Here is a 72089-nt window from a genome sequence, read left to right on the forward strand (position 1 = left end):
GATAAAAGGCCACTAACGTAATGAGTAAAGTCAGTAAAGCTGTATGCTTATCGTGGGTCGCCATGGCATTGTTGGGCCTTTGTGCGGTCCTGTCACACATCGTATCTGTACGTCTGGTAAGCAGTTAGATTGAGTGATGATGCCCAGATGACTGGTGCTTGGTAATGTTTATATGCTGCCGTTATGAGCACTCATTTGAATATCAATTACATTGTTTAATACGTAGGATATATGCAAAGGTGTAGCTATTTTCGCTACTTATATTTGAATACACATTATGAACATGCATGAGGGCACATAGTTCTGCATATATATATTCTTGTGCATTGATAACCATTTGTGCATGTGTACGCACAGGTGCACACACACAAAGTATGTATAGACATACATATTCTTATGCAATGTGAAAAAGATGGGCAAGCCATGTTACATGAAGAAAAAGCACCAAAAGGAGAGAGAAGTATAACATGAAATTATGTGAGAAGAAACATGTGTCAACCCATGAAGCATGAGCCACTAATGTTGGTAATTAGCTCTAAGGATTAGATTTTATTAGTTTTTTATTGTGCAAATTGTGGTACATATTCATTCTAGGCAAATGAGCTTAAATGTGGAGAACCTTGAAAGAATAGGTCTTTCAAGTTCTTGATTTTGACCTGGTGTGTCTCAATATTGCGGCATTGTTGCCAAGACTCCATGATTGTCATGCACTTGTAGGTGTGCCTTGATCTTGACCACATTGGTGAAATAGGGAGAGCAACAATTAGTGGTGTCAGGGTTGGACTTTATTTCCCTTATAGTCTCCATGATTCTCTATTTAAAATGAGCATAAGGTTGCATAACCTTGAGGAGATAGAAAAATGCTCTCTAGAATCAACATCGCATTGGAAACTATTGGGATAACACATTGAACTATTCAATGACATTGTAGATTGTTCAAGGTGACATTGTTAAAATTAGGATTTCCAAGCCAAGATGAAAAATCACATCCCAAACCTCCCTAATCAACTTGGGTTCATATCAAGAGGCTTAAATAGCTAAATTGTGAGAAACATAAGGGTCTTAGCCTTTGGGTGTCCACAATTTTAGGGATGAGGGTCAAAATTTCACTTTGACATTATAGTGAATTCTTCATTATGACATTTTAGTATTAACGAATGCAATATCACAATGGGCATTCGCTACAAGACATGACCAAAATATTAAATATTCTAAGTGACCAAATGCCCCTAACTAGCAAACATAGAGCACTAAGTGTTAACCCAAGTATTGCGTGGATCTATCTAAAATGTGTAACACTCCTTTTATAAATTATGTAATCTTTGCACTTGAAGTATATCCAAAACAAACACAAGGCATGAGTGGTACATGTGCTATTGTGGAAAAAAGGTTGCTATGAGAAGTAAGGGATACCACTAAGACGCTCCATGAAGTTGGAGGTACTCTCTTGCTCAAGTGGTTTGGCATAGAGATGAAGTGTTTAGAGATGTTGAAATGAAAAAGCTTTGATATCGTAGCTAGAGTGGTAATTGCCAACTAGAAAACCACAAGCAAAAGAAAATGAGATGGAAAACATTAAAAATTGATATCTAATGTTGAGTGGCTAGTATTTTTAAGGATTACTACATAGACATTATCCAAACACGTCTTCAATAGTAATCAAAAAGCGAAGCCAATGCTAGATGGCAATGATCTTATTTGACCTTACGACTTTAAAGGAGCAAGCGAAAATCCTAGTAGTGGCCAAGTATAATGATAACTATAGGTCGTGTGGGATGATCTGTATAGCTCTGTAGACATCATTTGACCTTTCTCACACTAAGTGTATTGAAATTTTTTGACCTTGCATTGTTTTTTTCTATTGACCTCATTGAGTAAATTGATCACAACATTAATACTCATAAGATCACTTGCAGTTATAGAGTTACCAATGGCTATCCTAAAAGTATCCTAACTTCTACGTAAGGTGACCAACAAAAACATAGCCTTAACAAATCATGAAAAGTGATCTTTTGTGATGTTAAGTGGCTAAATGTAGTAGTGAACTCACTGAGAAGACAGCTCTCAATATTAGTATTCTTAAAATTATCTATAGGTGCAGAGTTGCAATACTTATCTTGAAAATATTCCAACTCTCAAAAAAAGGTGACTATCTAGAACATAGCCTTACTTGAATAATGAAAAGTGATGTTAACTAGCTCAAAATAATATTGAAACTCATTGAGAGGCCTAGACATAGAAGTCCTCTTTTTCATGTGGAGATCAATGAATTTTCTAAACAATAAACTTATAAAGCAACATATTCCCTCATACAACTTATAAAACTTCTTCCATATACTAAGTGCACCACCTATCATGTCTTTCATGTTACTCTAAAAACACTAAGAGTTTCAACATGATAGTGAAATATGTCGACTCATCAATTTTTCCTTATACATTTGCATCCATGCCCTTAGGCTTAGCACCATAGCCTTTGATTGGCTTTATCCAGTTCTTCTAAACCAATACATATACATTTGCTCTTTCTAGTAAGAAAATTTGGTATCATCCAATTTTCGAAAGTAAATAAAGAAGCTATATTTTTTGCAATGTGTCTTGTACACCACAATACCAAGATATGCAAGTGGCCCACAAAGAGTGAGGTGCACTTATAGATCTTTGTGATGAAACTTGGGTCCTCGATCTTTTTGATGAAACTTCACTCTTTGTGCACCTCACTCCAAGCATGAGCTTGGATAAATGCTTTTTAATAGTGAATATATGATGGGATGCAAGGTAGAAGCTATGGAGTGCAAGAGGGTTGAGAGAGACAAGCACAGAAGGGAGTATAGTGGGTATTATGAATGGTGCTTTGTTATGTTTACGTATTTATAAATGGGGGCTTGCTCGAGCTATTGGCCATTGGCCTTTACACCAATAAACCAATAGAGATCAAAGCTCTTTGTGAGCTTAAGCACATGCTTCACATTCTTCAGGATAGAGGTAGAGCTATTTTGAAATAAAACTTGCACGTTGTCTACATCGAGTATGACATACATATAGTTATACCCAAGGTGGGTAGATACATGAGTGTTGCTCTCATATGAACGAAACTACTTCCTATGAGGAGTTATATAGAAAGAGGCATTGATATCAAATATCTAATTTTTGTTCAAGTGTTGATTGGATGCAAGTAACACCTCTATAAGAAGGCTAAAAGTAAGCATCACTTCATCATTATTTTCATATACAGATACTACATTGAGTCGCTCAATTTTTGCTTTATCTTCTCCCTCTTTCTTATTAGCATACTTCTTATCCTTCTTATCTGTTTGCTCTTGCTTCCATTTATAACAATCCTTCTTGATATTACATGTTTTACCATAGTGGAAGTATTCAATGTCTTTCTTGGACCTAGATTTATTGGATGATCATCCATGGGCATGGTATTTTCCTTTCTGCTAGTTTTTATCTCTTTCTTCTTAAGTTGGCAATGCATGACTATTTCTATGTTAGTCCGTGGATTTTCCATATATCTCTTTTGCCAATCAACTGCCCACAATATTATTGAACTTTAGCTCTCCATTTGGAGTTGAATTTTTTATGGTTGTCCTAAAAGTTTCCCATGATGCAAGCAAGGAACATAACAAAAATATCACCTTAACCTCATCTTCAAGCTTTGATTTCCATGCGTGTGTTTAGTTCAATATTATGTTGAACTCATTGAGTTGGGAGGCAAAACTAATAACCTCCTTTATGGATAATTCAAACTATCCACTCATCAATATCCTTTATTTGAGGTTTTCTCCTTCTCATGTTTTATATAACTTTTTCCATTTAGTCATTCAATGTGGTTTCATTTACAATAATAAAATAAACTAAAATTTTAAGGTATAATATGAGCATGGAATTAGCCAATGCATCTTAATCCTTTCATTCCTCTTCAAACATATCCAAAAGTTTGCATCTATACTTGTTATTACCTCCACTTGCTTCTTTTACATTAGAACACCTTGGATTTGCCTTTCTCATGAACTAAAGTTTGTATCGTTAAATTCCTTGATATTATAGAGTTTCCTATTCACAATAGATGATGTTTCCATTTTCACAAATAGTAACTAAGCACCAAGTAGAAGCAATTGGAAATTTTTTTAAAATGGCACAAAAAACTAAGAGTTTTTATAGAAATTGTTCAATTCAACAAACTGAGAATGCCAAATGAACTATTGATGAGAAATGAGGCTTATAGTTCTATCTAGAAGTTGTGAAAATCATTGTATGGAATCAATACATCGTATTACTGCATCAATAAGTCCTCATGGATATAACAACATAATGGCATATTATTGTCCAAAAAATATATTAGAGATTGATTTCATTAATATCATTGTAGTAGAACCAGAACAATGTTTGTAAAATTCCTCATTCACAAGCATATATATCATGGATTGTATCTCATAGCTAATAATATATACATGTCATACATTGCAATATTATAAATATAAAAATCTCTGCTCTAATAAACAATTTTTGCAAACTCTAGAACGGTAAAATTTATGATCTACAACATTTCTAAAATAGTCTGCAATATGATACAGCTTGTATGTACCCTATGACCTAATTTACATGTTTTAAAGAGTATGTGTAAGATTATAGAAAATGAGGAAAAAGCTTGTGCAACACTTATGTGTGAAAAAGAAAGCCCAAAAATGACTTAGATAGAAAATTAGAGTAGATTGAGCCCTAAACCCTTATGGGATGTTCCCAAGTATTTAGCAACCTTTTTGTGCATGTTAAATCCTATCCAAAAGAGAGATCATTAAGATTTGTCATAGTGATGTTGTAGTTGGATACTCCCACTAGCTCTGATGGTTTTATTTGAGCTACATAGAGTGTGGAGAATGAATAGATATGGAGAGAGAGAGAGAGAGAGAGAGAGAGAGAGAGAGAGAGAGAGGAATAAGTGTGGTGATGTATACTTATGGTTAGTGAGTGAGATGGGTGGCTAGCCGCATCAACCTTTACCCCAACATATTACACTTGCAAAACTTTCTAGTATTATTCTCATGCTAAAGTGAAGTAGCTAGGCATAATTCAAGATTTGGAGGTCAAAGTCTATGGTGTAGCCATGAAAATAAATTTTCATGTAATGCCAACAAGTTGGGGGCTTTTTCTCTTATCCTCGATAGACCTTGGCTCAAAAAAGGTAGGAGCAATACAAGATTGGGATAGGGGAATTGTAATGATCTATGATCGTAGAGGAATAGCAAAAAAGTTTGGTATTGCTTCAAGGAAGGAACTGGTGAGTGAGAATAATAGTAAAGAAGAGGTGTTGCACCTTGTCTACCCTCTCCTTGGGCCGCCTTGCCTACCCCCTCCTACTCGGCGAGTCTATTCCATAATTTAAAGAGAGGATTTTTATGTTTCATGCTGCCAAGAAAAAGAGGCGCCCTCTTTAATGGCAATCTTTCTATTCCATGTTTTGGGCGAGCAACAATGATGCTATTTCATGGAATAATCCATGCAATTCCAAATTGCATTTCCATACTCAAATACTCACGTTAGAGGTTATAGTAGCTAACACATTTGCCTAGCATTCATTCCATGAGTAGATTATCTTTACCATCGTATAGAATGCTCTTGTCTTCAACATTCATCTTACATACAAATTTAAAAAGGTTGAAGCATATGATCCAATTTGATATGTATGCTAACCTTTGATGAAAAGACACAAATTGCCATCATGTGTGGAAACACTTACTTTCATGGATGCTCTTTTACTAACTAAAAAGTAAGCCATTTTTAATTCAACAAGAGCTAATGGAGGGGTAAATACTTTACTCCATTGTAGGCTCCCAAAGTTCCCTCCCATATGACAAAATAAGGGGCCTAAATAGAACATTTGATCACAATTTTAGTCACATGGCATATATCTCCCAATTAAACTAGGGTGTCTACGATTACCACCCAAGATCCATGTTTAACTTTAGGATAGTTGAATTGTCCCAATCGTGTGCATATCTTTACAACTTCACTCACATGGCATATATCTCAAAATTAAAATAGGGTATCCACGATTACCACCTAAGATCCATGTTTAACCTTAAGACAATCGAATTGTGCCAATTGTCTACCATGATTGGCACATGGATTAAAACCACCAAGGTAATTGGATGCTCTATATCATGACTACCCTTTCATGTGCAACAAAATACATTAAAGGTGCTTCTTCTTTTTTGTGTTGAGTTACTCGGCTCCTCATCTTTGAAGGCTATGATGAAGGGAATTTCTCATTCTATTAGATTTATCCACTGTCCATTTTGTGCAAGAAAATATTACTTTCAATAATCAATTGATGCATTTGTAAATGCACATGTCAGAAGGGAGCCTTAAAAACTAATTGAATTCAATTCTCTGCTATAATTAGCCAACCTCTAAATTCATTCATATGAGGAGTATAGAAGGTAGTGGGGGTTAGAGGCTACTTATCCTTAGCTATCTGTACTTACCTTGTACTCAGGGCTCGCACACATGTACACTACAGGTGGTAGATGCCCATCATTGTTATTTTTATTTTGTATTTTTTACTATAATAGAATAATAAAGGGAAGACACATTACACATTATGACTATTGGAGTTCTCACACACCAGTCTTACTCTCTCTTGTTCAAACCTCCATAGATCTTGCTCTTGCTTCTACATGTGCTCTTCTCTCTCATTTCTACTTACTTTTTCAATTGGTATCAAAAGGGCCATTCAAGGAGCTTTAGCCATTTCACATTAACTCGAGTAAGAGAGCTTCAATCCATAACAACCATCCCTTTAGTCATCTGAGGTAAATATTTACTCCTGACATTCTCTTATTCATTCCTCAGATTTAAGCTAACCTTTTATTAGTGCCAAGTGATCTTGGGTAAGTTACTTATGAATATATGTGCGCATCACATGGGTTCAAAATAAGGTATTTTTAAAATATCATTTTTATATATTTTTTACATACATAAAGGTGTAATATATAGGATTTATTTACAAATTGAATAGAAAAGGGTTATGTTTTATTCAGGAAAAATTCAGAGGTAAGGATATTTACAAATAGGCCTTGAACTCATGTGATGTAGAGGATATACATATAGTAACTTCCCCGAGCAAGTGATACCTGAGGGTCAGGAGCAACAATCCCCATGCAATAGCTTGTAATTTTTGGCACATCCTTAGGGGGTTGCCTTGCTCAGTCTACATCAATCATTTGCTCATGCACTTCCTCTTTGTTCTTGTTCAGATGTTATGCACTTCTCTTGACAATTTTGGCTCCATCTTGGATATCATTTGGGGAAGAAATCATTAGCCATTGACTATCATTTATGAATAGACCTATTGTTCATAGTTTGAGATAGCACGAGTTTGAATTTTTATGCTTTAATGTTGCTTATTCACTAAGATTTTAATGTTGGGATGATGTATTGATGCTCAATAGATTGATTAAAGCTCATTTTTCTCAACCATTGAAAGGATTTTTATTGTCATAAACAGTAGATTGCAAGCATATGCATTGAATGTTAGTGAAATCTATGTTTACATGCCATTTGGAAATGCTTTTTAATCATATATATGATTGACACTGCTAGTCATGTATGGATATGCTCTCGTTTGAGCCTTGATCTTTGATTCTTGTTGGCTATTGGGGACCAAATACCAAGGAGTCAGTAGGTGCAACTAGAAGAGTTAAGAGTCATGTCTAGAGTTGTGTCTAGTGTTATTTGTTGAATGAGTAGAATGTATTCATATACTTCGATGTATTCTTGTATATCGATGACAATGATGATGTTGTATTCTAAGATCAACAATGAACTACAACAAGTCTTACGTTCTAAATTTTGTCTTTGATTAGCATGTATTCATATATTCCGATGTATTCCAGTATATCAATGACGATGATAATGTTGTATTCTAAGATCTAACAATGAACTACAACGATTATATTGTTCTGAATTTTGTATTTGATTAGCATGCTTTCTGTTTCTTTTTGCAATAAAGTAATGAATTCTCAATATGCAATTCCATGTGTCAAATTTGAGTATTGCAGTGTCTTGTCTTTGTTAAGTATATTCTAACTTGAGTACACTTTGCATCCAGGATTATCTTTCCCTAAATTGGCATGAGTGAGTTTATATGGTGATAAAACTGTAGATTTAGGCATTTCATGTCACAGTAATTCTAGGTAAAATATCTTCCAATTCTTGAAGTAGGGAGATTAGTTTCTTAGAGAACTCAAACCCCACTTAAATCAACTGCCCAATCATTCTCCTCTCCTCTTCCAATCATTGTGCCTTCTATTCCTCCTTGTCATTGCGAGATGGCACATGAGGTGGAATTTCCTCATTTCAAAGGCATGCATTCTCAAGACTTGAATGCCTTCATCCTGTAGTTTGAGGGAGCTTATTAGATGAATTTTTCCAAATTGAATGATGAGGCTGGACCTGTTCAAGTCCTTTACACAAAAGAATGTTGTGGCCTACCCATGTATAAATAATATCATTACAATGGCAACATGCAAAGCTTTTGGATTGATGGACCAGGAGGAGCGATCCAACCCCATTTCTAGTCCGCATTGCTAATCAACAATGGATGTAACTACTGGGAATTTTGCTATTGGTATTGACTGAGGTGGCCATAATTCCTTTTCTAGTTTTCGTTGGTGGTGATCTACATGGAGCAAGTGGGAGAAGATTATCACCTCTTGTTAGATAGACCTTAGTTACAATAGTAGGCTAGAGTCATTCACCATAATTGGGATCATGATTGGTTGACCACTATTGTGGTCATCACAAGGTTCATTTCTCACTTAATAAGATTTCTCCCCCACTTCATTCATTCTCACTGGTGATGGCATAGACAATCAACATGGTGGAGAGCTTGAACAATGATGATGAAGTTGCTTTTTTTAATGGCTCACATCGACATGGGGCATTTTTGTTTGATGGATGTTTTGTAAATCAATCAGCAATACCTTAGATTGCCACCAATGGTGGTCTCTTTCCTTTCAAAAGATAGTCCAAAATTGGCAAAGGCAAACTTGTGGCAACCACTAGAGGAATCAAATGTTCTAGATTCTAAAGAAGAAGATACTCTTGCCACGATGATTGCAAACTCCGATATGGTAGGCAAGAAAGGGAGTTTGAGGCCCAACTATGCAAAAGGTGACTTGAGTTTCCAAAGATGAGCTTTCTATAATTTATCTAGGACCTGATGACATGAAGCTTGTTAAAATCAGTGCTCCTCACTTGGCTACGGAGTTCTCTAAGAAATTAATCTCCCTACTTCAAGAATTGGAAGATATTTTACCTAGAATTACTATGACATGAAAGGCCTAAATCTAAAGTTTTATCACCATTGGATTCCCATAAGGTCAGATGCTATTCTAGCTCGTATACAAGGGTATCGAATGAATATGCTAAATTGGTGAAGGAAGAATTGAACCAACTACTTCAAGTCAGATTCATTGATCTAGTGGATAGAGTTGAATGGATTCTCCCATCATAACCATTTCGAATGCTTTTCCATTACCCTATCTAAATAGTATCTTGAATGAAGTGGCCAATGATGTAATGCCTTAGAAGATAAGTCAAAGATGACTTTTATTAGGCATGGGGAGCCTTCATCTACACAATTATGTGGTTTGCCTCAAGAAAGCCCTAACTTCTTTTTAGCAAGACATGTAGGAAACTTTTGGGCCGTATGTCACTCATTTCATGAGGATCTTTCTAGAGAATTTTAGTGTGTTCAAAGTAGTGAGCTTACACCTCCACCATCTTTGGCTCTACCTTACCCAATATCACAAGGTCAGCCTTAGTCTCAATCCGATGAAAAGTAAGTTCATTATGCAAGGATGTATTCTTCTAGGACATGTTATTTCTAGAGAACATGGAATTGCTATTGAACTACATAAGTTGATAGTTGTCATGAAAATGGAAGATTCCACCTCTCCCTTACGGATTTTGCAGTTTCTAAGGTAGGTTCACTAGCATGGATAGCATTTGTGATGACTATTGGCACATGTCACTATTCCCTTTCATAAGTTGGCCCATGTTCCAAAATCTTCATTCTAGTGGGATGATATTGCTATTTTTGATGGATTCATCTGATGTTATCCAAGCTTCAATTCTCATCCCTCTTGATTGGAATAAGGAATTCCATGTCTTTTTGGATGATTCAAATTGTGCTATCAATAGTGTCCTAATCAAAGAGGATGCTAATGGTTTGTTTTGAGCTATCTATTATGCTAGCTAATGGTTGTTCATGATTGAAAATAACTATTCAATTACCAAGCAGGAATGCTTAGGGATGATCTACTTGGTCAAGAAGCTTCGGTACTATTTGTTGGGCCATCCCTTTGTATTTCATATGGATCATTCCGCATTGTGTATTTGGTTAAGTAGTAGAATGTTATTGGTCTTCTAGCTCTATGGATCTTAGTGCTTTAGGAGTTTGAGTTTTCGGTCATTCAGTGGCATGATGTTCAACATGTGGTTGTCAATTTTCTTTCTCAACTAGACGTTTGTGAAGTTCCAATAGATGTGGATGGTGATTTCCATGATGCTCAGATGTTTCCACAATAGTTGTCAATCTAGCACAATGACTTGTGAATTCTCTTTGGTCTTGGTATCAGGAGATACTTTTTTATCAATAGGAGAAGCTCAAGATCACTTGTTACTGATGGATTAGTAGAAGCATTTAGCACTTGGAATTGGCACTTTGAATGCATCCTAGGAAAGCTTGATAAAGCAATGGAATAGCAAGCTGTCATAGATAAAGCCCATCAAGGAGTCTTGGGTGGTCATTTCTCAATGGATGTGAACATTCAAAAGATATAGTGGGCTAGATTGTCAAGATTGTGGGAGAGAAGGAAGGAGTCTCACTTGTAGCTCTCTTGCTTGCACAATGGAGGAATACACACAGAGGTGGAGGCTGAAAACAGTTTTTCTCTTCTTAGTTGTGTAAGCCAAAAGAACTCTAGTACAAGGAAATAGAAGAACCCTATATATGGGTCTCAAACCAAACTCAACTAACTAAGGTGGCATACTAACTGAGCCACGAACTAGAGTAGATAAGGATAGCTATCATGTAGCTATTATTCATGGGCGGTGTACCAACTGCATCTACAACTGACAAGTCGGTGACATAAATGCACAACGGTCACCCTGGCATATCACGAGTGGAGCTCGATATCTCAACACTCCCCCTCGAGCTCAATCCCAATTCCTGCACACCAAGCAGGTCTCTGAACTTGCGCAGCTTCTCTGCGCCTAATGCCTTTGTAAATATGTCAGCTACCTGATCCTTTATGCTGACATAAACTAGATCAATAAGACCTAGTAAAACCCTCTCCCGCACATAGTGATAATGCACCTCAATGTGCTTTGTTCTAGCATGATAGACTGGGTTATTTGCCAAGTGTATACTACTCATGTTGTCACAATAAATGACAACTGGCCCATCTGTAGGCTGATGCATATAATAAAGTAGCTTATGCAACCAAGCTACCTCACATGCAGCCATTGCTGCGCCCCTGTACTCAGCCTCTGTGCTCGACAAGGCAACTGTAGGCTGTTTCTTGCTGCTCCAAGTGACTGCAGCACTCCCAAAAGAGAACACATATCCATTGGTAGATCTTCTATCAGAAATGCTACCAGCCCAATCAGCATCAGTGTATCCATGCAACTGTATCTGAACCCCAGTCTCATAAAATAGTCCATACTGCAATGTGGACTTCACATACCTGAGTATGCGTCTAGCCGCATCCAAATGCGGTTTCCTTGGAGCCTGCATAAACTGACTTACCAATCCAACAGCATAGCTCAAATCTGGCCTAGTAATAGTCATATAAATCAAGCTTCCTACTATGTGTCTGTACATAGTAGGGTCTTCCAGAAGCTCACCTGCATCTGCGCTCAGCTTCACATTCTGCTCCAAAGGAACTGAAATAGGCTTACAGCCTGTCATCCCATATTTGGACAGCATGTCCAATCCATACTGCCTCTGCAAGAGCTGTATTCCACTTGGTGATCTAATCACCTCAATGCCCAAGAAATAACGCAGCTCTCCCAAATCCTTCATCTCAAACTTCTGCTTCAATAGCATTTTCACATGAAGGATATCTTCATCACTGTCACATGTCATAATCAAATCATCAACATAAATGACAAGTAGCATAATATCTTTCTCTGTTTTTCTCACATAAAGTGAGAAATTTGCCTTGGAAATCTGAAAGCCAATAGTGACAAGATACTGTCCTATCTTGTCAGACCATGCTCTAGGTGCTTGCTTCAAGCCATAAAAGGCTTTCTTCAAACTGCAAACAAACTCAGGATGAACAGCATGCACATAACCTAGTGGCTGCTCCATATAGACCTCTTCTTGCAAATCACCATGCAAGAATGCATTCTTTACATCCATCTGATGTAAAGACCATCCCTTTGATGCAGCCATAGCAATGACTGCTCTTACGGTTGCCATCCTTGCAACCGGACTGAATGTTTCTTCATAGTCAATGCCATATGTTTGTGCATACCCCTTGACTACTAATCTTGCCTTGTATCTGTTCACAGAACCATTTGCATTGTGCTTCACCTTATAAACCCACTTACAGCCAATTGCATTTTTACCCTTTTGCAAAGATACCAACTCCCATGTAGCATTTGCTTCCAAGGCATCCATTTCTTCATCTATGGCTTTCTCCCATTTTTCTTTTCCCATGGCTTGCTCAAAAGAAGTGGGTTCTGGTTCCTGTATCACTTTGACCATATATGCATAGTGAATGGCTGTAAATCCATCATATTTCAGTCTATCCATAGGATACCTAGCTCTCGTAGACCTGCGCAAAGTAGGTTCACTCCTAGGTGCTCTCAAAACATCCTTGGTCTTCCTTACTCCAGGTGTAACAATAGAAGGAATACCCAACTCATCATCAATGCTCTGTTCTGAGCCACTGGATTCACCATCCACATAAGAGTGACCTGCATTCACATCAAACATGGGCTGATCAGCCTTCTCTTTTCCTTTTCGTGATACCTGCATACCACTATCTGCATTGCTTTGAGAAGATTCTCCTGATCTCAATCTGCCTATCCATGGCGAAGAATGTGAACCACTGCTAGAGGACGCTCCAGGTCCACTAATATTTTGTGACTGCTGCTGTGAATTCTGTGCGCATTACCATTTTGTGCATCTACATCATCAATCACATTTATTGGTTTATACCAGCTACTCATCTCATCAAAAACAACATCTCTGCTCACTATAAACTTACGAGTAGAAGGGTTATAGCATCTATACCCTTTTTGCTGTAGAGAGTAACTAATAAAGATGCACTTCTCAGCTTTTGGATCCAACTTGGATCTCAACTCATCTGGCACATGTACATAGGCAATGCAACAAAAAAATTTTAAATGAGAAATATCTGGTTTCCTACCAGTATACCTCTCCTCTGGAGTCATCCCATGTATTGCTACAGTGGGAGTCCTGTTCATTATGTAGACTGCTGTAGCAACTGCCTCAGCCCAATAAAAATCTGGCAAGTCTTTTTCATTGAGCATGGTACAAGATACCTCTCCAATATGCCTGTTTTTCCTTTTTGCAATTCCATTTTGTTGTGGGGTATGACTGCATGAATATTGCTGCTTTATGCCATGCTCCTGCAAGAACCTTGCAAACTCATTTGAGAGGTACTCTTCCCCTCCATCTGACCTTAGGCATTTTATTTGCAGGCCTGTTTCTTTTTCAACCATAGCTTTAAGAGTTTTGAAATGCCCAAAAACTTCACTTTTCTTTTTCATAAAATACACCCAAACTTTTCTGCTATAGTCATCAATAAAAGTGACAAAATAATGACAGCCTCCAAGAGATGCAGCTTTAGTAGTCCACACATCAGAGTGGATTAATTCCAATGGCTTCTTACTCTCTTGAACATGTCTAGGAAATGGTTTCCTTGACTGTTTCCCAAACTGACAGGCTTCACATACATTATGCATTTCTGCAACCTTGAATTTAGGCAATCCTACAACAATATTTTGGGCCTGCATTGATTTAAGTCGCTGTACATTAACATGACCAATGCGTTTATGCCAGATATCAATATCTGCAACTACACCGGTCCCATGTGCAAACATTGCTGCACTCAATTCAGGCATGTCTGTATCCAATGTAAACATTCTGCCCTTATTCTTTCCTTTTGCTATCAAGCGACCTTTATTTTTCATATCCTCAACAAAGTATCCACGAGGATTAAATCTGACCTGTAAGCCCTGCTCAACCATTTGACCAACAAAAACCAGATTCTTGGTGATATTCGGGACATGAAATACATCGGACAGATATTTCTTTTTCCCATCCTGCATAGACAAATGAATTTTTCCAATCTGCACAATAGGATGTGCAGTATCATCACCAGTCTCCACAAATCCTGGTTTTTTCATTTTCCTTGCATCCTCCATCCATTTTGCATGACCTGTCATGTGGTTTGATGCACCTGAGTCAACATACCACACATCGTTGCTTTCTTCTGCACTTGTCACAGAATTGTTCATGTGCTGCACCATAAACAAATGCTCATTTCTGTCATCACCCTGTCTACTAGAAGATGCATAATTCCCTTGTTGCAATTTTCCATTCATGATGTCATTCTACTTTTTATAGCAGTCTTTAGCCATATGACCCATTTTACCACAGTAATAGCATTCAACATTACTGTTTGCATTTTGGCCTCTTTGCCATCCACCACGACCTCTTTGGCTCCCCCTGCCTCTAGAGTTACCACGTCCTCCTCCATAGGACTGGTTTTCTTGAGTCTGCTGCATATTCTGATTTCTACCACGGCCTCCAAATCGGCCTCCTCTACCTCTGCCTCTACCTCTTCCAGCATTTGAGTAGAAGACAGCTTCTTTTGAAGTTCCTCCTGAAGAAGATGCACCACCATTTCTATGCTCCTCAGAAATTAGAAGAGCAATCAACTCCTCAAAATCAGGAAATCTTTCACGAACTGAAATGGATGTCTGAAACTGTGCATAATCCTTTCCTAGACCATTCAAGGTCACATAAACTAAATCATCATCTTCCACTGGTGACCCAATGGAAGCAAGTGCATCTGCAATCTTCTTCACCTTGATGTGGTAGTCATTGATACTCATACTTTCTCTTTGCACATTATGCAACTCTTGCTTGAGCTGTATTTTCCTAGCTTGCGTATTTGTGCTATACATTTTTGACAAAGTATCCCATGCCTCCTTTGGCATACTTGCATCCTGAATATGCACAATCATAGAGTCTGAAATACTGATAGACAGCCAGTACATAACTTTCCTGGCTCTCTCATGCCATGCTTTGAATGCCTGCATTTGCTGTTGATTGGGAACATCAGGAAGAACTGGTTCTTCTTCATTTCCTGCAACAAATTCCCAATATCCTTTTCCCATAAGGAAATTCGTCATTCTAAAGTTCCATGCTTGGAAGTTGTTCTTGTCAAGCTTTTCAGTTACAATCTGTGAAAGAGAATCAGACGCCATTACAGAATACTACAAAAAATTCTGTCATTGCAGAGAACACAGCTTCAACCTCATAAGGGCAAATTTGCAAAACTGACGAAAGTGGTATTTAACCACACAGTCACTTCCTAGTGATGATTTTGCATAAACAGCAACCAAGGATGATTCTGTAACTCCCAATGTCTCTGCGCACAAGCATACGATGCAATTTCTACAGTAACTTTTCACCGACCTGTAGAACAGTGGTCGCACAGTATAAAACTAGGCCTTTTCCTGAGTGCGTGCAGAAAACTTCCGTCTCCAAAACAGGCCCCGAAATGGCCTCAAATCAAAAAAACAGGGTCGCGAAGGAAGGAGTCTCAGGTTGCGTGCAGATATAGTGGGCTAGATTGTCAAGATTGTGGGAGAGAAGGAAGGAGTCTCACTTGTAGCTCTCTTGCTTGCACAATGGAGGAATACACACAGAGGTGGAGGCTGAATACAGTTTTTCTCTTCTTAGTTGTGTAAGACAAAAGAACTCTAGTACAAGGAAATAGAAGAACCCTATATATGGGTCTCAAACCAAACTCAACTAACTAAGGTGGCATACTAACTGAGCCATGAACTAGAGTAGATAAGGATAGCTATCATGTAGCTATTATTCATGGGCGGTGTACCAACCGCATCTACAACTGACAAGTCGGTGACATAAATGCACAACGGTCACCTTGGCATATCACGAGTGGAGCTCGATATCTCAACATAGATTGTGCTAGTGAATAATGCATGGTGATATGTAGAAATTGATCTACCATCATTGTGATTCTTGTCGACATAGTTGGGGTAGCCACTAGCACAAGATTGGCTCCCTCTTCATCCCATTCTTCCATTGGAACCATTTTAGAAATGGGGGACTCAATTTTGTCTATCCAATCAAGCGAGCAGCAACCCACACTAAGAATATGTATATTCTTGCAACCACTAATTGTTGTACTAAATGGGTGGAAGAATGGACATTAAAAGATAATTTAAAAAAATTGTTGGCTCCTAGCTTTTAAAGATATCCTAACCCAATATGGTTTTTCGATGGAGTTATTGTTGAGTGATCAGGACAACCATTCCATCAATAAAGTAATTAAACATCTAACTACTTTCTTATTGGTAATTCACAAGAAATCTACACCCTACTATCCTCCTAGTCAATGGCTTGGTTGAACCTACTAATAAAACCTTATGCAAGATTGTAACTGAGAAGCCAATCTACATGAACTCATAATCCTAAAACCTCACGCTCTATGAATAGGAGATAAAACTAGCCTTATAATCCTAAAACCTCACGCTCTACGAATAGGAGATAAAACTAGCCTTATAATCCTAAAACCTCACTGCAATGGGTGCCTAAAGCCCTATTGCGTGCTCAAGGCTACTACAAAGGTAACATTTGGATTTGGTTTCCCAAGACTATGAGTGGCACAAGTGTCCCTTAGCAATCACCACTTTCCAAGCCATCTCCACAAGATTGTAAGCCAACTAGGTATGAGAAATGAACTGGCCCAAAAGGAACCAAACCCATTGAAACCCAACAAGTCTATCGACCAAAACTATGGTCAATCGCATCCAAATTGACTCAACTAAACACTTCTACTATTCCAGCCGCAAGACCAAACCATTCCACAACAAGTGGCCAACAAATACCCCACTAAACAACCCAAGAGAGGTAGGTATCAGTAGTGGAGTTATCTAGTTCAACCAAATCTCAAACTCCCATAGGGTTAGACTCTCCTATAAAGATCCATCCTTACTTTTGCCCTAGACTTAGCTGTGAATATGGGAGACAACCTCGTCACCTATATCAGGTGCTTGGATGCTACCTTCATCATCTTTACTAAAAGCTACAAACAGTTGGATTTAGGCTTTCTCGATGAGCCGTAGCAAACAACGAAAGTACACTCCTTGCCATGCACTTGAGAGTAATATGAGTTCATATTCATCAAGATTCTCGAGGTGCTAGAGGCCTTGATTGCCAACAAGATTTGTTGAAAACAAGCCCTCAAACAGCGGTTGCTCACCTCCTATAGTAGAGCAAGAGCAAAGTCTTTGCAACAACCTAGAAGCTAGAAGAGCTAAAATAGTTAGCCGAGTTTGACTCTTCCTTTCTTCAAAAATGGTATGCTCTGCATCTCCAATGGGAACAAGAGGGCTACCAAATTATGACCAATGCCAAGAAGAGACATGCAATCAAAACCTCCGAGTATGATCCGACCTATGTGGCTCCTATCTCGTCCAAATTATTTTCCATTACGCAAAAATTACCTTTAGAGGAACATGTTATGGTCCATCCCTATGTGGATTGCCTCTTGACTGAGGAAGAACTACACATTGCTAGCAGGATGAACTCTGGTGACTTCCTAACTAATGTCTTGACCTACATTACACACATAGGCATTAGGCCTCACAACATGAACCATCACACCCACTTATAGTATAACCCATAGTTCTATGCCTAGCTCATGAAGAAATAAAGTATAACAAACAAGTACTTCACACCCTTAACCTTTCACCATCCAATCCTAGGAAGGATTTTTCCCAAGGAGTCCATATTATAGAACATGTAAGATACCACATGAGTTCAAAAGAAAGGGTATTATATTTAGTAAAATTTACAGGATTATATTTACAAAATGGGTTTTTAAATGACAAGTTAATTTTTTTTTGTAAGTTTAGTAAAGTCAAAAGTGTCATTTTAAGGCCTTATAACATGTAAAGAAAGGATATTTCTTAATATCTTTTGAATGCACACTATATAGATGATTTCTTATATCCCCAAGGGATTTTTATCATTTTCTAGGGGGACAGAGTAAGGTAGAAAAGAAAATATGACTTGGATGAATAAAGAAAACTTGTACTTTGAAAATTTTTTTGATAGAATTTGTGTTTGGAATGTGTGGGTTGCTTGAAGTATAAAAAGTTTCCATTCCTTAACTCGAATATCACACCATTCAATACTATTTGTTCTTGAACTTTTTCTTTTTTGCAAAAGATACTCTCAAATGAGGTACTTGTAAGTTGTTGTGCCATAATAGGAACTCAACATGATAGGCTGACTTTCGTTTCTAGAGAAAGAGCACAACAGGTACCAATTGGTCACCAAAACACAAGTCTACAACCAGCTAAAGTACCACAATGTCAGCAGCTTGGGAGGGCTAGTGAACAAGGAAGGCACAGTGAGACAAATAATCAACCAGTGCAATCTCCACAGCTACATTAAGAAAGTTAAATAGAAGATTGACCACAACAGGCACACAGAATTCTTGAGAACCTTCGATGTAAGGAAGAACAGTGGCACGGTGACTGTCACAAAGGAAGGATTGGCCCAAAAGGATAGAGGTTGTGCTCAATCCTAAAGTAGTGAAGAAGGCTTTAGGGTTGGACAAGACACAAGGAAAGAGACCAAAGTAGGATGTCTATGGCATGGTGAATATGCTGAAGATAAAGGTGTACACTAATGATGGGATCAGTCTAACAGACATCCCTAACCCTGTCATCCAATTGTAGGCAAAGATTGTGCATGTCCTGTTCTCCAATCATCGATACAATATCCTCATGGCTAGGATCCTAGTGCTGATGCTTGAAAGTATCGCAACAGTAGGAGTCCTAGATGAAGTGAATATGAATGCCTACGTTTGCAAAACGATTGAGTCATTAGCTAAGGCATTGTCCTTGACCCAAAGACGTGCATGAGGTGAGTCACCGGCCACCACAACTGAGTTAGATTGGAAAACACCTACATCAAAAGCATACCTAATAGTGTTTGGGGGGGTGCTAACCACCATCATCCAAAAAGCCATGGGAGAAATGAAAGGGAAGAAGTGCGGGAGACTCCAGACAGGTCTCCAATCCAAGAACAACACCTCTCCCCAATCCCAAAAAGACCATAAGTGTCTCCAAAAGCTAGCAAGGTGGGAGACAAAGAAGCAAGTGAGCCACAAAAAGAGAAGACAGAGTGAACTGCAAGAAGGCACAACAGCAACAGGAGGGGTCCAATGACTGGACCATTAGCGAGAAAGGCACAGAGGGTTTGGTCCCATCAAGCCAGGAGGAGTGGAAAAAAATCTTGCAAAAAATTCCAAGCAAGAAGAAGAAGCAGGAAGAAGAGGAGGAATGCCTAGCAAAGGTAGAAGAAAAATCTCGAAGGATGGAGGTAGAGTGAAGGAAGAAGTAACAAGAGGAGAAGGAAAGACTAAGGAGGGAAGAGGATGAATAGATGGCTCTCGCCATCAGGTTGTCGGTCGAGCATCCCTCTCACACCAAAGAGCTGGCGAGAAGGAGCCTAGATGATGTGCTTGTTGGAACCTACTCTATAGCAACAAAATCAGCTAGAGGACCGGTTGTGGAAGGCAAAGGGAAGGCCCCATTGGAATTTCCCTCGTTCATCATGGTTTCCACTGCTACCACCACCTAAGGAACCATGGATGCGATAGTGGACCAAAGTAACATGATAGCCTCAGTACAATACCTAGCAAACACAGTGCAATAGCTTGGACTAGCACATGGACTAGTACCCAATGGAGGAGCCCCCATACTAGAAACAAAGAGGCCTACTACTGTGGATGTTGAATCCAAAAAAGACCCAAAGAAAGCTAGGGTGGAGGCCTCAACTATGTCCATACCCTCGGCCATGCTAGGGTTGACACAATAGGATGAGTACATCTAGGAACTCTTAGGCCAGCTAGAAAGAATAAAAGAGGAGAGGAAGCTAGCATTGTCGGAGTTGGAAGCTGAAAAGGAAACATTCTCGGCCTACCAACTAGAAATAAACATGTTAGATAGCCACCCAACAAAGGCAAATATGCAACTTGAGAAAAGATTTAGAAACCAAATAGGAAATAGAAGGGAAAACAAAGGAGAAAGTCACAAAAGAGCCCCATGGTAAGGGAAATGGAGAATGGTGGCGTTGAAGGGGGACTTCTTGGTCCTCTTGCAATAGAATGAGAAAATGCAAGAGCATCTTGACCAGCTAAAGAGAATCAAAGAAGACCTCACTAAGGAGCTAGAAAGAGTTCAGACCCAAGCCTAACTAGAGCGCAAAAAGGAGAAACAATAAAAGGAATGGATGCTCAAGGAACTTCGTGAGGCTAAGGCACAAAGAGACAAAGTGGCAGCCAAAAAACTGATAGAAATAGAAAACCAACTCGAGGTGGCCCTTTTAGAGTGAGAATGATTGGTAGAGCACTTGAACCACCTCAAGTAGTAGAAAGAGGAAATGCTCAGAATCTAGAAAGAGCAAGAATAGATGGTCATGATGCTTTCTCAGTGCCAAAATCAGGGCATAGATAGGATGAGTGAAAAGACTAGGGCATGGGAAGAACAGATCACTAAAAGACTCAAAGACCTCACCAAATCCCTCACCTTAGTAGAAAGCAAACAAATCATGGCACTCCCAAGGACAAAAGCAGTGGAGGCAAGTCTTGAGGTCCAATAGCAAGCCTTTTTGAACACAATCATATATGTGACCCAAGTTGAGGGTGAAGATACCATGGAAGGGCTATGGAGGATGCTAAAACTTACAAGACAAGCATGTAGAGAGAAAGTGTAGGCAGAGAGAGTAGGTATAGCTAGCAAAAAGGAGATTTCAAAAATGCCTCAGCAAGTTTCTGAGATCTAGGTTTCACAAAGAGAGGAATGCTACCCTGTAAACTGGGCCCAAGAACTGGTTGTTTGGGAGCAATGGGAAAACCATAGCCAACAACCCTTTGAGTTCTCCTTCCACTACCCTCATTCCTTAGACAAAGTTCTATCTCTAAGGTGGTGGAGTAGGGGATCAAGCTTGCATAAAGGTTGAGGAACATGTGGACAAAGAAAAGAAGAAGACATTCTACAAGCTGGCAGAGAGAGCTTGCAGATTATTGGAAAAACAAGGTTTGAGAGATTCCAAAGACCATCGGCGAATGCGAAGCCCAACCACAATGGCAGCGATGCGTCTAGTACACCAAGCTTGATGCTTGGATAGCCTTCTGTGGAACCATAGCAGATGAGCACAATGACCCTACCTATATGCCATATCTGTGGAGAATAGGGGTAGATTATAACCGAGACATGCATGGTAGGTATGACTTTTTAAGAATCTACAATGTGAATGCAAAAAGCCTAAAGGAGTGCCTAATCTTCATTGAGCATGACATTCGCCCATCCATCACATGATTCCTCGTGTCCTACTTTGACTTTATTACCACATGTAATTATCTTAGGGTACTTAGGATTTTACTCAAATAAAAGTCCATGGCAAAATAGGTCTGCAACTCTCGCCACTCTTTTTTAATCTAAATGCAAGATTTGATAGCTACACAATGGCCTGTCTAATGATGAGGGTAGTGCTCTTGCCTTCTTTTTGCATGGCCATCTTGGAGGATATGAATGATAGCCACTTCACCATGTGCAACCACCCCTTTCTATCAATGACACCTCTAAATATATGCATTAGCCTAAAGGGCTACTTGCAAAATAGACCCTTTCTTACCAATCCCTTAGTCCCTCGTGTAGTGTAGCCCCTAAAGAGCATGGGGATAACGCCTAGGATACTCCCTCCCCATGTATATCGTGTCAAAAGAAAAGGGGACGAAGCACAAGACAAGGATGAAAAGGGATTCTCATGTACCATGAGAGTGCCATAAACATTGTACCTAGGGACAATTATATATCTAGCCCCTCCTGAACTTCACATACTAAGGGCACATCAAGGGTAGGACACACCTAAGGAGCTCCCACTCACCTACGGTTTAGACCTCTCTCCCTAAGTCACACCCATAGCACCTCCCCTTGTACATGAAGTGAGTTCTCAAGTGTGGGACAACACCATGGGCTTTTGCCTAAGGTTCAACCCACCTCCCAATTCCATTGGCATAGACACCATGCATTGCACAGTGAGGTAGACACGCCCCCTAATAGTATACTTTCTTTTCCTTTTCAGATACATTGGCAAACCTATGATGAACCATTGACATCGAGGGTCCCCATTACCCAATCAATCTATCCTCAATCTCTAAAATCTCTCATCCATTTCGTTATGCTTCTTATTCACATTCAATCTCCCCAAAGCCCTGTCATCGACCCACATGGTGAATCTTTAACCAACAAGTGCCATGGGATTGGCACTTGACTCGGAGGGGGGTAATGTTAACCCAGGTGTAGAGAAAATGTAAAGAAAGCAAAGAAAAGTAAAAAGATGCAAAGAATAGAGTGGAAAAATGAAGCCTAATGGAAAGAATAGGAGGAAAAGAACCAAAAGCGTAAGAAGCAAACTCAAAATTCTAAGGCAAGTGCAAAAGGAGAAAGACACATTTTAAATATAAAAGCACATCCTAAATCCTTTTAAAAAAGTGCCAGGCTTCCTCCTATGTAGTTTGTAAATGTAGGTGGGCATGGGTGAAGGAGCCATTACTGAGGCTAAAATGGTCGGTTATGTAAAAAAAGGATGGCCACCCAAAGAGAAGTAGAGCATGTATAAAAATGTAAAAAGTGAATACCAAGAAGCTCATTTTTGTGTTTGGCCAAAACTAGCTCTCTTCTTCTTCCTCTTCTTCCTCTTCTTGCTCTTGCTTGTGCTTGTGCTTATGCTTGAGAGAAGAAGTGTGAGGGAGTGTGTGTATGAGGGTGAGGGACCATGGTGGAGAAGCCCTCCATCTTTTCCTCTCTTCTTCTTCTTCTTTTCTTCTTTTCTCTTCTCTTGTCTCGTGTGGTGTGGCAATGGAGCTTGGAGCTTGTAGCTTGAGGATCATCCACCTTGGATCGTGGAGCTATTGAAGAGCTTGAGGGAGGAGGCAACTCGATTGGGCATGAAGGTAACCTCACTCCACTCGTAGGTGAGGGCATGCATGATTAAATGAGAGATAGCCATTGCACTTGGCTTGAAACACTTGAAACGATAAGTGGTCTATGGGTCTTGGTGGTTGAGCAAGAAGCTCCCATAGAATGCATTCGAATTCTCATGAGAAGATCTAGAGAACTTTGGAAATGGGATGTTGGTTTGGTGAGCCATTCTATTAGGCACTAAAAATTGGGAAGGAGGTATAGGTGAGATAATAATGAGATGAGCAAAAGCAAAGAGACAACCCACTAGCTTCAATGGACTAGTGGGAGCGATTGGTAGGAGTGTGGATTCATTGCCATTTCTAGGAGTGGAACGCAATCGGCACTTTCACAACACTAGAGAGTACTGCTACACTCAAGAGATCAAGTAAGTTATTCATGAATATATGTGTGTAGCACATGGTTCAAAATAATGTATTTTTAAAATATAATTTTTATACATTTTTTACATACAAAAGGATATAATATAAATGGATTATTTACAGAATGAATAGAAAAGGGTTATGTTTTATTCAAAAATAATTCACAAATAAGGATATTTATAAATAGGACTTGAACACACGCAATGCAGAGGATATACATATAGCTAGGGTAAGTTACTCATGAATATATGTGTGCATCACGTGGGTTCAAAATAAGGTATTTTTAAAATACCATTTTTATACATTGTTTACATACAAAAGGATGTAATATAAAGGGATTATTTACAGATTGAATAGAAAATGGTTATGTTTTATTCAAGAAAAATTCATAGATAAGGATATTTATAAATAGGCCTTGAACGCATGTGATGTAGAGGATATACATATAGTAACTTCCTCGAGATATATAGTAACTTCCCTTAGCTCAGGACACATCATCAGTGGGGATAGAAGGAGCCTCATGAGATGGTGTTGTTTAGCACTAATCAGACATGCACCATCACACCTAGTTGAGAGCTAGAATTGCATCAAGTGAGATCTTGTGAACACGTATGCATTTAGCCTAGTGCGTGGAGCAAGGATGATTGTGGTCATCGTGTGTATTTGGGTTCAAGAATCATTGCCATGGTGCAAAGTGTAGTCATACTCAAAATGGATGTAGGTGGACATCGATATCCTAATTTATAGTCAGTGTTTAAGGTACAAAGAGAGACAGCCAAATAATATAGAGACAAAGATAATATACTATCAATATATTCAAACAAGAACTCCTGATTGTAGATTGATATCTGAATCAAATACAAAAGTCTCCATAGAGATTAACTTCATAGACTTAGATACAACAATAATGCAGAGGGGAGGGTGGTACTACTGCCAATTTCAAGACTCAAGACATAAAAGGAGGATCAACTTTTCTACCATGTAGCACTTAGGATGCCAGTTAAAGAATAGATTGATGATCCAACATATGTACAATGACCCCATTGAGGAACCCCATAGATGAATGAAAAAGACAAACCACTCCTTGGGTGGGACTTTCTCTTTGATATCTTTTTGCAAGTTGAGAAGATAGCCACCATAACTACTATTGCACCCATTTTCTCATCAATCCATTACTAGCCACCTTACTTTAAATGCTGCTAATAGCCACTACCCTTAACACTTCTAAAGCATTGGGTTATTTCCTCACCTATCAAGGGTAGTCTATGGATGGCTATTGATTGTTGGTAGGACTACTTATGTTGTAGTGCCTTTAGATCAAGGTCTTGGCATGAGTGAAAAACTAGTAGTAGACCTTGGAAAACTCTACTTAGTTATCTATGTCCCCTAGAGGGGTCCCACTCTTCTCTCAATAGAAATCCTTAGATTTTCCCATTTACTTATGACCCCTCCTACAGCTCTAGTTGAGTGAGATCCAACAAAGGCTTACTTTCTCTATCTTAGAGGTCTAACAAAGTGTGCTAACTTGTGGGATAGTAAAAACTACTATTGGAAATACCTTCAGTCCTATATCAAATGACTTGAATCTCACTCATGCATAGCTTGGTTGAATTGTATCTATTTTGATGGACCTAAGGAATGACTCACCCATTATAGTGGCAGTCAAGTCTCCTACCTCTCTTGCATTCCCTTGAAGGTGCCAATGGGAAAAATCTCTAGAATTCTAGGAAGATGAGGAACTTCATAGTTGCATCACCCATCATTCCTATGGAAGTCTATGATAAGTGAAAGAAGGATTTCCCTTTTGCTTCTATGACCACATGGAAAAAATACCAAAAAATGTATGGAGATTTACATCTTATAGATTCAATCTATGTAGGTGGAGACTTATATTGAAATATTTGCCTTTGGTGTTTATTTGAGAACAAGAATGTTGGTTAGTCCCCTATGTCCTTTATGCAAGAGAATGGAGGAGATTGAAAAACACTTCTTCTAGGACTACATGCACTTAAGATGTGGTATAGAAAAAAATCAAACTTTGGCTCATATTAGCTAACTTTAGAGATGACTTTGGTATGCCAATGGCCTTTGCTTAGTGACCATGGATTTCATGATGATAGTACATGGTAGCTAGTTTCCTTTGTATTTGTGGTGACTTTGAGGTTCATTTGGCAAAGAAGAAATGATGTTTTATTTGGTAGGAATGGCAAAAACATGCTGATGGAATGTATCAAACTGCTCTATGAGGATCCTTTGGCTATACTTAACTTTGTGAAAAGCATGCCCTAGGTTTTCAAGCTTTTTGTTGAGAAACTAGTGACATTGGGTTAAGGCCCTATGACATCTTATGATGTTGTAATTACTTTTTCTTTTATCAATATGATTTGCATAATTAGAAAATGTGCTTCAATGCCAAAATTAAAAAAATATGTGGGTTAGTTGGACCTATGAATCTAAACAAACAATATACTACTTGTATTGCAAATATATGTTACAAAAAAGGGGGGTAAGAGGCATGTGAGGTTAAGTAAAAGATAAATACAAGGATGTAGCATAGTAAGAAAAGAAAAGAAAAAGGATGAATGTAAGAAGAAAAGAAAAGAAAAGGGAAAGGGAAAAAGATAAAGCCCATTTTTTGGACTTAGGAAATATATGCTACATGCGGAGAAGAAAATTCAATCCCCTATTCTGACAACACAATTTACACTCCAAATGGGCTACATAGGCTAGCCATCAACTTTGTGTGTGTGTGTGTGTTTTTTTTTTTTTGGGGGGGGGGGGGAATGTGTGTATGTATGCATGTGAATGTGCATGCATGTGGGTATGCATGCATGCATGCATGCATGCATGCGTGTGTGTGTGTGTGTGTGAACAAAAGGAAAATCCTTTGATATTATCTTTCATGAATACAAGAATCTCAACAACAAAAGGGTGAGAGTGCTATTTTCCAGCCCATATGGAAGTTAATGTACATAGAGTAACTTTTCTCTTTTCATACTAGAGATGTGTCATGCTTTATATCCTTGGGTATTATTGTCTTGCTTGATGAGATCTTGGGACAATCTCTGTCCTTCCCTTGTGCATTAAGACCTAAAACACACAAGAATGATGTTATGCATGTGCTTATGCCAAAAAATTACACATAGCTCTAAACAATAAACCAAACTTACTAGAAATTTAAAGCCAATGAAAACATAACTTGTTGTATTTTTAATACTAAATGGTAATAATATATAGAATAGATGTATTCAAACTATTTTTAAAACAAGAAGATACATATCTTTCTTCAATGGATGAAAAAAGCACTAACTTGAACTGGTACATGGAAAGCTAACCATATTAGAGAATTTGGGAATCTCCCAAGTTTCACTTTCAAATAAGGAGTAAAGATTTGGCCAGGTGGCTAAAACTTAACCCCATATTTGAGAGTGGGACTTGGGGGGATTGCTTGTATAGTATCTAGGGGAAATTTCATATTCAAGTAAGGGGATAAGATTTGACCATGTGTCCAAATATTAATCACATTAGGAATTCCCAAACTTTATGAAAATTCCCAAATTCTTGAATGTGGTTCTATGATAAGACTGGGGGAGTTGACAAGAAATCAAATGATTTTCTTGCAAACAACCTTAAGAAAAGTGGCCATAGAAAGAGATAAAGGGAAATCTATCCATGGCTAGTTTTAGAATGTATACTTCATGCTTTATATTCCATCTTGGAAGGCATTGTTTCAATCTTGTGTTTTCTCTTTAGCAATGACTCTCTTTTAAGGGAGGATCACATTGTTAGTAATATGTTTCCTCATGAAATACCACTATTACATTTGTGTTAAGAACTTATTGGCTTGATATGTTTGAATTAGGAATGGTTTGAATTTCTATATCTAGCAAACTAGAGTTCAATTAAGCTTTACTTTTTGTAATGAGAAGTTGAATTAAGACATCGCAATATGCCATCTTAGTATTATACAAGGTATTTTGGCCAGGCTTAGAATGTGTTTCACCAATTTTCCATATATTTCTTATGGTTCAATCGATTACCATGTGACCTGCTATCCTCTTTGGTATGACAAATATCTCAAAGAGTTGTATCACTTGATTGATTTCCTAAGAGTCAGCTTGCAGGATTAATATACTATTTGTGACTTTATAGTTTGGTTATTTTAAATGTCCCCAAATTTCATTGGTTATGTTGAAAGAAAAATGCAAGTATAAGCTACTCAATGACACTTGATTCAACTATTTTACAAGCCAAATAGTGCTTCATACATGGCATGTGGATTAGCTTATTAGTGCATTCAAAGGTGAGGCATGATAGAAAAGTGAGGTTGATAATGGGCTTTGTGCTCCCATGTAACAAAATAGATGGCATTTACATTAGTGCCAAATGTTCATAGAGCATGTTTTTGGGAGTCAATACCAAAAACTTCTTGAAAAGTGTCATATTTTTTTAGTTTTCACCTTTCAATTAAAATGCCTTGAAAAAGAAGCCTTTTACTATTTTGATATGTAGATCATCTACCCTAACATATGAAGGTTTGTTTTGAGAACTTCCATTCACTTGACATAATCTAGATAATCTTTGAACACTTCATGTGCCATGTTTTCATCTTACACAACAAATTTTTTGTTTCCTCTAGAAATAAGAGAACTTTGACACTCATCAATGTACATGATTGTGAAAGAGACATTAACCAGTTGGAATTCTCTAGCCTAATCCAAATCTCTACGTAAAAAAAGAAGTGACATAGATGCCTTTGTCAATTGATGCTATGATGCATTGACCAACATAACAGCCCATAATAGAAAAAAAAAAGTACAATGACAAGCATGCCCCATTGCTTAAAGGTTGGCTAGACAAGTTCTTAACATGCACTACCCATTTTTCACTTTTTCATAATACATGCTAATAGCCAAAGGATTACTAATAGGTATCAATGGCACCAAAACATAAAAAACATTGGGATAGAAAGAAAGACAATTCAAAGTATTTAGGTAACAATAGAATAGAAAATAAAAGATTGATCAAAATACCTATAATACTCAGAATACTCCTTTCAAAACAAGTCTCTCTCAAAATACATCTTTGACTCAAGTTCAAATAGAAATTTATATTGTAATTTTTGATATAGATTATACATTTTTATCATTGGCATGTAGGCTACAAGATTTCAATAGGCATACAACTATTTGGGATTCAAAATCCAAACAAACATAAAGTAGAAGGATTGTCCATTTGGACATGAGTTGAGTACTTAGTGCTATGAAGTAGCTAACACCTAGCACACCTAGTGGTAGTTAGCAAACCTACAACTAGTAAATCCACTCAAAAGATATCTAACCAATGAAAAATATTAGGCCCTTGAACTTAGAGCCTTCCCAAGCTTAGGATCATATCAAAAAATGGACTAGAGATAAATATTACCAAACATTTGAGAAAATGGACTTGAGAAGATATAGAAAAAATGAGAGAATGGAGCCATTCAATTGACTATTTGAGATCCTCTCACATTTGAGTTTCTTAAGGATTTGGTATGGGGTTTCCCATTCTAAAATGTCTAAAATGAACACAAGCCATCAAGAAGTCAAGAAGAATTCTCAACGTCCATTATATGTTTGTCAATAGCCTCAACAAGAATCAATATTGAAATAGGAACAAGAACAACAACAAAATTGGAGTGGAAGGAAATGGCAGGGGCTAGGCAATTGGAGGAAGAGTTGGTGGACATAGATATTAAGGCAGAGGCTAACTCAAAAGAGATTGAGGAAGTGTACAAAAATGGCACATGATTGAAGTGATGCGTTGGCATGAATTGATCCATCTAGTGCCACACATGAGGTTTTGGAATCTAGGAGCATACCACCTTAGCTTTCATAACTTGTATGTGGGAATTATTGAAACTTGTTATACGATTTAGGTATATCACTCACTCTATAGTCTATCTAACCTATCTAAAGTGCATGAATTTGCCAATGTAGAAATTCATAGTTCAAGTGTAGGTGACCTAGCTCCACTTTAAGCCTTACATCTTCAAAATTTTCCTTCAATGTAACCTCTTGCTTGCATGAAATTGAAGCTCGAGACATCTAGATACCAAAAAATTAGAGAAGTGCAAACTTCGTAATAGGGAGCTTGATGGGTTGAGTAATAGGGGGTCAAAGCTTCAAAGGTTTCAAACAGATCTAAAAACAAGTTCAAACACCAAGAGATCAAACTTGCTCTTTGGAGGATATTTGTTGGAGGTAAAGGCACCTATGCCTATGTTGCCCATGTATTACTATACTGATAGTACCTACACACTATAGGTGGAAGGTGCCCATCATTGTCACTTCATTCTTTATTCTTTTAGTTACATTTGAATAAGGGAATGCCAGTCACATATTGTGACTCTTGGAGGTTTGACATCTTCTACGTCTCTCTCTCTTGCTCCATCCACCATAGCTCACTCCTCCATTGTTTCCACTTGCTTGTGCTCCCACTCAGGCTTCTCCCTTCAACTGGTATCAGATCATTGGTTCAAGGAGCTTCATCCATCATTACTTCAGCTTGAGAAAAAGATTTAGCTTGAAGGCTCCATGGAAATTCAACCCTCTTCTTCCTGAGAGGTACGAATCTTGTTCCCACTTCTTCCTAGCTTGCTCCCATGTGCTGAGGCTTATTCTAGGGGTTCAAGAGACCCTATTGATCATTGGCTAAGGGATTAGTAGCATCCAAGAAGAACAATAGGATCAAGATAATGATTAGCCCAATCAATTTGATTTGCATCTAAATTTTAGGGCCTTTCCCTGACCTCTAATACTCACGCAAACACTTCCTACTCCTCTTTGGCACTTGGCAAAGGCTTTGACATCCTCCCAACACAAGTTTCTCACACTTGGATATTGATTTGAGCTCATAAATCTATGTTCTTGCTAATTATGAATAGCAAACCTGATGTATAGAGTCCTAAGATAGTTTTCTCTAGAGCTTGAAGCCTATGTATGCTTCTATTGATGCCTATTTGATGCCCAATCATTAGTGAATCATGAGGATGTATTGAAGTGTTTATTGGTTGAATCCATTTTTTACTTGATTTACTTCTATCACTTACACACTTATGAGCTTGAAGATTTTATTGGATTTTTTACTCCTAACTTATGCTTCATATACCTTGGATGCTTAGATATCATGTCTATGATCTATTGAGCTTGTCTTGCTCAATTGGCATTTGGTTTTGTTCTATTGGGAGACACTTGAGCTTCTTGGATATTTTGCATTTGAGCAAAGCTTTGGGTCTATGCAGTTGACCTTACTTCCATGAGACTATGGGACTCAATTGAGTTATGTCTATGCTCTTGGAATGCTATTTGGATGTAGTTGTTGCCTAGTGGGCTGATTTGATTCATGCTTTGAGCCAAGACCTATCTTTGTCACGTTGTTGTCAGTGATGTATTCATCTTTCTTGGGTATGTATTGAGCCTCTTTACACTTGTTCAATTAGTTGTGTATGTGGTAGTTCTCTTTTTGTTGAGATATCGAGCTCCACTCGTGATATGCCAGGGTGACCGTTGTGCATTTATGTCACCGGCTTGTCAGTTGTTGTAGATGCGGTTCGTACACTGCCCATGAATAATAGCTACATGATAGCTATCCTTATCTACTCTAGTTCGTGGCTCAGTTAGTATGCCACCTTAGTTAGTTGAGTTTGGTTTGAGACCCATATATAGGGATCTTCTATTTCCTTGTACTAGAGTTCTTTTTGGCACACACAACTAAGAAGAGGAAAACTGTTTTCAGCCTCCACCTCTGTGTGTATTCCCCCATTGTGCAAGCAAGAAAGCTACAAGTGAGACTCCTTCCTTCTCTCCCACAATCTTGACACTTTTATTATCTTTGAGATCTACTACATATATGATAGTTATGCCTATTAGATGTATCCCACTTTAACACATTGAGTTTGACAGTTCTTGATATTGGTTGCATGCTCTGTAATTTGTTGCATTATGGCTAGTGGATCTAATGACAATACTATCTTTAACATTGATAAGTTGGATGGCACAAACTACAACGATTGGAAGGCACAAATCTAGTAGGTTCTAGGATGGAAATTGCAAATTAAACCATTAAGACATGAGGGTTTAAAGCCCAAATGCTTTGATGTAGAGAATTGGGATAAATTGGATGAGTTATGTAAATCAGACAATTTTGATACTATGTCAGCAAGTTTTCTATAATGTTATCTCTAAAGGGAGGAGAACTACCTAGGAGTTATAAGATAAGATTCATGATGTCTATGACAAGCATAGCCCTACCTCTCACATGTATTGGTTGAAGCAACTCATGGACCTTTGTATAAAGGAGGGGACTTCCATGTCTACCCACTTAAATGAGTTTTATTCTATTTTTAGCCACTTGTCTTTGCTAGGAATTGGCTTTAAGGATAATCTTCCTCCCTTGTTCTTGCTAGTTACATTGCTTGAGTCATGGGACACATTTTGAACTACTATCTATGCAAATATGCTTGCCGCTAATGGGCTAAAATTGTAGGATGTAGAGGGTGCACTCTTGAATGAAGAGGTTAATAAAAAGAATGTAGATTCTTTCCATAGTTCTCATGCTTTGATAATCATAGAAAATAATGGTAAGAGTGATAATAACTACCATGGAAGAGACTCTCATCAATCTCATTCTCAATCACATGGCCAATCTTGCAGTAAGTCCCATGGCCATAATATGCATTGACTTGTCATTATTGTGGGAAGCAAGGTCTTATTTTGCCAAAGTGTCATAAAATGTGTAATGATGACAAGGGCAAGGAAAAGAGAAAGTGTAGAGTGCACGGAAAGAATGATGATCCCACTTTTTCCCTAGCATGTCCAATGCCAAGATTAAATAGATTAATATTGTGTAGAGACTGATTTTGATAATGATTACATAAATATAGTTTCTCCTCTTGATGTTTTTGTAGTTGATTGATACCTTGTCCGCCTATGCTCAGTGTTGGGTGGCTGATTGATTAATGGGGTTCATTTCATATTACCCCTCATCAAGAGTGGTTCCACTTCTATCATAGTATGACAAGATGTCTCAAATTGGCTAATAACTTAGCATTGGATATTGTTGGTATTGGAGATGTCCCATCTGTAATTTGCTTCAGGAAGTATATCACTTTCCATAATATGTACGCCATGTTCTAGCTTTGACTAAAAGCCTACTTTCTATTGGACAGTTGGATGATGTAAGTTATGTTGTATCTTTTAGTGATTCCTCATGGAAGATTGCCTATGGAAATCTTTTCGTGGCACTCTTTATCCCTTACTTGTATCTGGATCTATTGACCATGTTTTGGCAGGGTTGTAATACCACATGTATTGTTATGGTATTGTTACCTTGGGCACATGTCATTAAAGGGAATGAAAATGCTTATCCATTTGCACTATCTTTAGTGCCTTGACTATAAATGTCTTAATTCTTATGATCATTGTATTTATGATAGGCAAACACATAGTTCGTATAATAAGTCTCACATTATGTGCATGACTCTAGCTCTTATTTATTTTAGTATTTGTGGATCTATGTCATGTAAGTCATTAATTGACGTGAATTATTTCATTAATTTCATTAATAATTACTCACATAAGGTCTAGGCATACTCCATAAAGTAGAAATTAGAAGTCTTAGCTACGTTTCAGTGTTGGCTTGCTTTTGTTGAAACAAGTCTGGGTATTGGTTGAAATGCCTACAATTTGACAATGGAGGTGAGTATGTGTAATGTGCCTGCCTATAAGCTATCGAGCACGTTTTTAGCAATCCATCGAGATGAATCTAAGTGACACTGCCTGGCACTCCCATGAAGTGTTACGAGGTTTGTCGCCTAGGGTTTCTCGAGTCCGCCTCCCAACAGGCCCTTCGCGGCTAAACCAACTAGGATCGACCTGAAATCTGGGTTCTTAGTAGTCAAGGTCTCTTGACAACATTCTAGCGTCAAGTCCTAGACATCCTACTTAATGCAAATATACCCAAGCCGAAGCATATCCATGCCGCACTTGGTTCAAAGAGAATGGGAAATGAGAGAGTTCCGCCACTCAACCTCTCCAGCCATAGGGCATAATTCCATTTTGGTCCCCTAAAATAGCGTGAATCAGGGTTCTAACCTAACAATTACTAAGCGTCGGTCATCGGTAAAACCTTATGAGAAGCCTCTGAGTTCTCTGGGACCACCTTGCTATAGGAAAGACCCATCGGGGATTCCACCCGCCCGCCTCCCTCAAAAGGAATTCTTGAGTTATCTAATTAGGTCCTATCACATTTATGTGTGACATTTAAAATCAGGTTCCTTAATTAAACCTTTTAGGGAACAAGGTTCATTTGCGTAATTTACGGCACAAACACAAATACAGTGCAAGCAATCCTTCGACAAACAAGTTCAAACAAATTCCTTAACTTATCTTCAAGTTAATCTTTGTCTCCTGCCCATAAATGAGAAATTATATATCCCTTCTGCCCTGCAGAAGTAACTGGTCCAAATCACATGGCACCACAATTTCCATCCTTTATCTAGAATAGGATCTTCCAACACCACAGACGTTGGGCTCATAGTAGTCTTCAACTCCGTTGTTCCACACTAGGCAAGGGGTGTCTAGAGCTCCACCTGACCCACAAGTGGCCTAGGAGTAAAACACAATTTCCATGGTTGGCATTTTCACCACTCGACCTTTAGCCTGTGAATGGAGCAATGCCCTCTCGGGTTGAAGTGCAATGTGACCTTGGAGATGATCCAGCAGCACAAAATATTATTTCCTTAATTAATCCAGTTAATAATCAAGCACAAAAAAGGCATTCAGCCCTAATAACATCTTTCAAAAAAGATTCCTTTATTCCCATGGCAACTTGTCATCACAAACCCCTGCCATGAATTGACCATAAATCGCAAGCACTTGGAATAATCATCCAACCAGAATGCAACAAACAATTGAATGTAAAAGCATTCAGGTTGTTGTTCGATTAACCAACAAAACCAATTGTATTCTTCCCAAATGATGCAAGAATAGACGTGATAACGTTTCCATTGCATATCTGCTCTCCCCTTGGGAATCAAAGAGTGATTCTATGTAAAATTTACTTAACACTCCCTTCCTTTGGCTAAGGCATATGTTAAGGGTTCAAAATTTGTACATGACGTGAGTTCTATAGGTCACTTACATTGATCGATAACCCAATCCTGAATTGGATTGGGGAAAGTCATAGTTATCCAACACATCTCAAGGCATCTTAGTTTTAATCCTTATGATCATTGTTTGTACTAGCTAAGCACAACATTAAGATTCCCAATCTATCAAACATGAGCTATTAGTTCATGATGTTAGCGAGAGCTTAGGCAAAGGTCTAGGGCTTCAAAAATGATTCCCTTTTAGACCTAAGTTGCTTACCATACAATCCATCAGGCGTGCAAGCTCAACATATCCCTTCAATGTGGCAAAAACATGGCTATTAATTTGCAAGAAGAGGGAGTCGATAATACCTTGGAACCTTATATTCTTGTTCATGCTATGTATGGATTTGTCGCATAGCATCTAGATGCAATTTTACTTCTCTTGATACATGCACTTTGCAAACTCCATCTTTCAAATATGTGAGATGAAATTTATCATTTTTGATGACCTATTCTCGTGTGGCATAGTACAGGGCCTAATGTATTTCATGTGAGAATCAAAGAAAGTATCTATCAATTTGTAAATGTATTACTTACGATCGGTACCGCAGTTGGATTGGTAATGATTCCCTTGCCCAAGGCTTCATTGCAAATTGTGAAATTGCTATCCGTGCGTGACATTCTCCGCTTGGGGGCCATTCTCGATTACTTGCTGAAGTGGATGGCAAAAAGGGGAGGGAAAGCTCATGGAAATAGGGATTAGGGGTAAAGGCATGTGGCCACCCTTTGAGGAGGAAAAAAAGGGAGGAGAACCTAGGAGTATTCCTTCACTCTCTCTTACCTTCTCTCTCTTTTTGTCACCATCCCTTTTTCTCTCTCTCTCCCTCTCTCTCTCACCCTGCAGCGCGCTAGGGCATCAAGGCCTCTTTCCTCCTTTTTCTTCCTTACGATTTGGGGGGGGGGGGGGGGGGGGGGTTATAATGGTGGAGAGGTGGGTATTATTGGGGGGGCATGATGGAGGCCCTTCCCTCCACCTGGGCGGCCAAGTTTGTCCTTCCCTTCTCTGCATGGCGGTGATGTAGTGAACTGATCGAGAAGGTTAGGGAGGGGTGGTGGGCTCATTGCCTCCTCCTCCATTGTCATTATCATCCACTTCATCATCTTCTCCATCGTTCCCTTCTTCCTCCACATCGCCTCCTCGTCCACGTCATCTTCTCCCTCCTTCCCCCACCACCTGTTTGGTGATGGTAGGGGATAATTAAATTTTTTTTGAGTTACTTTCAATGAAAATTATGGGGGGTTCGTATGGCCTACGAGGAGGGATATTACAGTATGTATCTAGAGCCTTTGAGTGGTTTTGTGATAAGAGGGATATTAAGCATCAGTTGACCACCCCATACATCCCATCCCAGAATGGTATGGCTGAGTGTATGAATAGGACAATTCAAGAGAAAGACTATAGTATGCTTATCAAAGTAGGCTAACCACAGTACTTTTGGGATGAACCAATTACTACTACCATACACTTGATTAATCAATAATCCCAAACTACTCTGACTAAGGTTGCCAACAAGGAGGCATAGTTTGGAAAACCTCTATCATATGCTCATTTACATGTCTTTAGTTGTGAGAATTTCTTCCATGTTTCCAAGAACAAGTGTAATAATCTAGATTCTAAGTCCATGAAATACATTTTTCTTAGTTATGGGGATGTAGGTGAGATGGGCTATCACGTACGGGATTCTCAAGCTTGGAAGGTCATCCTTAGCCATGATGTTATTTTCAATGAGGAGAAAATGCATAAGCAGCTTGAGCAAGTCATTGAGGTATGCAAGGTGATATTTTAGGAAGAGCCTTTTATTATTTTATAGCTAGCTAGATGGCTTGCAATAGCAGTTGATGCTCTAGTGGCCCATGACCATGATGTTAAATAGGATGTACATGCTCCACAACCCATTTTGTGATAGTTAGAGATAAACATAAACTTGAGTGATTTGCCCTTTATGGATTATTTTATGGGGACAAATATTGGTGAGCCTCTTACCTATGATAAGGCCATGTATAGAGGTGATAGTCACTCTTGGTAGAAGGCCATGCAATCAAAGTATGACTCATTATAGAAAATTCATACATGGGACTTGGTTTCTTTGACTATTGGAAATTGTGCTTTGCTATGCAAGTGGATGTACAAGTTAAAGAGTACTTGTGGATGTTCCAAGCCATTCTATAAGGCTATATTGGTTGCTAATGATTTTAAGTAGGAGAATGGTATTGAATTTTATGATGAAGTATTCTCTCTTGTAGTCAAGATGACTACCCTACACTTTGTTTTGGCCTTGGTTACACATATAGATCTAGATCTCTATTAAATTGATGTTAAGATGGATTTTTTACATGAAGACTTGCATGATGAGATTTGTATATAGCATTCTAAGGGATTTGAGAGCAAAGACAAGGAACACCTAGTGTATAAATTTAGAAAGAGCCTTTATGGAGTTACGTAGGCACTTAGGGAATGGTACCATAAGTTTGATGCTTTCATATATTCATAGGGATATACTTGCAGTAATATGGATCCATATTTATACATGAAAAAGCCCCATGGTAGCAGCCTTATGATATTGGTACTCTATGTGGATGATATGTTGATATTTGGGAGTGTTCAGAGCTGGATGCCTTGAAAGGTTAGCTCAAGAAGGATCTTTGAGATGGGATAGGCCTCACATATCCTTGGGGTGTGCATCACACATGATTACTCTAAGAGGCTCCTTTAGTTGTCATAAAAGGAGTACATCTAGAAGGTCCTTGAGTGATTTTATATGTAGGATGTTAAGCCTATTGGATATCCTTTACCTTCTTATATAAATGTTAGTCAGGTAAATTATCCACATTTTGATGAGTAGAAGACTAAGATGGCCAAGGTCCCTTATGCATTTGCAATGGGAAATTTGATGTATGCCATGATAGCCACTTGTCTTGATATAGCATTTGTAGTGGGAGTTGTGGTATGCTATATGGCTACAGATGATAGGAAACATTGGGATGTCATGAAGGGTATTATGATGTACCTTAAAGGTACTATAGATATGTGTATATATTATAGTGGCCAAGATATAGGAGTCATGGGCTACACTGACTTTGATTATGTAAGACATGTAAATTGTAGAAAGTCCACCTCTAGCTATTATTCACCTTTGCTAGAGGTGATGTTTCTTGGATGTCTCCTGGGTATAAAAATGCATGGCTCTATCTACTATATAGGTAGAGTATGTTGCACTCTCACTGCGGCTTGCAAGAAGGCTCTCTAGTTAGGTTGTTTGATTGCAGACCTTGGTATTATTGATGTGGTCCTTCCTATGCTACATTCGGATTCTATGAATGCTATTCAATTGTCTAAGATTATGGTCTTTCATGCAAAGATAGAGCATATTGAGGTGTGTTGCCACTTTATAAGAGAGGTCATTCTTCAAGACAAGTTCATTAAGCTTTTCAAGATCTCAACTGACCAAAATCCTAGAGAGTTGGTCACTAAAAGTCTCTCGGCAAAGTGTTTTTCATTCCTTAGAAAGTTGATGGACATGGATGAGATGATGTATTTCCTCATCTTATTATACTTTATATACATTTGTACTTTGTTGCTTTTTTTCTTATTCCCTCCTAACTAGGGATACATTCACATTTAAGTAGGAAGTTGTTGAGGATAAAGGCACCTATTTCTATACCACATGTGTATTCACTACACTAACAATATCCACATACATGCACACTGCAAGTGGTATATGCCCATCATTGTCACTTCATTCTTTATTGTTTTAGTGACATTTGAATAAAGGAAGGCTAGTCATACATTGTGACTACTGGAGTTCCCACATTTGAGTCTCTCTTCCTCTTTTGTTGTATCTACCATAGCTCACTCCTCCATTACTTTTGCTTGCTCATGCTCTAACTCGGGCTTCTCCCCTCAACATTGTTATGCAAGCTTCTCTAATTCCTACTCAACATTTAAATGAACATCATTAACTTATTTATTAAGAGGTTTTATGTAGTTTTGTAATGCCAAATTATACTTCTCTAATAATGCAGCATACTCTCACAACACTTCAAATGTAAGGAAGAAGTACCACCTAATGTAAAGGGCCCAATAGAATGTTGTCTAATAGTCTCCCTTCATAATTATATTTTCCGAGTGAGTAAAGGGCCCAATAGTGTGTCATCTAACAACTTCCCATTATAATTTTCTTTTGCAAGTGGCTTACATAAAATTTTTCTAATGTTCAAATTATATACATCATTTGGAGCTCCAAAAAAAAAGTTTTTGTTGAATTTGGCAGTTTTTTAAAGTAGGCAATAAAGGGTTCACAAAAGAGTGACAACAAGGGACCAATAAAATGACACTTAGGGATGCATTATTTTAACATTTTATAAATCTAAAATATAAAATTAATATGGCACAGTTTGTTGACTCATACGAGACTTACATGTAATATAAAGAAATTTGTATCATAACCTAAAGTGGCTTAAAAGGGTGCATCAATTTTGTGAAACTGTCACTAAATTGAAGTGGGGTACAATTTGCTTTTGGGGGTCATCACTTTAGTGGCCCCATAGGGAATTGATAAAAATGCCATGCACTTGGAGAGATATTGGTAAAAGTTTTTTGTCATGATCCAAAATGAATGTCTCACAAGCATGCACTTCCTAGATTGCTTATCGTCAATTACAACAAGAAGGTAAGGTTTGGACTAAGAGAGAAATAATATCAACACTACTAATAGTGGTAGGATCTGAAGGGCAACTCAAATTATTAATTTGAAGGGTTGTACTAAAACCTGAATTCCTTTGTGAATAGATTGGAAGGCCACATAGCTACTCTTATTTAAGAGTAACCTAAATTTTTTGATGCAAAATGATTTTGTACTAATTGAATATTTTTGTTGGAGAGTCTATCTACCTCCTACCCAAGCAAGTCTCAATGCTCCTTCAATTCAAATAGACTAACTATTATGGCTTCCTCATCCAAGGCCACAAAACTCGAACTTGCATTTCATTGTCTTGGAAGGGCCACCACAGGGTCAAGGTAGAGATGTTTCTATGCATGGGTTCTTGCTTCAATCTTTCAAGATAGGACTTCCATTTTGCATAGATAAGTAGAGGTAGCAACAACCTGAGTCATTAGGGGGAATGTGGACTAAAGAAGGCCTTTTAGCTCAAGGGTTAATCACATTGTTAATCATGTAAGTTTTGAGGTGGACTAATATCCACATGCTTTTCCACCTTTGGCACACCAAACATGTTTTTTCTCAAAAGAAAAGTGGTTTTGTCAAAAGAGAAACTTCATTTTTGAATATTTAATTTGGATATAGGCTTGTAAGATGGCATGTGCAAAGGTGAACGGGGGAATCTCAAATTCAAATCTCCATTTATGACACCAAGAATTGTTAGATATGCTCAATGCCCCACCCTTGTAAGGTGCCACTAATGATCCATGGTGTTCTAATTTGTAAGGCCCCCATTATGAGGAAAAGCCATGTGAGAGCCTAGACATTGGTTGGGTTTTGACTTGTATGTAAGATGAGTTCTATGTGACCAGATGGCTAAAAGGTGAAATTTGTGGATCTAGCTTTAGGATTAGATAGAGTAGTTATACTCATAGCAAATTGACTCACAATGCATTGAGTTGTGGGGTACACGAGTTATTAGAGATCCCTCCGAACAATAAAGAAGGAAAACCCCTCCAAAGCAATCATCAATCTCTATTTCATCCAATCAAAGTTCTTCCAACTAGACTTAAGCTCTTTGCCTATTATCTGTCTGGATCACCATTTAAGCTTCACAATAATGGAAGCACACGAGTAGATAGAGCCATCTTTGTATCAATTCATTTGAAAAGTAATTTATGTTCTTTTCATATTTGATGTGCATTCTTTGCTCCTTGCTAAGATTCTGTCTACTTTGCTATGAATTTTTACAAGAGCTTTAAAAAATGCATCTTTATAGACCCAAATGCTATGCCCACCAATCTAAATGGACCATGTGGAAAATCTCATAAAGGAGCCAACTAGTACTTGTATTTTATGGCACAAAATCCAAGTGAAATGAAAATGCCGCTCATGGGAATGGAACAACCTCCCTCTATCTTATAGGATTCACCATATATCACTAGGGTAGAGAGACATCAGTGATGAGACACATCAAAATTATTGTATTAAACATATTTTCCCAGGAGTTTTTGGCATTTTTAAACTGTGCACCACCTTGGTTTAGCTTGAAACAAATTTTAAGTATCATCATGACATCCAAGCTCACCATCATTTTGGGATTAGAAAAAGTAATCTTCTCTTAATCTAATTATTAGGAGGTTCCTTTTTAGTCCATATTCCCCCTAATGTGCAAGAGTTGGGTAGAAGCAAATAGATTCAAGAGTCTCCAACCCTCTTCAAATGATAGGTTTCAAACTAGACAAAATTAGAACCAGATTAGCAACGGAGGGGGTAGGATTAGAGGGGACATGGTCCAAACCAAGCACCACAATCAAAAAAAGCATTTAAGTTAGAGCAACAAGGGATAAAACTTGTTAATGGGGTTGTAGCTGAAGTGGTTTAAGCATGTGGGTGTGTACAAGGGTATGTGAGTTCAAACCTTGGGTACACCCATAAGGCATCTTTCAAATTTCAAGCCTTTCTCAAAAACAAAAAAGGGATGAAACTTGGGTTGGAGATGGAGAAACAATTGAAGAAACAAATTTTTGAGAAATTTCCACAACATCCCCTATACTACATATATTAGCATTTGGATCAATGAAAGGGTGAATGCTCTACATATGACCGCCAAAAGTATGGATTTTGAGTGATGTGGAGGCCTTGATGATATCAAGGCCTCCAAAATTTTCACCTACTTTTGATGCATGTCTAGGGAATTGTTTAAAGAACAAATTGTGCATATCTTAGATAGCCACCTTGATTTTCATTATGCATCACCATTGTCATTGGCATGATCATTATGATGGCGATTATACTATAATAAACCATGGCACATACTCATGGTATCAACTGATGTCACACTATAATATAGCATGAGGAGTGTAAAAATGCACACCTTTTAGTCATGTTTTTTTAATTTCAATGAAAAGGTATGAATCAATATGAGTACAATAGGGTGGAAGCCATGATGCAAGGGGAGAACCCCCTAATAAGGGTGAAGAGGGGTGAGACCCTTAGCACAACAACAAGAAGAGAGATATTTTACAAAGATTGGCCTTCAATTGCGCATGGAGTAATCAATGATCTCCTCTCTCTCTCTCTCTCTCTCTCTCTCTCTCTCTCTCTCTCTCTCTCTCTCTCTCTCTCTCTCTCTCTCTCTCTCTCTCTCTAAAAAAAGATATAAAAGAAAGAATACTTCTTTTCACACTCAGTTTGGGCACAATGAGTTTTTTATCCATGCCTTTTAGGTCTCAAAAGAACTTATTATACTTAGTCGTGCATGATGAATCAAATATTTGCGAAATTTTTTATTGTGTGATTTTTAAAAATAATATATGTGTTTGTAGCAAGATTGAGCATAAAGATTAATAGCATCTAAATATAGTCAATGTCATTTAATTGCTCAAACAAAACAAATCATATACCAACCCTGAACATTGGCATATCTCCATTACATATTAGATAAAAACTTCTAGACATGTTAGTAAACTTCAAGAAAAAATTAGTTGTTACACCTAAACATTCTTTAAATATAAAATCATGTGGATGAAATTGCAAAAAGGAAGAAGTTTAGGAGACTCATACATAATGTCTTGTAGCAAGGTTGCAACATAGCAGGGTCTTGCTCTAATGGTAGTGGTTTTTGCCCATAAATCATGTCACAACTCATGTCCTCGAAATCTATTAAAGTAAGAGTAAAATTCAGCATCTTTATATTAAAGATGTCTCAGTTAATGCTTTGTATACATGTACAGAGACTGAACAAAATTTGATTCACAATTTGGGCTAGGATTTGAGAATGTTACACTACTTGGAACCATGGTGAGATCTACCCCAAAATATTGTTGGATGAATATTTCAGAAGGTATTTTGCAAAGGTTAACACATGTGCCAACACAGTTGCTATTCTCCAAGTATCTACACATGATATACAATTGCTAGTCAAAAACCACATATGTTTGATGGAATGTAATCACATTCAACCATGGATCAAGGAAATGTGATTGATCTTAAATAATGTTTTAGACACATTAAGCCCAAGGTATTTGATACCCAATACCATTTCTTGAGAATGGAAGATTCACATAGTTATGCATAAAAGTACATCGAATTACCATCCAATGAAAACCAAAAATTAGAATGATGGTGGGTCCTATTGGTCAAAAGCAATAATTCATTAAAGCTAACATCATAAATACTTTAGTGTTAATGCATAAGAATCTAAATCATTTTTGTTTAGAATTGCCGAAACTCTTTTATCAAACACAACTACTTGCCTGCATTTTTTGATGTGAACCACACTCTTTTGCCTCACCCCATTTACCTCAGTCTCGTTAATCTGATATGCACCATCAAGTTCATCTTCATTACATGGGAATATATAATTTGTCTTAAGGGATCAAAAGAACTAGTTGATTCAAAGGAACAATTCCATATGAATGGACTAAAAAATCTTTAAAATACCCAATAGCCTACCTCTGTAGGGCCTATTAACCATCCAAATAATAATGGGGTTGTTAAAGCATAAAACTCCCACACCAATTTTGAGGGCCGAAGTAGGAGTTGCATCTGCCATTTCAAGCATAAAAAATCATATTATGCACAGTGGAAAACTAACATAATCATGGATTGCTTGCCAGCCTAAAAAGAAGAAACCCTATTTATGTCATTTTCTTCACATGTTATAATGGTAAAATAAATATGCTTATACACCTATGACAAGGTTGATGATTATATTCTATGTGATGCTAGGAGAAGCAATAAAAAATTATGTAAAGTAGATGTCATTGTGACATGAGGTGCTGATATAAAACAGAATTACAAGACATAACCAAGGCCTCCATAAAATGATGTCCAAAATAACATGGAATTGGATTGAAATACATAGATTTTGAAGAATCTTACCCTAGTGACTAAGGCTTAGGATCACTCTAATAATGCTCTTAGGTTTTGAAAAATTTTACATCCCATTATGCCACAACCCCCACATAGCAACATAGGGACGCATCACTACCAAACATTTAACTAATGGATAGAAATGTTTTTTTTCTAACCCTTACAAACTTTGTGTGTGTATTCAAGAACATACAAGTCCAAAGGCCTTGCTATTTGTGTATAGCACCTTGTGACCACCAACATGGATCATCATATTTCACCACATTATCAATGGTGCTCCTAAAATAGTGAATCATTGGATCTAGGCCCTTGGAAGTATTACTTCATTTCATGCCTCCCTCATGCCTCCTTATTATGGGGATTATAACCTAAGCCAAATGTGCAAGGTATCCAATCATCACATGGCTTTCTAATCGTGTAAGGCTGGTGAGAGTGTGAGTGTCCTTTAGCAAGTGATTATGATACCTCCTCAATAGTGGAAGATGATATATTACTACAAGTTAGAATCCATCATTCTTAATGGCTTGATCAAGTTCATTAGTCAATGTGGCCAAAATAGAAAGAACTTGTAAATGGTAAATTGACATAATGGGCTTATGCCTCAACACAATTTTAATTTTCATCCCCTAGTGGTAGCCTCATGCCTTACCATCATGGTTGTGTAGACATTGCTTGAAATGCATGGTACATTAAGAATTTCAAAGAGAGAGGCTAAAAAGGAGAACCCTAAAAAGTAGAATGAGTCCTCTTGATAACATAGACCTACAAGTCTGTAAAAAATTGGGGCATGTACCGAATATATATGCTCTACCTCCCTTGAAGCATTGATTGTTAGGTGGGGCTCATAAGCAAAGTAAGCATTGGTGAGAATTTCATCACTCAAGTCTGCAAAAAATTGAGCCCCATACCAACCCATAGGCAAAAGGAGGCATCAACATTAATTTAGTACTATGAAGATCTAAGGTGGTGTTGAGCTCACACAAGAAGTTTCTAATGTTCTCCCATGTGGGAAAATTTCATTGGATAGACTCTTGAATGTTCACTAGCAAATATGACTAGTATCAATTGTGGTCATGTATGTCCAAGCATAAGCTATTAGTGTACTATACCATATTTTGACATCTAGTAATAAAATAACATGGAAAATCATAGTTTGACATGTGATGATAAGAGGCATACACACTTATTTTAGTGTCCAATGATCCATCGCTCTCCCTTATGATTGTCTCTTGATGCATATGTCCAATATCTTAACAATATATAGGAAATCATTCAATTTAACATATAGAACCTCTAAAGAAATCTCCCCAAAATTTTCTGACCATGGGTCTTGTCCTCACATTTTCCATTGATCTTTGAGGTCCTCTATATCAGACACATAGTTATACTCGCCATTAAGAGCATATATATTTCCTAACTCCTAAAGCCTATGTAAAGTGAGACTTGTTCATGGTCCAATGGATTCTTTCAAATTCATGTAGGCTAGCATCATATGTGCTTCATAAAAAACAAAGTAACCCTATGGTACATATCGTCTATCCTTCCCAAATTGCAACAACTTACCAATCCTTGTGCCATGAGGCCTTCACATTCAAGTATTTTGATGAATGAGAACAATTATAACAATTGAAGGGGCCTACAAATGCATGACGTATGCTCAAACAAGCCCAACTATCTACAAGCATAATATCAAATAGTGGAGAGCCATGTTTAAGAATCATGATTAATGATGACATATGAAAGAAAAATCAAATGTGAACCTCATAGTTTGGAACTATACGTAGGCAACCACAAGCTCAACGAGTAATATGGGAAAGGATTTATAGGCCACCACAACCTACGTGATAATATGGGAAAGGATGATAAGCCAAACCACATGTAGTAAGAGTGTGATATTCTTATCAACATGAAGAGAAGTGCTATCAAGATGCTATATGAAATCTAGGCCATGACCAAAACTTTATCAAGATAAGGGAATGGAGAGGCCACAAAGACAAGGAAAGGGTTGTGTGCATGGTGGTAGGCAAGGGAAGGGTTATGTGTGGAAAACAATGGGGCTAGACTATAACAAGGGGATCCATTGAGTAAGATATTTTAGCAAGATATATGGACTTAGTATAGATATATAGACTTAACAATAAAGGAAAATCAAGGGTTGTGTTGCACAATGGAGCTAGATAAGGACAAGGCTACAAGTATGTGTGGAAAACAATGGGGCTAGGGTATTGCAAGGGGATCCTTTGACTAACATATTTTACTAAGATTTACAAATTGGCCTAAATATCCAAATACCAAATGCATAGTCCTGAGGTTTTTTTATGATTAAATTTTTTGTCAATAACTAGTAATACTACCATGAATCGATTAATATAAACTTTTCTTTTTCTAATCTATGTCATGTACTAGTTCATAGGTGATTATAGAAATGGATATCCCTAAAAAATTTCCTCTCTTCATAAGGATTCCATTCCTATTAACATTGAATAAGCAATGTTGCATACATCTACTTCTTCACTAATGCAAGCTTAGTTAGAAGTATAACTTGCAACCATTCCTATGGAGCTATTACAAGTCTCTTTCTCTATTTTCATTTGACTAGATATTCGACTTTTGTTTTGGTTCAAACACAACATTTAAGCAACCACACTCACACTGTAATCATATCACCATAATGAAGTTGTTTACCATTCATTCCTTAAAAACAATGAGACCATCTATGTTGAGAAAAAAGAGGTGCTAGAAGGATGGCTCATGATTTGAAGTGTGGGCAATGTCCATGGCATATATCCTTTCCTTACAAGCCATTCATTCATCTAAAAGCTCCCTAAAAGTCCTTCAAAAACACCCTCACCTAGGCTAACCCGACAAGAGTAGTTTTGTCAATATGAACTTTGGGCTCAATCATGTGAAAATTGCACTATCATGTGTTCTTGACGCCTAGGCACAATAAACTTGGATGTAGAGCTAGAAAGTTTGTGAAATCATAAAAAGAGTAGGAATATTGAAGGCTTTAAAATTGATGCCTACCACTTTAGGAAGCCATAATGGGATGGCCATTTGAAGAACTCGAAGTGTAGCTTCTCGTTGCTGCTTTGGACTTCTAGTTCGTCCCAAATACATAGCTATATCAATCAAGGCATCATATCCTTTGAGCTTGGTTGTGAAACCTATGCACAAAAAATTCAAAACTCACTGATCATTGAATGAATTAAGAAATGCCAACTTATATATTTATGATATAAGACATTTGAATGTATGGCAACCCATCTTTTTTATAATACATTCCTTATGTTGTCCACTTATAATGCATTTTCAACTCTAGTAGCCCAGATATTGTCTCATTCCTTTAAAAACCTGGGAAGGGCTGAAAATGAATGGTTACATGCTATTACGAGTCATTGAAGAAAAACGTGTGCATTAGAGATTCCATGTCAACAAAGCTAGTTGTGTGTGATGGGTCAAGGGCAAATTACATCCAATGGGCCTTTAATCTAGGTTCAAATCTCACACCACCCTAGTCTTCTTTTGAACCTCACACGGTATTGGAATCCACTTAGGTTAAAGGCCTAGAATGCGGGGTATACAGTAATGCATATTGGCATTGTGGAGTAAGGGCATCGTAGGTTTTGCTTACAGACATTTGACATTATCAAAATAGGAAATCTGTGTGTGTGTACTGTGTGTGTGGGTGTGGGTGTGGGTGTACCTGATTCCTTGCTCATGCAGTTTGCGAGATGGTTGATACAGAAGGAATCGTAGCGGGAATCTTTGTAGGTGGACTTGCTGCCCATCGGCGCCGGTTCCCCAACCATCCCACATCGGCACGCTGCTGCTGCTGCTGCTCTACATTCATCAGTGTCCTTCCGCTGCAGCTTCTTCCGCTCCTTTAATCCGATCGAGTTGCAGCTGATGCTGGCCTTCCATGGATACGTCGTGAAGCTCAATAAGCCTGAAGAAGGAGAAGAAGAAGAAGAAGGAGAAGTAGTGGTAAGAATGGCGGCCTCTAAGGTCGCATTAAAGTCAGCTCGGATTGTCATGATGGTATGCTGATCAATCCGAGAGCGACTACGTGTGTGTGTTTGTGAGAGAGAGAGAGAGAGAGAGATTGTATGTCTGCTTTCTCGTTCGTGCTGATGATCAGTAGCTTGCAATATTGTGTCGATATCAGGATGGGTAAGTATGCTCTTCATTGTATTCCTTTGTCTCATTCTCGCTTGTCGTGGAGCCGCATAGCATCATCGCCTCTCTAAGATGCTCATATATCTCTCTCTCTCTCTCTCTCTCCGAGGTCGGTTTGTCATATGACCTCTGGCCGGCGGCCAGTCGTAAGAGAGAGAGAGTGTGTGTGTGTGTGCGTGCGCGCGCGCGCTTGTGGGTGGGTGAATGCGCCATCATATGCGAGTCGTCCGCCCTGTCTCATGGTGTGCATAATGTAAACTACATCGGTTGCGCAACTCATACCCTAATTGTAATTGTCAATGAGCATAATAAATGTCTAAATTCGTTAAGCAACTTGTTCAATCATAACATAACATCTGCATTATGGTTATAACATAAGTTAATTTCTCGAGCAATTTACTCACTAATAATTATGCTTTTACATGCGAAAATTGAAAGTATGATGTAAAACTAGTTACCCGATATGGGTGGAGAATACCAAAACCCCTTCAAGCTACGACCGTTTTTGAGAGAAGCTTCAAGGCTATCTTGAATAAGGCTTTTCTTTTCAAGGGCCTTGACAAGGTCTCAAATTCCATGCACTGAGGACCTTTCAATTAGGTCATACCATGCAGTGAGGACCTTACAATTAGGTCATAGGACACACCCTCTCTCTTTTTGCATCAGTAATTTGCATGCTACAACACTCAAAGTCCAAAGCTATCGGATATAACTACTAACCATGCTTTTGCTAAGTCTTTCTTCCCATGATATCATCGTCAAAGACTCTCTTGGGCATCCTTTTGACGCGAGGTAGTTAGTAAAAATGAAAGCATAGTTAGCTGATAGTCGACACTCCTTTTTAGTAGTTGATATTATTTAGTCTATGTATAGTAGATGCATTGCTAATAGAAATACTTCATATCAAATACTTCTAATTGCTTGGTTTCTTTTCTTCGATTTTTCTTTGCAATTTTTAAGCATGAAAAGAAATATTTTGAATTGCTAAAACTTTCCAATGCTGGTATCGCTTAACCATGCTTTTTTTCGCATTATTAAAAAAAACTTGTTCACTACCAATAATGAGCATAATATATTCATGCATTGTAAGAATAACAAATGTATTACTAACGAGCAAGAATATCTACATAATAGTAACACATTAACAACAACTATAACAAGTACCACACATAAGAATAATAAATACAAACATTTAAGAATTGATTAACAAAAGTATAATATAAAACTATCATAATACTAGTAAACAACAACAACATAAATTCCAAGACAAGCTACAATAAAACAAGGATTCCCAACCAAAACCAATCATGCCTCATTAAGCAAAGTGAAATCTTTGATTTCTACAATGTGTCGATAAGAGGGGGACATAGATAGTGGGGTTTTGAATTTCTCTTTATGAAATAGCTAAGCTTTATGTAATGAGAAGTGGCAAACTTGTTGCACAACTTGTTTAAACTATGGCAAAGTCACAACTAAATATTAATGAACAACTTTCAAAACATAATGTATTGTTAATACCCCACAAGCACTACTCCAAACTTAGCAAGAACATCAATATTTTCATTAATTATCTATGTATAATGTACTATAAACACGAATCTAGATTGAACATATTGAGAAAAAGTAAGATACATCCAAACGATTAAGCTTAGGTTGGTATGTATCAATAATTTTTAAACTTATTAAATTTCACTCATTGCTTGAGGAAGGAACCTTTTAGGAACACCACCACAAAAAATCGCCAATAAGGATTACACTATTCTTAAGCATAAATTCAAAGGTTCAATAATGTTTGAGAATATTAGAATACTAAGTATACTATGCACTTAAGGTCAACAATGATTGTCTATACTACATTTTGTTATTTTTGTTGTCCCTTGATTTTCAAACATAAACATTTCTCATATGAAAACTTTCAAAAATGTGCTGTCTAGAATATGAATGTGCATTTTAAGATTATGGCTAAGCCACTTCTCTTATAATCAAGTTTGTGTTATCAAACATGTTGCATCTACAACTATATGCATTGATGGATATGTCACTAAGAGTATTGAGTTGAGGAGAAGCATATATAATATAGAGGTGCCATTTGATACCCCTTCTATTTGCATTAGTGAGTCATGGTAGAGTAAAAGAAGAAATTGATATATGCTAATAAACTAAATCCTCACTAGGGAGAAGGCCAACATGCTAAATAAGATGCAACTTCCAATATAGTACCCTTGAGCCTAGCAATATGACTTTGAACCTTGAAGGTAGAATCAAAGATGAAGGCATTATAGGTGACCTAGTTGTGTCAACAGCCCTAGAATTTAAGAAAACAAAGCACAATATTCATATGTGGTTGTGCTAGAGTGAGATAATTTTCCTTAAGCCTTTGCTTTTTGTAACATTGACTAAAAGATACAAAGGGGTTGTACTAAAAGTCTTTGTTTTCCAAAGTTTCACTTCTTTTGAGCTCAAATATTTACTAATGCTAGTCTAAAGATTCTTGTATAGTAGAAGAAGAATTTCAGAGAGCTATTGCAAATTTCAATAGGGTGAGTTTGCATTGGTATCTAGATCCTTAATCAACAAGGGGAAGTTTGAGATCTCGGGCATGTTAAGGGATTTTGACATGACATGCAGGAATCCTCCTCAACTAGTGGTGAATAATGTGTTTGCACAACCTTCACAAGAATGTGGCCTTAGGATGCTTCTTAATTAATCCATTGCTGCTCATTATCCAAAAAAGGCAAGTTGATGCTTGCAAGGATATGCATCCAATCATGCTCATCATTTAGGCTAGAAATGTACTTACTGAGAGAGCCATAATTAGGCTTGCTATAAAAATCTCATTTGAGTGTCATGGATATGGCATCTAGGTCAATTGATGAGGTCTTCCATGTGTTCATCTCTATGTAGACTACCTTAGTTTAGTTTTTTGAAGAACATCAATCTGTTATCCCAATCCTCAATCACTCAAGCACTCCCCATATATGGTCCACCTACTAGCAGGATGCCATAGGACACTTGAGATGTTGATGGTTATAGATTAACTCATGTATGCTATTGGAGTAGTATGAAGTATAACTAATACAATATATATTCTTTCAAGTATGATGTGTTCAAACTATATGTGTCTACCACATGTGGTATGGCTTCTAGGCATTGTGGGTGATTTTGAAATGTTGAGTTGTTTGCCAACATCGCCATTTTGTGGTTTTCCCTTCTATTTAGCCAAATTCTTCAAATCTTGACAAGTTTTGGTAGTCCCAAAGGACCTATTAACTAATAAAAACTGAGAAAACTTCTGACAAAGACATGACCGAGTTAAGTTAATTTTGACCATTTTGAAAATCGGGAGAATTTTCAAAGTTCTTCTTGGTGCTCGTAGTATTTTTAATTTGTCTCCTTGAGGTTCTCCCTTAGATCCTTGTACTCTCTCTTTAGTTTTCTTTCTAGTCTGCACATTGTCTGCATGCTCATTTTCTTTTACATGGCATCCATAAGGTGTCCTTCTCATTCCATAAAATATTGCACCATCTATAGCAAAGCAAAAGCACAAATGGAGAACGGGAGCCCAAAACATTTACTATAAATGATTGGGTTACAATACTACCATCTTGTAGGGGCTCTCATAAGGTGAAAAGAACGAAATGGGAGGATATCAAATATCATCGGAATGTACGCATCATTGCTTTCAAAACTACACCTCAAGGCTCGTTTGCTTTGGTGCAACATGTTTACATGGCTAGAGATATGTACCTGGCTTCACAGGAATATTTTTCTCAGCAAGCACACTGTAAGTCTGAGTTACAAAATATATGTGAATATATTGTTTTGTTTGAAGCAAATGCTAAGTAGTGGATTATTGGTTGTAGATATCTTTCCATCAACAAGTTTTGAGTGGCAACCTGTAAAGAGCCTAAGCGGAACATTCCATACCATTTATAAATAATTTGTAGACATTATTTATGTTGATCAAACTGCGAGTTTTTTTTAATAAAAGTAGATTTTTTATGTATTATGCATAGTATGTGGTTCCCTCAAGAGTAGGTGTGTATGGATACCTTGAAGATTTGCAGTTACCAAGTCTCTCATCTTTGGATTCCGATGAAGCAACAATGGAGAGTTTTAAACTCAAAATTGCTCAAGCTTATCGTGGTCTTTACCCTTGCATGTTTTTGTAGCTTGCTTCAAAACAACATGTTTACAAAGGATGAAAGCTTCATGGCTAAACAGAAACTTTTCATAGGAAGATTAGGACAAAATTTTAGATCTATCTTGGAAAGCCAAGGAATTTGACCACAAAGTTGACTTTATAAGGTGCAATGTATGCCCTCAATCATTGGGTTTATCCTATAATATATCGCAACAATCCCTTGTCATAGGTTTTGATTACAGAAGATACAAACTTAGAATGGGTGCCTAGGTTCCTTTAGATTCAAAGATTTATTGTAAGACATTGAAACTTACAGTGCAAGTTACTACACAAGAAGTAAAGGAGGTGAATTTACTTCAAAGGGGAGTCTTAAGGATGTAAGAGACACCTTGGAGTTTCTAGACAATGTTACTCCTGGATATAAGTTCAAGGTAAATGATGCTATAATTGGAAAAAGAGTTGAGCACTCTTTATCATGTATGAGTTTTTTGCCTCCTAGTGTTGTGACTTTTGAACCATGAATATGCACATATAAATAATTTTGATTTTTTTTAAAACATCATGGGTTAGAATATTGTACTACAAATATATAAGGAAAATTTACTGATGTACAAATAGAAAAATGGGATGTTCTTTAGTTTCTCTTTGATCTTCAGCTTGTCCACCCTTAGGTTGTTCTTTGGCTTCTCCTTGGTCTACATCATCTCCACCCTTAGGCCGAGCTTCTCTCTGATCTTCAACTTCTCCACCCTCAACTTCTCCACCCTCAAGACTTTTCTCCTTCTTTGGAATAGTTGCTCCATCTTCATCACTTTCATTTGTCATCATTAGTTTCCTCTTAGTAGGTGTTTTCCTTGGTTGCTCGAAGAACTTGATTTTCTCGGGCACTCTTTTCTCGTGGGGCTTTAGAGGAGATGGATTAAATTTCAATGGAGAAAGCTCAGGCATCCCCTTCTTTTTGGACCCCTTCCTTTTCGACCATGAGGAATTTTTGTTTTTGATGGTTTTCTTTTTCTTGCCTTTGCCCTTTGTTGTTGCCTATTCCTTGGAAGTTTTAGGTGGGAGAGGGGAGTTGGGTCCACTGGAGTAGTTGCCCTATCCAAAACTAGTTCGATACACCTCTCTTATATCCACCTCATGTATGACTCAGGGTATTCTTTGCACTGCAACAAAGTATACAAGCTATTTGAATTAGACGATACTTTCAAAATAAAAAAGACAAGACATAGGAGACTTATATTTACCCCCACTACATTCAATAACTTTGAATCTATTGTCCTAGAAGCATTTGAAATCACTCTCCACCCACAACTATATATGTCATTTTCCAATGGGACCTCTTGAAGGAGAAACTTGAAAGGCCTTTGAGGATTAACAACGTTCTCAAATTTGGTGTCCAAGTGGGTAGTAATAAGTTTAGTAGTACTGTAAATATTAACTCATTAGAAAATAGTATAAACTTTAACCAATAAAAGTCAAAATAAAGAGTGTCCATTGACAATACATCTTTGATTGGCCGTGAATTCATGAAAGAGAATTCATAAACATGACCTCCCTTGTGGGAATTCTGATATACATTAGGCTACTCTAGTACTCTCTAGGAACCAAAACACTAGTGAGCAAAAACCCTAAAGACAAATCATCAAGAGATAGAACGTTGAAGGGATGTACCTTCCAACATATGGAAAAAATATATGATGGTTTTTGACACTATCAAAGTGCTTTAAAAATATTTGAATTGGATGTTGAAAACAAACCCACAGAAAGAAGTGGATCAACAACAAATATACTCTTAGCAATATCATTGCTAAGAGAAGAAATATATGACCTGTACACAAAGTAAAGAATGAATAAGAGAATGAATGCAATGTAAGGACCCTTGAAAAAATTCAATATAAAGAAAGAGAACCAAAAGACCTTACCTCAAACAACATAAAACTACTAAATCTGCTAGTTGACAATCATTTTTCTCGAATAGGGCCTTATCTTCAGAAGATATGCTGATGTACTCTTCTTTTCCAAGATTAAGGATAGCCAATAGGCTTACCATCCTACATATGGAATCATTCAAATACTCTATGAATGTAGTCCTTTTGGGACAAGTAGAGAAGTCTCTTAGAGTGATTTCATGTAATGTAAGAGAAGATCTCATCAAAATAAACTCCCTTTTTTGCTTAAAGTCCTCAGCAACCAATCTGACCTTATATCTTGGATTTGGATGACTAGGGATACGCTTCAACGTGTACATCCACTTGCATGGCAATGCACACTTTTCATCAGCTAATGAAACTAAATCCACTTGCATGGCAATGCACACTTTTCATCAAGATTTTACCTTCTTTTCTTCTTCTAGCAGCCATTATTAATTCAAAAGGCAAGCTTTTTAATAACACACAAATACAAATATCTTCATCCATCTTGAGATCAATTCTTGCAAGCTAAGTTAAGAGACTTTCCATGTAGTTTAAGTGAGTTGCAAGAGTTGTGTTTTATTTCATATCTAGCCTAAAAAATTCAATCAGTAATCCATACTTAAATGACATTGATTGTGCACCAAACAAAGTATCTAATCTCTTCCATGTATCATTAGAGGTTTCATAGGTATCCACATGGTGGATGTAGCTATCATCCAATTCCAGCTTAATGATGGCATGTGCCTTGTCATCATTATTTTGCCAAGTAACTGCAAGGTCCACATCCTGAGGCTTCTTTTCCTTGCCATTGGTAATGGCCCAAATACCCTTCTTTATCAAGATGAACTTGATGCGGGTTTGCCAGGTGTGGAACCCAACCCCTTTGAACTGAATAGTTGGAGAGTCTTTGCCCATGCTCCAGCAACAAATCAGCACCAAAACTCTCATATTTGAGTAGTAGAATATTTAATTGTGTCAAGAGACACAAGGAATGTAGTGTCAAATAACACTTGATAAGTATCAATGGATACTATACTTTCAGGCACTTGAGTTTGATGCTTTGATGCTTGGATTTTTTCCCTCCTTGATAATTTGGTTTGAGTGCTAGGGGAGATAAAATAAAGGAAATATGAATTTTCAAATTAGTTGGCTATGGAGTTTTAGGGTTTGCAGGACAAGGGCCTGGTTTTTTCCTCTATGTAGCTCATACAATGGACTATTTTGGACAAGATTTGAGCTAGGGGTGCCTTAGGCAATGGGCTCTCATTTTCCTATGATCATGGTCAACATCACAATGTATAGGAGGAGAATCGACGGTACGAGGCGTAAGGCACAAACAGACAACGCGTATGATTTTCAGCAATGCTAGAGCATACAGTGGCCAATGTTGCACTTTGAGGTGCCAAGAACCAGCACCTTTAGTAGAGGAACAAATCCCCAAAAGGAAGCATTGAGAGATATTTCCTATAGAGTGAGATATGAAAGCTCCAAGTAGGATAGATATAGGCTGGCTATGGTTCCCACAAGGTGGAAGTTAAAGATGAAGTTGAAGATGAAGTCATGAGCTACCAACCATTGAGTTGAACTGAGGTTGAGAGAGATTGAGAGAGTAAAGAGAGGAGTTGAGTTATGCCTGACTGAGCTCTGATACCATGTTAGAATGTCAGATCTAGAGCATAACTATGGAGGTTGAAAGAGGATGAGTGAGCTCATGAGGTAATAGACATTAAGACCAAATGTCACACAAGTGAACTAGGTTCCAACATGGAAGCTTGGACTCATAGACACAATCTTGTGTGTTGACAATGACACAAACACTTTGCTAGAAGTACAAAAGTACTATGCATTGTATCCAAAATGAGAGAAAGTACAATGATTTATAGGAATAGACTAGGATGCACTTTCTACCACTATGCATATGGGATTCTGCATCCTAAGCCCACATCCATACAAAGAGGCTAAGCCACTGCGATTGCTAATATCTCAACATTGAGACTAGAGTCCCTCTCGAATCCCATCCTAACCCTCATTAGGATGTGGTGGAGCAGTGCAATGTAGACCAAGTCCTCAAAAAGAGGAATCAATGTCTCAAGACACTACCAAGCCATCATCGTCCTAAATTGATTGGTAATCCTTGAAGTCACTCACTTACATAGCATCTACACATTGCTATTTCATCAATGAGGCAAAGAGACTATTATGGAAATAAAATATGATGATGTAGATTTGTTCATTGCCATGTGTGCTTGTTGAAGAATTATTTAAAGATGGTCATATTATTATTTGCTTGGTTATGGAAACATGGTAGCCCCTAGCTAAGAATCTTGCATAATGCAAGCTCATCCATTGGGGTAGGATAGCCATGAAAAGTTGCAGTTATTGAGTCAGGGCTCATTATAAATAGTGATACTAAGATTGGTTCTAAGTAAAATTCAACCATAAGGGTGGAAGTACCTTGTGTATCTTTCTAATTCATGCTTCATAAGTCGATTTATATTCTAGCTCTTTCATAAATGATAGTTCAAAGGTAGTAGCAAGAATGTGCATCCAATCTTGCTCATCCTCATGGGAGGAAATATATATGGCCGATGGTTAGAAGGTTGAAAGGTCATTAGAATCTCCTCCTAAATAGTGCAAAGATAGCATCTAAGTCATCAAGAGAGGTTTTCCAAGACTCCATCTTGATGGTAACTACCCTCTTTCTATTTTAGAGAAAGACTAAGCCATTTCCCATGGAGACATGCGTTACACATCCATGGTCATCTAAGTAAGAGGTTGTGATTGAATCCTTTCATGCTAACAAAGCTAACCTTGAATTATATCCCACTGATCTTGATTGGCCAATTCTATAAGACTCCCATTGGTCTGACTTTAAACTACCAACCAATGATAGTCTAATTAAAATGCACTAGTTCAATCACTGGATTTTCCTACTAGAGTACCCCTTGATTAACTCTGCTCACACTGGCTTTGGTGTTGATAATTCATCTTTGTATAATGTCTCTAAGGTTTACCATGAGAAGAACAACATGTCCCTTATCTCCTTCCTGGAAAATGTTAACCCTTGAAGCAATTAGGGTTGGAGGTGCACTAAAGCTAGGTTGTAGAATGTGGTGAGATTTGGCAAGGTTTGTTTCTTCTACCCAATATCTTAATCCTTTCCAAATCAATGGAATACCTTTGAGTAGACTTCCAAGTGGAATGGTCATTTTTATGGATTTGTATTGATGGTAGGTTTGATGGTCTCATAAATATACTACAACCTACTTGCATGGATAATAAGAGGAGACTCTTGTTCCATGGGTTGTGGATCATTAGGGGATCTGGTTTTGATTTCATCACATTGTTGTGGCTTCTCCTAAAGAGGTGCATGTGACAAGCTTTGAATGCTCAAAATCTCATTGGTTTTCCCTATGTACAACTCATCTTGAGTTGCCTTTACCCATTCCTTGACCTTGTCAATTGCAACTAGCTAGTGAACTAGGTTAACGTATGCCTTGTCCTTAGTAATGGATGGTTTCTTTAGTGGTTTATGATGTTGTTGTAGCACTTTGCGTATTAGAGATGGTAGCCATTTATGATGCTATTGAGAGTTCTTCACTCTTAAGTTTGAGTTCAACTCTTTTTCTCCTTTTCTAAGCGCTCTTTTAGCTAATGACTAATCCATTCATTGTTGTTGGGCCTTCAATGCTCACTCCCCCAATCTTATATTATTTGCAAGTGATAGTGTGCACAGGAATGGGGATACTATCTTCATCGTTGATCATTTCCATTGTGGATAGGCTCAAGGTAACTAATGGCACTATTGCCTTACTATTGCTTGCTTTACACTATGGACAATCTCATGATACATGTGCATGATTCCACATTCAAGGAAATACTTATCAACATCGCTCCCCTTAGGGTACTCATATGAATGGGGGCTATCTAGCCATGGTTAACTCTTGGCAGGAAAAGTTTACTATTGCATAGCTATTGAAAGGGATCAATAGTGCTGGCCATGCTTTAACTATTGATAGGAAAAGTTAGGGCCAAGGAGCCTACATGGGACTTTGTAATATGCAACTTTATGGATGAAATCATCCACAATTGATAGATGGTTGAGGTGGTCATGAACATTCTAAATGAAGGTCCCTACCACAATGAATGTTTTGCACATTCCGATGGTATCGTCTAGATAATTTGAGTGATGTAATGGGAGCTCTCGCTCAACCACCAAGACCCACGGATTACCTATTGTTCAAGCATTTCAAGCGAGCACTAATGGCTACCTCTCACATAGCCAACACACTATCCCTCTCTACGAGTGTAGTGAGCTTACATTGATGCCCAAGTGAGTTGCTTGCTCTCTCAAGAATTCTGATAGCTCCATGATTCTGATGCAAGCTCAAGCATCCTCAAGCCTCTTCCTCCAAGCTCCATCCTCCATAGCCATGCGTGAGACGAGAGAAGAGAAGAGAAGAAGAAGTGATGGGACCTAAAATGGGCCAGCACTGGCTATAGCACTAGTTGGACCTCTAACATGAACAAGATAACCCCATGTCCTCGCAGTCAGGAGCTTCCACAGGACACATTGCCCTGCCATCATACTACATTTTGCATTTGTATCGTGTTTTGTAGTCCAACCCTTAACCTTCTTAGACTCCTCAGAGGGAGACCCTACACATTTTGGCATAATTCACCACATAGAACAACATAGGAGGCACCCCTCACCTGATTGCTGTGGCCCCAATGAGATCCTCCTACACCTTGGGGATTGGCCCCTCGATGCGTTGCTAACACATATAACATATACGAAACGACTCCGCTCTTGGTACCAATATTAAATTGTTCTAGGAATGTACCAGTCCTCACTTACTTGTCCTCTTGGATCCACTGTCTAGACCTACAGCTTGGGTACCTTACTCTGTCCAGCGTGGGTCATTTATACTTAAACCAATTGCTATGCATGCCACGAATAGATACCATGTGTATATGCTTCACGCAATGGTGTATAATTGTGCACAAATAATTATGGTTTAAAATCAGCCTATGTGTGTTGCAAAAACAACCCTTTTAATGAATTTCTGCCAATACACAATACTTCCTTGTAGGAACCTAGCACCAAGGCTACCCTCATGCTGCTAGATCCATTATTTTCAAATAAACCGCATCCTAAATGTGATGCATAGAGAGAACAATCAGACTTTGTATTATTTTAACGTTTAAACTATTGTATAACATCATCCTCCCCCTCACCGTTTAAACTATTGTATAACATAATCCTCCCCCTCATCGTTTAAACTATTGTATAACATCATCCTCCCCCTCACTGTTTAAATTTTGCTACGATGCATAGGTGTAAAGGTTCTTTTATGTCATTTTTTGTATGTAAAAGCAATAAATACGCTCTTGACACAAAGGAAAAGTGCTAAACTAAGGCTTAACCTCATGCTTTAGCCCCGTCAGACATTCACATACATAGATCTTATTTTTCCATTTTTTTCTAGTGTAAGAAACTCTTTTTTCTCTATTTTTTCTTATTTATTTTTAATACAAAAGGTATTTTTTGGTTTTTTTCTAATGATTGATAATTTGAATTAAAACCTAGCATTTTCTCTTATTTTACCCCATGTTCACTCATTTTTTCCCACTCAAAATTAGGAAAACTATCAATTTCCATCAAAATTAGTGTTTTTTCGGGTTTTGAAAATTTATAATTGCTGTAAATCAATACGGGTTCTGCATAACAATGATTGTAGCCCTCAAACATAATGCAAGGAACATTCAAATAAAATTTCAGCCCATGCACACACCATTTAGAACATGAACGATAAAAAACAAGCAAAATTCTTTCATAAAATAAGGCATATCGACTTTTTGCGTGTTTCGGGTTTCTTGAATATTTAATTGGGACTATGTGTCAACCAACCAGTCATGGATTTGAGCATAGATCTTCAGTTTTCAGCCTCCTCAGCCTCTTGGAACAATCTGGTGCCTCCCGGACAAGCATCCATCACCCGATTCTCTTCTTGATTCTTGCCACATGAAGTGCCTCTATGCAAGAGAGAGAGGGAGGAGAGAGAATAACTGAATTCTAATCTCCACAACCAGGTAGTCAATGGAGGAGCGGAGACCAGCAATTAGAAGTGAAGATTAAGTGTAGATCATGTATATAATCAGTCTGGGGGGTTGTTTACAGGTGCCATAGCCTCCTCTCCACCAATTATGGAAGATGGCATCCTCTTTTTCTCTACGCGCAAAAAATGGTGCCCCCCTCCCCCCACAATTTCTAATTTGGTTGGGGCTCCAAAAGCGAGTCCCCCAAAAGTCATGTCCCTTCGACAAAGTCTATTTTTCCCCTTAAATTTGGAATTTTGGGCTAAAAATCACTTGTCATTGGCGACCACGGGATAGGGCGACTCAATCTGTCGAATCCCACAAACAGATCTGCACATAAACACAACCACAAGGAGCATCAAGCTAATACAAAATAGATACACAAAAAAACACATTAGAGCTCTTACCCTACCCCCTGTCAAAACCAAGACATGAGTCCACGAGGAGTAGGCCTAGCATAGTCTGACAAAAAGTCTAAACTAGTCACTAACCAATTACTCCAACACAGCCAAGCTAAAAAGAACTATCAAAGAGGTCATCCTAAGTGGTGATCTGAACTACCTACCTAACTAAGGACAACTCAACTAGGAGCTCCTACTAGGCAAGGACTCCTATAGCCTAATCAAGAAATAGTTTCTTTTAGCACATTTCTCTTTTAGCCTCTTATTTTCCATACTCGGGCATGTAAAAAGGATGGAGCTAAGCGTAGTGATCCAAGGAGAATAGGGCATTGGTCTCAAGTCCTGTCTCAATACCCAAGAACCTACCAAGCCCTCGCAAGGCAACACTTAATCCTTTTCTATTGCTCACTTTTATTTTCACTCCAACCTTCTTGTATTCTTTGTTTTTCAACTAGATGCCACCCCTAAGAAGACAAGGCATCCGCCCCAGGTCTTGTCTCGTCCCTAGAAACCTACCAGGCCTTCGCAAGGTGATAAACCTTCCATGATAAAAGAAAATAGGACACTTTTGAAATAGTACTTAGCTCTAATGGTGAGAGCAAATATACCAAGGATTTTTCTTTCTTTCCTTTTCTAGTTTTATAGGGGTTAGAACCCCTTCTTACACACCTCCCTATATTCATATATTGGCTTTCAGATATTTAGGGTTTTGCCTCTTTCCATCATTATTGTAGTAGGCTTCTCTAGCTGCCTCACAATTAATAGGAACTCTTAGAATAGTCGCCTAGTAGGCCAACAGAACAGGGTCACTAGAACTGTCTTCTAAAACAGGTCTTTCAATGCCTAACAATGCCTTTGCAGGAGGCAATGACTACTCAGACCTCCCCCAGACATACAGAACCTAAACCTATTTTAGAATTGCCTTCTAAAACATGTCTTTCAATGCTTGACAATGCCTTTGCAGGAGGCAATGACTACTCAGACCTCCCTCATACATACAGAGTCTAAACCTGGGACTTCATACCTCAAGTGCCAGTCCCCAACAAACAAAAGAAAGTAACCCTTACATGCACATATATCATTAATTGCTTAAGGAAAAAGACTCAAGAAGGGGATGAAACCACCTAGAATGGCCACAAGAAGCTCCTTCGTAGCAAAGGCTCCCTCCAACAACTTTGTCAACCTGTGTGATGCAATCACTACAACAAAAACCATTAACTATACCTGCACCAAATAGACATGGCACTCTTGGCGTAAAGAAATAGCACATTTCACTACAAACTAGCTCATATAGATCCCTCCTTGGAAGAAGGCAGATATACAAAAATACGCTCCATTCCAAGGGCAAAAATAGGGCTCTCATCCCTAAACTAAATGCATCAAATTGTGACCTATACCTCTTGCATATATAGCAAGAGGTGTACGCATAACATGTCGTCTAATCAACCTATGGGTCCAGGATAATAGTGGTAGATGGGTCTCAGCCACTCTTCGCATTACCCATATCAACCATCGCCTACCATATAACGTGTGGTTTGATAACATTCCCCACAAGCGACCAGGTACCGTCTCGTTATCAAGAGCGACATCCAGACTAGGACCACAATTAAAGAAGAGGTCCTCTTCATAAGCAAAATTAGCTAAGGAATCTGCAAACTGATTCCAATAACGTGGAATGAGCTGAAGAGGTATGCTCTCAAATTCATCAAGTAGGGTTATAGCAGTGTGATGATACATACGAAGGATGGGATTCCAGACTGTATATATCCCATTGAGTTGATTTAAGATCAGCTAGGAATCCCCCTTTACCAAGAACCACCAGATACCACCTGTCTTGGCAATATTCAGTCCCATAATCAAGGCTTTATACTCTACCATGTTGTTAGTGAATCCTACCTCGAGATAAATAGCTAATTTCATTGCAACCCTACATCGGGGATCTCGGATAACTACTCCAACACTCCCTTTTTTATTAGGCCCCTGGGACGCTCCATCAAAGTATAACATGTACATCCATAATGGGTTTACACAGCCATCCATCAAGAACTCCCCTATTCGTAATTATGATAGTCAAAATTCAACATATTTAAATGATGACATCCCACCTTATTCATTAAACTCAATAGGAATGCTTGTCAAAATTTGTAAATAATGATGGCAGAAAACTTTGATCCCCCACACAAAGGTACCGTCTTCTTACTCAATCACGTTGTATCACTTACTCCACCTGATAAGCTTCCCCTGATGGTATCTTTTCTCAAGATATGGGTGCTCCAAATAATGGATTAACCGCCCCATCAACCAATTTAAGCTCTCCTGTAGGTCTCAAATCAACCCTAGCATAGACCTACAATGCATTTAGTGTGTTAGCATATTCAGAAATAATAAGGTTTAATCTTATTAAGATTAACCTTATTCTTAAATTCCACTCCCTGTAGATCAGCTAATAAAGCCGTGGACTTATTTTTACCTAACCACACTATCTTGTAATAAATAAGGGTCATCCCATCTAGGTTCCAGCTTTCCTGGAAATAGCTCCCTACATCCATCATAGTATAGAGCTAAATACAAGTTCTGCATAACAGTGATTGCAGCCCTCAAACATAATGCAAGGAACATTCAAATAAAATTTTGAGCCCATGCGCACACCATTTAGACCATGAACGATAAAAAACAAGCAAAATTCTTTCATAAAATAGAGCATACTGCCTTTTTGTGTGTTTCGGGTTTCTTGAATATTTAATTGGAAATGTGTATCAACCAACCAACCATGGATTTCAACATATATCTTCAGCCTTTAGCCTCCTCGGCCTCTTGGAACAATCCGGTGCCTCCTGGACAAGCATCCATCACAACTCGATTCTCTTCTTGATTCTTGCCACATGAAGCACCTCTATGTAGGAGAGAGAGGGAGGAGAGAGAAATACTGAATTTTGATCTCCACAAGCAGGCAGCCAATGGAGGAGCGGAGACTGGTGATGAGAAGCAAATATTAAGTGTAGATCGTGTATACAATCGGTGGGTTTTGTTTACATGTGCCATAGCCTCCTCTCCACCAATTATGGAAGATAGCGCTCTCTTTTTTTCTGCGCACAAACCCCCCCCCCCTCCCCCACGATTTCTAATTTGGTTGGGGCTCCAAAAGGGAGCCCCCAAAAGTCGTGCCCTTTGGCTCCCTTAAAGTCCTTTCACACTTGCCTTTGGTCCTTGGCCTCTCGGGCACTCCCTCTTCCACGTTCGGTGTCCAAATTGCAGTCCCAAAAATCCTGGGCATCCGTCTTGAAGTCCTCCACTGTTGCGCATCTCCCAAGGTCTCGTCTAACATGCCAAAAAATCATGAAAATTCGCCAATTGTTGTCCAGTGAGTCTTTTAAGCATTTCCAAGCATTGTCACTTAAAATCGCTGATTGCAACCGCTACCTCAACGAAGTCTATTTTTTCCCTGAAATTCAAAATTTTTGGCTATTTTTAAGCACTTCTCGGCATCAAAAATCATCTTTCAAGAAGAGAGGAGATAGTGGAGGGCTTCATCTATAAGCTCCCTCACCCTCACGCACTCACTCCCTCACTCACACATTCACACTCCCTCCCTCAAGCACTCACAAGTAAGCAAGAGAGGAGAAGGAGAGAAGAAGAAGAGTCCACTTTGCCACACACCAAAGAATGAGCTTCTCATTCACTTTTTGAGTTTATATTCAAAGCCCTCATCCCTTTGGGCACCCATCCCATTTTTTACATGATCGGCCACATCATGGGAAGGTCCTCTTTTCCCATTTCCTTCTACCCTTTACAATTTGCACAGGAGGAAGCGTGCCGCTCTTTTATAAAATTTCGGTGATGCCTTTGCATTTTAAAAATGTGCTTCTGCCTTTGACTTAGGTTTTGAGGCCGCCCTTGCACTTTTGGCCATTTTCCTTCTTGCTTCTTTTGTTGTGTCCGATTTACTTATGGGCCACCTCTCTTAGGTCCTGACTTGCGCTTTTTCACTTTTTTTACTTTCTTCTTGTGCCAAGGTTAACATTACGCCCCTCCTAGTTTAATGATGGTCCCATGGCAGCACTGATGTGTAGTAGTTGGAAGGTGGGATGCATTTAGCCAAATGACTTTTTTTTATTTTGTATACAAGCCCTTGTGGGGGATGGTGTTGGGTGGACCGACCCTTGAAATTGAAGATGTAGTTGGGGTGGGTCCCTCTTTGATGTTGGCCTTGCGTGGATGTGTCCTTTGAAATTGAATATCGTGTTGGATGGATCCCAGCTTGGAGAATGGTGAGTAGACAGATTAGTCTTTGAAATTTAAGACGGTGCTCAATGGATCTGTCTTCTTTCCCTCTACGGTTGCTACGACACGATCTTGACATGGCTTTCTCCTATTCTCGTCAAGTTGCCTTATCCCTTCATCTATGTCCATGTAGAGTTCACCACTTTCACCGAAGGAAACATGCGTATCTTATAAAATGAATTACATTGCCCCTTGCACTTTTCTTGCGAGAGTGTTTGGAGAGGTCCTCCCTCATCCTTGAGAGAGCATTGCTAGAATATTCGGTGCTTATCTCCATCCTCGAGAGAGAATCCTTCATGCTTGATAGGGCCTGCCTAATGCTTGAGAGGACCTCACCAAAGTAGTTGAAGCTTCCTCATTTTCTGAGCTTGCCTTCTCTTGCACTATTCCAAATGAGCTTTTTTATTCACTTTTTGACTAGGGCTACCTCGATCTGCCTCTGCCTTCTTTCGTCTGCATGGTGACATGTTGCATAATATGACCTCCCTCCTAGACAGGTGCTAGTTCTAGGACACTTGCAGTTTTGAGTTGGTGAAGGTTCAGTGATTTAAAAGGGAAATCTGTGAGTTGATGATGATGGGGTCTCGGGGGAATTGGTCTTGGGAAGAAACTGATCAACCGATTAAGGTGGTGGAGGTTGGGAATGCATTGCATGGATAATGGGGCCTCCAAAGTTGGGGGATTGGAGCCTTGTACCTAAAACGAAAAGAAGGTGCACTACCTAGGAGTGTATTTGTGTTGCCATGTGGTGCCTTATGCTTGTGCTAGTGGGGCTGGGAGTTGGGTCGAACCTCATGCAACAAGCCTGGGTGTTGTCCCACACTTGCGGACCCAATTTGTGCATAAGGGGGGGTGTAGTGTGTGTAGCTTAGGGTAACAGGTCTCTAACCATAGACGAGTGTTACCTCCCTAGGTATGTCCTACCCTTAAGGCCTGGGTGTTGTCCCACACTTGAGGACCCAATTTTTGCATAAGAGAGGTGCACTGTGTGTAGCTTAGGGTGACATGTCTCTAACCATAGATGAGTGTTACCTCCCTAGATATGTCCTACCCTCGATGTGCTCTAAGCATGAAGTGGGGAGTCAAAATGAGGTAGGGGGTTAGGAATAGAGCCAGCCGACTGAAGCCACTAGATGCACCTAACTTGAGAACCCATAGGTGCAGTGATAGGTGGGGTGAGCTGCCCATTGTGATTTCTTCGCTTCTCATATTTGCTTTCTTTTTTCCTTTTTTCCTTTTTTCTTTCTTTCTCATTCTCATTCATTTTCTTTTCTTTCTTCTTTTTCTTCTTCTATCTCTCTTTTTCTCTTTTTTTAAAAAATAAATAAATACGATGGCACTCCTAGGTACCTTGGTCCTCTTGAGATGATGCATCATGGGGTGGCCTAAGCGATTTGCTAAAAAAAGCACGGCTTGCATATAGCTCTTGAGATTAGCCCTGACATTTAGGGGTGTGGTTGACAAAAAGGGGTGTCCACTTCTAGTAAATTGGCTATCGTTCATGTCTTTGAGCACCTTCATACAAAAGGAGGGTAACAACGTAGCCCTCATTATTAGGCAGGCCATGGCACAATTATCTATTCCTAGGTTGAGATAAAAAAAGATTGGAGGTAGGTGGGCCTCCTCGGTGGCAGGGCTGATGGTTGCTTTAGTAGAAACCTAATGGTCATAAGATAATTACAAGTCATGATAAAAGTGGGGTCTATACAGAATGAGAAATCCTCGAGCAAGCGCACGATTGAAGGACGGAGGTCTCCTGCCTTGAAGGTTAGGCACTCCTCGAGATTCTTTGCATTAGCATTGTAGATTTTGGGGAAGTTGTACCTACCACGCTCCTCCCTATTGTAGTCCACTTCGTGCCTGCAAGGGTAGGACATGTAGATAGGATCGTTCCTTTCTTTCGGGAGTGTACCATAGAATGTCATCCATGCATCAAGGATAGTGTCCCAAATCCTCCTCCACCACTTGGATTGTGCTTCGTAGCCTTGGACTGTCTTAGGGATCTAGTGCACCTTGTCCTGCTAGCATTCTAGATCTTCCTGCCTCCATCGAGTGATAGATATGCTCCACTCTACAACCCATCAATTTGCCAAGTTGTTGGCCATTTTTGAATTATTTTGTCCACTACTTCCACTAGTAGGACTTGGTCCAGGGCCTGTGGATAGAGGAATGATAGTTCAAAGGGCTGAGTTTGGAGTCTTCGTTGCTCCCAAATGCTTACTTCCTAGGGCCAATTGACAAGATAGCAATCCTCGCATTGTGGCACGGGCTCTCTAGGAAGCTATTTGGGATGTGCTCTAGTTCTTTGCTGCTGCTACTTGATCCACAATTCCTATCTTCTTCTCTTAGCGAAAATGATGCGCATTTGCACTTGGCTGCCTGTCGGGTTTTCTTGGGATTCATCTAATAGTGGTGGGCTAAGCTCCTAGGCCTATTACTCTTCTCCTAGTTCCTACTCAAAATCTTGTCTCCCCTTTCTTTGGAAGTTTCTCTTGTGGGGTCTGAGCTGGGGATGGATGTGGTGGTTCATGCTTATCAAAGCCTAGCTCCTTCACCTCATTCGTGGAGAGGCTAGCCTGTCTCAAATACTGGCATTGTTGTTTTCTTTTTAGGCTAGTGCTATTGGGAGAGCTCACTCATGTAGGCCATACTTCAAGTCTCTGATGGTCAATTCTAGCTTCTTTTTTGTCCTCTTCACAAAATCCTCACCCTTTGCTTGTGTTACATGGAGCACTATGCCCAAGAAGGCTTGCCATTGCGCTTTCTGAACTTACTTCTGCGGCTTTGGCTCTGGCCTATGCCAACACCCGCTTGCATTCTGCTATGGCCACAAAGCGCTCAGCAAGTTCTTGCACTCGTTCAAAGTTGTGCTCTTCCCACTTTTTGTCCCTCTCTTCCAACTCTTCCTTGCTCTTTTCCATGCTTTGAGATGTTGTAAAAGAGGAAGAGAGACAGATTGGAGCAGAAGATGAGCCTAAGCTCATTGTTTTTCTTCTTCCATTATTCTTCCATCATACTAATTGAAAGAGACTTACACACATAGGTATGACTAACCAAGACTAATTATGGTTAAGTAACTAACTACACAGACTTATTGAATGTCACAAACATGTACAGCTGTATCCAACTAATATTGGTCACACATATAAAGATAGGCAAACTGAAGAGTAATGGGAGATTGATATTCTAACACTCCCCCTCAAGCTCAAACCATGTGATAAACTCCAAGTAGCTGTCAGAAATATATGAACTTTTCTTTACCAAGAGGCTTGGTAAATATATATGCTATCTGGTCTTCAGTCTTCACATGAATCAAGTCAATCTACCTTGTAAGAACCATTTCTCTGATGAAATGGTAGTGAACCTCAATATGTTTGGACCTAGCATGGTAGACATGATTGCTAGCCAACATAACACAGCTGAGGTTATCACAATGCAATCTCACTCTACTTTCTAGCTATATTCCCAAGTCTTTCAGTAGCTTCATTAACCAAACTGCTTCTCAAGCCGCTAAGGCAGCTCCTCTATACTCAACTTCTGTACTAGACAATGCAACAATAAGCTATTTCTTACTCTGTCAACTAATCATACTGCTGCCCAATCCAAATGCACAACCATTGGTTGACCTCCTATCCTCATAGGCACAACCAACCCAATCAGCATCAGTAAACCTCAGCATTCCATGCTCCAGGTGCCTATTTCAGCCCATATAAAGCCTTTTTCACCTTACATACATGTGTAGGAAAGTCCGGGTGAACATAGCATAGCCTGCTCCATATATACTTCCTCAACCAAATCACCGTTCAAGAAAGCATTCTTGACGTCCATTTTCCATAATTTCCAACCTTTGCATGCTGTCAAAGCAATGACAGTACTGACTGTTGCCATTTTAGCCATTGGATTGAAAGTCTTGTCATAGTCAAGGCCATATTGTTGTGCATACCCTTTTGCAACCAGCCTGGCCTTATAGCGTTCTAACGAACCATTTGACTTGCACTTAACCCTGTACACCCATTTGCAGCCAATGGGAACTTTGCCTTCAAGCAACTCAGCCAATTCTCATGTCTCATTTTCAGCCATGGCTGCACACTCCTCATCCATGGCAGCACACTAGTTATCATCTGTAACTGCATCATAAAACTTTGTAGGTTCTTTATAACTTGCCACACTAGCCATATATGCATAATGGCAGGCTAAATAACCAGTGGATGTAAACATGTCAATTGGTTTTTTGACTCTCTCAGATCTCTGTAACTGTGGGTCACTCTGAGCTTGCCTCTCATGAGGCAGTACATAAGGACTCTGCCTTGCTCGAGGTGTCATAATAGACGGAATGCCCAACTCACTATCCAAACTATCATTGTTAGATGACTCATAACCTGCTGTAAGTGGACATATCACATCCTCAATTGTCTTTTCTTTTCCCTTATCCAATCCCCCCCCCCTAATTGACATATCAGTGTCAGTGGACGTAGGAGTACGACTCCGCAAGCATCCTGACCAAGGACTTACTATAGGTGACCCATCACCTGTAGGAACAAACATAGATGTACTCATTGTAGGTGTATTTTCAGCATTACTAGTGCTGGTTGATCCATTAGTAGTCACTGCAACAAGATTACCATACCATGATGCCAACTCATCAAAAACAACATCTCTGCTAATCAATGTCTCATGTGTAGACGGTACATAACACTTGTAAGCTTTCCGGTCTTGTGCATGACCAAGGAACACATACTTGACATCTTTAGGATCCAATTTATTCATCTTTTCATTAGGAACATGCACATATGCAATGCTGCCAAATACCTTCAAGTGTGAAATGTCAGGCTTATGACCATACAACCTCTCATATGGAGTTACATCACGAATCCCTGCTATAGGGATTCTATTCATCACATAGACATCAATCACTACTGCTTCAGCCCAATAACCATTTGGCAAAATCTTCTCATTAAGTATAGCTCTTGCCAATTCCATCAGTATCCTATTTTTCCTTTCTGTTACACCATTTTGCTACTGTGTATAGCTGCAAGTTAACTGTCTTCTGATCCCATGTTTAGCAAGGTATCTGTCAAAGTAATTAGAGATATATTCTCCACCTCCATCTAATCTAACACGTGAAATTTTACAGCTCAACTCATTTTCAACATGCTTCTTGAAATCCTTAAATGCATCAAACACATCATCCTTATGTTTCAGTATGTAAAGCCAAGTATACTTTGTTGAAATCATCAATGAAGGATACATAGTAATGAGCACCACCAAACGATGCATTATGAGATGAACCCCATACATCTAAATGTACCAACTGCAAGGGTCGTGAGCTATTCGGTACATGTCTCATAAATGGAAATCATGCTTGCTTTCCAAATTGACATGCATCACATACATGTCCAAAGTCATGATACTTGAAATTAGGTAGTCCAAGCACAATCTCCTTCTATTGCATAGATTTCAACTTTTGTACATTCACATGGCCAATCCGCTTATGCCATATCTCAACATCCCATATAGCACCATCATCATGTACAAACATGGCTGATTTCAATTCTGGAATTGACACATCAAGAGTAAACATTTTGCCATCTCTTCGGCCTCTAACAATCAATTATTACCATATTCTTCAACAAAGCATCCATCTCTATTAAATCTCACTTGCAGATTCTATCCTCAATTGACAAAAGATTCTTGGTTACTGTAGGTACATGTAGTACATCATGCAGGCTCTTTTTCTTGCCATCAGGCATCAACAACGGAACAATTCATGTGTGCTAAATGTCATGTTGGGTGTCATCCCCAATACACACATAACCATGTGAACCTGCAACCATCTCATCAAACCATTCTCCATGGGGTGTCATATGATTTGAAGCCCCTGAATCAATATACCATCTCTCATCTCTGTTCTGCCTAGATGCATTCTTAGACACATGATGTATGGCAAACAATCTTTCAACTTGCTCATCATAAGCACCGCTAAAAGATGCACAGTGTCCATGTTGTTTTCTCTTTGCCTTCATATCTCCCTGCTTCTTATAACAATCCTTTGCAATGTGTCCATATCTACTGCAGTAATGATAGTCCTTATCTCTGTTTAACTAATCATTTGACTGCCATGAACCATATCGACCACCTCTACCATGGGGTGATCTCCCCTAACTCTAAAGCCACTAGATCCATGCTGGCCCTATGTATTTGTGCCATGCCAGGCATTTTGATGATGCTATCCATAAGTGTTTGGAGTGTCTCCTCGACCTCGAAAAGAGCCGCGGCCTCTTCCGCCTTTGCCACATTGGCTACAGTAAAGAACAATGTCTCTGCTTTGAGACATACTAGAACTTGTATTCAGTCGAAGCTTAACTTCCTCATGCAGCAGCAAAGCAATCACCTCATCCCAATCAAGGGATTCATCTCTCACAAAAATAGATGTATCAAATGCCTTATACTCTTTGCCAAGTCCATTCAATGTCACTACAATCATATCATCCTCAGACACTAAAGATCCAATGGTGGCAAGCTAATCTGCTATGTTCTTGATTTTTGTAGTGTAGGCTTGAATGCTTCTGCCATTCCTAGACATGTTATTGAAATGTTTCTTTAGCTGAATCTTTCTTGCATGTTTTACATTTCCATAATTCTTCATGAGTATGTCCCATGCATCCTTTGGAGAACTGCATCTAGTAATCTGTATAACCATAGCATCTGATATACATAAGGAAAACCAACGTAACACCTTGCATGCTCTCTCAATCCATAGCTTATGAGCCCTTTTTTGATCATTTGTTGGATTCCTTTTATGCATTTCAAGTTCAGCCTCATCACCTATACATAAGTCACAATAACCTCTGCCAACCAAAAAATTCTTCATACGGAACTTCCATAAAGCAACATTTTTGTTGTCGAGATTTTCTCCCACAATTTGAGCAATATTGTCAGTGCCTTAAGCATTTGCCATAGTTGTAGCTTAGGTATTCAGTGATGTATATAACCTGTAAGTATCTGACTCCTTTTCCTATAGTTCAAGACCAGTTTCCTGCTATTCAGGACAATTTCTTGCAATTCATGACAGTTTTCCTAACAACCTGCTTAATATAAATTGTATCCCAACAATGAAAAAACG

At 38.5% G+C, this 72089-nt stretch overlaps 2 protein-coding genes across 7 annotated transcripts in view; one reads left to right on the forward strand and one right to left on the reverse strand.

Annotated features, from left to right (window-relative positions):
• The window catches only part of LOC148016470 (uncharacterized), a 201062-nt gene extending 200736 nt beyond the window's left edge, over positions 1–326 (forward strand). For 3 of the 5 annotated variants that reach the window (XM_087664333.1, XM_087664331.1, XM_087664334.1), the window contains exon 10: positions 1–326. This exon is cut by the window's left edge and continues 403 nt beyond it. The gene's annotated coding sequence lies outside the window, so the exon portion shown is untranslated. The other 2 variants (XM_087664330.1, XM_087664332.1) reach the window with 2 other exon arrangements.
• A 26230-nt stretch (positions 327–26556) lies between these two features.
• Positions 26557–48213, reverse strand: LOC148016471 (beta-carotene isomerase D27, chloroplastic-like). 2 transcript variants are annotated; one of them, XR_015688108.1, is made up of 7 exons: positions 47656–48213; positions 46977–47116; positions 43530–43622; positions 43331–43392; positions 42887–42971; positions 42639–42734; positions 26557–26813 (listed from the first exon to the last, which is right to left on the reverse strand). XR_015688108.1 is itself a non-coding variant. In XM_087664276.1 (7 exons), exons 1-7 carry the CDS (start codon positions 48155–48157, stop codon positions 26716–26718), a joined length of 1098 nt encoding a protein of 365 aa, XP_087520402.1. In that variant the 5' UTR covers positions 48158–48212; the 3' UTR covers positions 26560–26715. The 2 variants fall into 2 exon arrangements, 1 of the variants encoding a protein (XP_087520402.1); XM_087664276.1 differs by having other exon boundaries at positions 26560–26813; positions 42865–42971; positions 47656–48212.
• Positions 48214–72089: the final 23876 nt, after the last annotated feature.

The sequence above is a fragment of the Lygodium microphyllum genome, chromosome 23 (assembly GCF_053477565.2).
Source record: "Lygodium microphyllum isolate KBCC chromosome 23, Lygodium_microphyllum_v1.1.10, whole genome shotgun sequence".
Taxonomy (NCBI): Eukaryota; Viridiplantae; Streptophyta; class Polypodiopsida; order Schizaeales; family Lygodiaceae; genus Lygodium; species Lygodium microphyllum.

Bases quoted from the DNA above. Each gene is read 5' to 3' on its own strand.
- LOC148016471 (XM_087664276.1), bottom strand. From the start codon at position 48,157: ATGAGACAAAGGAATACAATGAAGAGCATACTTACCCATCCTGATATC. The intron at 43,393-43,529 runs GTAGGCTATTGG...GGTGCATATCAG, and splicing joins GGTTAATAGGCCCTACAGAG to ATTAACGAGACTGAGGTAAA. The intron at 42,735-42,864 runs GTAGTGTAACAT...TTACTTTAATAG, and splicing joins AGATCTCACCATGGTTCCAA to ATTTCGAGGACATGAGTTGT.